This window comes from Taudactylus pleione, unplaced genomic scaffold, assembly GCF_031769625.1.
Source record: "Taudactylus pleione unplaced genomic scaffold, aTauple2 ptg000436l, whole genome shotgun sequence".
NCBI classification, from domain to species: Eukaryota; Metazoa; Chordata; class Amphibia; order Anura; family Myobatrachidae; genus Taudactylus; species Taudactylus pleione.
The window spans coordinates 4,763,638-4,835,726 of NW_028284838.1; the positions used below are offsets into that span (position 1 = coordinate 4,763,638).

Consider the following 72,089-nt stretch of genomic DNA (forward strand, 5'->3'; position numbering starts at 1 on the left):
GCAGTCTACAACCACACAACTATTCCACATACTGATCCTTCTAATATAAAAAGCAATCAACAGTGGTCCCTATAAGACAGCCACTACATAAAGAGTTACAGGATCTCATTATATAAATTGGCTTATTTGACAGTAAAGGTTTCTGAAGCACTTATAATCTGACTGGGAGTGGCATGATGTGGCTATGGGAGCATAATGTTTTAATGGGGTGCCCAATAAGGTTGGTGGGGGCATAATGTGGATAGTGATTGCATGATAAGGCTGAGCTTGCCCTTGTATAGTAAATATTAAATTAATTTAGTGCTATTTTAATAAATACAAATAAAAAAATGCTTTATTTAGTGGGTGTTAATCCAATGTCAAAAGTGAATGTAACCACACCTCTTGGCCCCCTAGAATAACAGTGCAAGTGGACGGGCATTGTTAGTGCCAACAGCTGCCATACATTCCACTGTAAGCGCTATTTAAAGCCTTTGAGCTACACTGAGAAAACAACTAGTGAGGATTGTGCTGCTTGGCAGTATACAGTACATGGGGGGAAAAGAATGGATGGGACAGGTAAGCTAAATAATGGACTGCATTTTGTTTAACAGTACTTTGATAGATTGGATTTGATTATTAAAGTTTACTGCATAATAAACCATGAAGTTATTATTCAATTAAATTCACTATATTACAGTACAGCAAGTAAATTGTAGTGTGTGTTGGTAATAGATAGACTACTTCAGTCTACATAAGGCTAAAGATCAGGTTTTAATAAAGTTTGGGCTGAAAAAAAGCTGTAAATAGATTTTTGTATCTGCTGTGTGATCATGATTATTATAAACTCCAGATTCAAACAATATATTATTTTAGACATTCTGGCTGGTAAGGGTTAAAAGGGCAGGTGCGCAATAAGGTCTGTGTGAGAATTTAGTTGTACTACTTAGCTGCCACACAAAGTGGGATCTGCAACCCACTGTAAATGTGAAAAGAGAAAAAAAAATGGTACTAGCACTTGATTACCAAGCGCCTGATGTACTCGCTGGATCTATAGGTATACACCTGGCAGCAGTAAAAGAAGAGGTAATTGCCAAACTCACATAAACCATAGAAAACACAGAAATAACTGCACAGGTGTATCCTAATCAAAAGAGGTGCCTATAGTATATAGACTAGTAAATTGCATATACATATTTTATTAAGCCATGTAAAAATTAAATAGCTTAAAAATATATATAAACATTCACAATTTATTTGGTCACATATAACAGCAGTATATTTGCTCTGGCTTATACAATGTAGCATTTCCTAAACACAACAATGTAACAACAGAATGTACTCTTTGTAGCAGTAAGTTTAAGTAGCATTACAACCATGTTTGAATAAGATGCTGGCATTCTAATTTTGACATAGTTTCTATTGATATACTGATTGCAGAAAAAATTACTACATACCATCTATGTAGGTAGACAGGTAGATAGATACGATGGATGGATGGATGGAATCTGGTAGAGTTTGGTAGATTGCTATGGTCAACAACTATACTTTCCCAAAACAGTGGATTGTCAGTGCAAACAAGGACAAGTACCAACCAACACCAGAGCCCTGGATCTTCCTGCTTTTAAATTTGTCAAAACAATTCACTGTTATGATTTGTAATATTACCATAATAATTTATCAGGTTTTTAATTCTTACAATTTCAGAAAAAAAATGTTTTAACGCAACATTAATTGCTGCTGTCTCCAATTAACAGTATAAAGCAGTTGACTAAATAAATTAAAAAAACAATGAGGCCAAGATTAAAAAAGTAACAAGCGCAGTGGCAAACGTAGGATTTCTAAGGGGGGGGGGTTCCAAATGCTTGATTTTAGAGTGAGTGTCCATGAAGAGAGCATAATTTGCACTTATCCAGCTTTAATATGCATAATACAAAGTGTTTTGAACTTTTGAGTGTCATAATTCCAGTATATACAGGATCAGTGAACACACTAAGCCATTAAATGCAGCAGTAGGGCCATACTGACTGAACTGAATGTTTTTGTTTCAGATGTGGGCACCATTCCAGAGCATTGGGGCAAGTCCGGGAGTCTTGGGGAGCAGCAGAAGAGCCTAGCTCTACCCTGGACATATACGTACATATTGGTCTCATTATGCACTGGATAGTTTATTATTATATGGCATTAATAATTAACCCTATTGATGGTCTATAGCAGTGCACCCCTAATAGTGCATGTTTTCTAGATCTCCTAGTTGATGCACAGGTGTATTTATTATTGGCTGACACATGTTGAAAGATCTACAGGTGGTGCTAATTATTTCATTTGTGATACTTAGAAGAACATGCAGCACTAGTAATATTCTACTATATTACTATTTCTATTGTGGTCATGGTGTGGGCTGGGGATGGGGGTTTCCCGGCAACTGGAAACCCCCCTGCATTTGCCTATGGCTACAGTTGAAAACAGCTGCATTAGCCAGGCAACAGGAACCCCCCCTGTGTTTGCCTATGAAGACCCCAAAAATTGGCAAACTTTTTTTACATGTTTGTTATTTAACTGCAGTACAAAGTCAGAAATTTTCACGTTACTATGACAAACTTTAAATATGTTATGGGTAATCTTAAAACATTAAAGAATAAACAAAATATTTTTATAGAATTTAGTTTGCTTTAAATCAGTATTTAAATGTTTGATCGATGACCTTGAAATATTGACTTCCTTAAAACCTAGTCATGTGGTATATCACATAAAGGCATGTTACGTTCTGAACATTTCTTTTTTTATATCTTAATCAAGATTAGTTTTTTGTATGCTCGCACATGCCAAGATTAGTGTATTTTTGACATTTTTCAAACCCTTATAATTCAAAAACAACATTATATTAAACTGTAATATACAATATATATATATATATATATATATATATTCTTGTCTGTGTATATATATATATATACACACATATATATATACATATGTGTATGTGTGTGTAATTATATATATATATATATATATATATATATATACATATATATATATATATTTATATAGATATATGTATGTAACTATATATACTGCATATGTGTGTGTGTGTATGTGTGTGCAGGGAAAATACAGCATTCCAGGATTTGATAGTGGGACTGCCCCACCACAGTCAGGACAGGATAATTGTCAGAGGTTTTTGCTCTCTCCTACTTATATTCCAGCCTTAAGTACCTGTTGTACCTTAAGCTCTGTTGCTGCTTGCCCAGTTCCTAGAAAGATGGGGCTCTGGGCCTGATTCAAACCCGGACGCTATTTGCGGACGCTCATTCTTAAAAAGGGGCCGGATATTTAAATTGAGTGCTTGCTCTTTGCAGTGTGTTGACGCCTCTATGTCTGAGCGAGCGTCCAAAAAATGCGCTCGCTATTTTGTAAAGACACCCCTTTGCCGTTCGCATCACACGTCATCTCCGTTATTTATTAGATTAATCGGGAACATCGAAAGGCATCTGAACTGCTCGCAGTGCTTGTGGTACAATTTACTTCCCGCTATCACTGCGAGCAGTTCAGGATAAAAGACAACCAAGTGACTTGGTCGACGATGCTCCTTTACTAAACATGCACTCCAATTAAACGCCGTTTTGACCGTTAAGCACGCCTGCGTTCGGATCTCCACTACCCCGTTTTCAAGCACCTTCCCCTGTTACCACCTACAAACGTTACATTCTGTCAATCAAATTAGCAGCCCCTTGTTGTTTTACGAGCGCACTATTTCCGACCGCAATGACTGGTATGCGCATGCGCATTGCGAACCATACGCATGCGCAGTTGTGCGAACATCGCTCAGAGTGAACGAGCAGCCGCTTACAAGCGGCTCTGAATCAGGCCCTCTGTTTGGAAAATATATACTTTTTACCACCTGGAAAGCTGAGCTGTTACAAGACCAGTACAGAATTCTCACACTCAAGTAGTGAATATCAAATAATGCAAATAAGATTCTTTAAGTGTAATCTATAGATCAAACAAGTACAACCGGTCAGAAATTAAGAGCCTCTAAAAATCAATAAATATATCAAATATCTTGTCATCAGACCTCATTACACTTTTCCACATGCCATCAGACCTAACCACATGACCCTTCCATGTCGCAGAGACCTATCTACACCTTCCTACATACCATCAGACCTACCTACTTCTCACCCATATGCCATCAAATCTCTCCAAATGTCAGTAGACCTCATGTCCCATAGACCATCCTGCACCTTCCCACATGAATTTAGTCCTCCCCACCTCTCCTATACTAACCTTGTTGCTGGATTCATGAAGAACAAAAAAGAAAGGTGGGAGAGCATGCCATGACTGGAAGAGCTCTGTGACAGTAATGCTGAAACCTCCATTGCTGCTCTTTGTTTGGGAAAAAGCACTACAGTCCCACTCCCTGCTCTAACCATTCCAGCACTGTAATGCTCCACAGTTTAAGTAGCCAAGCTCAATGCCATGGGGCTTATTATTCAGTCAAAAATAGACATCTATGTGCCACTTGGCCCTAGGTAGCTGCCTGTACCACCTTGTGGGTACTATGGCCCTAGAATGGAGAAGAGCTCAATGCAGGCTGTCCTAGGGGTATGATGTCATAACCCAATGCCACACAGCCTGAGGAGCAAAAGATCCTGAACCCCTCACTCCACACAAAGCAAGAAGAATGAGCTGTAGAGCACATTTTAAGGAGGGTTGTAGCAGAGGAGGGATGGGGCTCATATAGGACCCCTGCTCCAGTTCTATCAACAGGTATTCTTTTTAAAATGCATATCAGAGGAGGGTTAGGTTTAAGTTACATAGTGGGGTTAGCATTAGGTTTTGGGGGGTTAAGGTTAGGCACCCCTAGGGGGGACGGTTAGGCACCACTGGGGAAGGGGGGGTTAGGGTTAGGGATAGGCACTAAGGGGGGATATCAACCATTGGGATGCTGCTGTCAGTATTGTGACAGGAGGCATCCACACAGTTGGCATTAAATACCGATTCTGGTGACTTACCACCCATAATGTTAAATTGCATATGTCCTGTTGCATTATTTGATATTTATGGGAACCAGTTTTGGGGTTTCAAAAACATCTTCCCATGCAGCGTTATGGTTTATAGACCCTAAATTATTTTCAGCTTTGATCTAATTTGTTGGAATTATGTTTTGGAGGCCAACCCTGCCCTAAGATGTCAGTGTGAGTTTAGTTTCTTTAAGTCTTGAACCAAATTTGTCATTATGAAAGTTGGAGGGGGACTATTCTTAAACTTAGCTTTAACAGCATAGCTTAATTCCATATAAGAGTACTAAGCAGACCCTGGAAGCCTATAATCCTCTGACAATGAAGACTCCCCTCCAGACCCATGCCCCAGAGCTTTTACCTGTTGTTGTTTCTGAAACTGCTGGTTAGATACAGAGATGAAATCATGAATACTATTGTAGCACCATAAAGGGCTGGCAGGAGAGCAGTGGTGCAGGCAACGTGCTAGTGAATGGAATATCTCTCACACCCTACATGCACTATTCCAAATCATTGTTTTGCTGTGTACACTAACAATATTTGAAAATAAAGTCATTAGAAGATTAGCACAAGAGCCTGCTGCTTCAGCTACTAGGCTGGCTGCAGCGGTAATGCAGTAACAGGTTCTCAGATCCCTGGATAAATATGCTCATGCTGTGATTCAGAGACTTATAGGCAGAGTTCCAATACAGCTAGACCACTTACTTCTAAAGGATCTTTGTTTCCTATACCCAAATCTTTCTTTCTATTCCAAATAAATGAAGTCATTAACCTTTTAAGATGATTGAAATGTTTTATAAGATTGGACAGGAATACTCGCACATATAACAGCTGTGGAAGGCAATTTGTTTTAAACAGATTAACCCAGCCAGTAATGGTCAGTAGCAACTTCCCCAGGCTCAGTGTCATCTGTATACAGTACAGGAGCATGTTAAGAGGCAAAGATCATTTTGGGTTTAGAGACATTTATAGCCAGGTGTATAATCATTTTGGGTTTAGAGACATTTATAGCCAGGTGTATAAACAGTCTGCTCAGATGAACCAGTGATCTTAAGTTTGTTTATTCTTGACCTCTAGAAGCTGATTCTGAGTCACATGGATCTCTATTAATGGGTGCAAATGGGGTCTTTGTGCCTACAGCACATGCGCAGATGCAAATGTACGTATTTGTGCATATGTATGTCCTATTCTGAGTCAGATGCTACTTTTCTAGAGCTGTCTTTCTGTGAAATAGGGAGTTTTGGAGGCACACATAGGGCAGTGACAATGCGATTGCACGTAACTGCCCTAACATGGGGGAGTGCCATGGGAGTGTCATGGGCGTGTATCTAAAGTTCCTTGTGATTCTAAGTCATGCGTATGGGTAGGGGAGCCTGTTTCTGAAAGATCGCTTACACCTAGTATGGGACTGGTGCAAGTGCAGATACTAATGATGATGGTTCTGGCTGCTAGAAGTCAATGGGCTGTACGGGTTTCTTCTTGCACACGCAAGTACCACTGCATTAGTTGAATGGATAATCGCGTAGCGTAAGGTATGTAGTAAAGCAGGCTAAAGCAGCTGCTCTCAACTGTAGCCATAGGCAAATGCAGGGGGGTTTCTGGTTGCCGGGAAACCCCCATCCCCAGCCCACACCATGACCACAATAGAAATAGTATATAATAGAATGTTACTAGTGCTGCATGTTATTCTAGGTATCACAAAAGTAATAATTAGCACCTTTGGTACTATTAACATGTGTCATCCAGTAATGAATACATGTGTGAACCAAGTAGGACATCTGGAAAACATGCACCGTTAGGGTTGCACTGCTAAAGACCACATATAGGGTTAATTATTATTACTGTTATCCAGTGCATAACAAGACCAATATGTACATATATGTCCAGGGCAGTGCTAGATTTTTCTGCTGTTCCCCCAGACTTCTGGACTTGCTCCAATGCTCTGAAATGGTGATCACATTTGAAATAAAAACATTCAGTTATGGCAGGATGGCCCTACTGCTGCATCTAATGGAATACTGTGATCGCTGGTCCTGTATATGCTGGAATTATGATACACACTACACTTTGTATGATGCATTTTAAAACTAGTTAAGTACTAATTATGCCCTCTTCATGGACTGGCCACACTTACTCTAAAAACAAATATTTGGAAACCCCCCTCTCGAAATACCTCATTTGCAACTGGCAGCCAATTTGCCTGCAACTCTGATCAGCCCATAAGTTTTAATTCAGAGTCAGATGTAAATTTAACAAGGTGGTAAAAATCTTAATTTTAAATTAAATGTAGCTTGCATTTACAGAGGGCAAGCACTTAGTGTATCGCCCCCACTGGGAATGCAGCCTATGTTTCCAGATACCACTCTTAGGAGAAGAAATATCCTTTGTGGCTCCAGAAGACTGGTGTACAGAAATATTTGCTGCTCATCACCAGTTAAATAGCACATATCTTTACTGTGTTTTAAATAAAAGAATGAATAGATAAATTATTCAAACAAATGCCCTCACCCCCAGTATTATGTATCCTATACTTGAGAGATCTAGGGGTTTATTTATCAAAGTTCGTTTTTACTTTTGATTTAATGTTCGATTTAGCTCACCTCAAATCGAATCAAATCGAAAGTACAAATCCCTCTTCAAATCCCTCATTTACTAAAATTCGATTTTAGAAGCATTTTCTAAATCTAATTCGATTTGGTTCGGTTTAGACCAGTGATTTGCTGTTTTATTTGGCATGTTCATGTACAAATCGAACAGTCAATGGAGAGCCGCAGGGTTATTAAAGTTTATTCTGTGGTTCCCACCATTGTCTTCAATGGAGGGAGCCGTTCATTGGCTGAGAGAGGCGGGGGCTGACCTCTCTCAGCCAATAAATGCTCAGATACAGCTCTACAAAGGCTTGAGCCACATATGAGCTCTTCATTCGGAAGGTAACAACCATCGTGGTTGTTATCTAGTTCGTAATTCATGTTTATTCATTTTGTTGTTTTACCAAGACCATGATTTGCTACGGGATGGATGCCTATGGGGAGAAGCGGACCAACACCTACACTATCAACCTGCCACCCACCGCCCTGGGGTGGTGGGGATAGCCCTGGGCTATCAGCCTAGGCCATGGGTGCCCTGGAGATGTGCACCCCTTTATTGGGGGTTCCCCAGCTCCCCAGGGATCCCTGGCTTGGGCTGACTAGTGGTCAGGGCTGATGCGGCAGCTGGGGGGCCCGGTGAAAGGGCTCCCCTGGCTGTGGCATCAGCTGCCCGCTAGAAAGGGTCCGGTGTTGGTCCTGGAGATTACAGGGGAACCTTATGCATTTTTTCCCTTGTAATTGCAGAACCAGGACAGGATCAGAGCCCAGTGCTGGTTGTGTACAGGGGGAACACTACGCAATTTTTTCCCTGTACTTACACAACCAGGACTGGCTATGAAAAGTAAGGGGCTGGGCATGTTTTAGGGGGGACCCCAAGTAATTATTTTTCTAAATTTCACTCTTTCTAAGCTTTTCATAGTAAGATACATGCATGCATCTCACCGATGTATGCATATATCTGTGTCAATCCGACCTGCTCATGCTAAAAACGAAAGCATAAAGCAGGTCTGTTCATTTAGGGATTTAAAGTTGATTTGAAGTTCGATTTTGTGTTCGATTTCAAATCAAATTATAATAAATAAGAGATTTGTGTGTTGATCTATGTAAAAGTACCAATGTTTTTCCGATGTTCGATTTTGAGTGCGATTTGAGTAAAATTCAGTTTTAAGTATGATTTTACATTCGATTTGGCCTTTAGTAAATATCCAAATGCGAAATCGAATGAAAATCAAATTCAAATCGAATGTCAAATCACACTAAAAGCAAAATCGAACTTTAGTAAATTGACCCCATAGTCTAGTTAATGATCTGTTTGGTAACTACATTATGGTTACACTTGTCGGGTAAAAGTAAAATAGGAAGAAATATGGGAGTTCATTTTTTTGCTGATTTTACTTCTATAATATTAAAATTACACATACACAAAGTGACTTTAATAGGGTGCAGGAAGCAGACAACATTTTAGTTTAACCAACACATAAAAAACTGTAAAAGTGTGGTCTGGTCACAAAGCTTTAAATACATCAATCAGAAAAGGGTTAAAATTTGTCATATGGGATTTTATTACTATCTTCATCCCAGCAGGTGCAGCACGTATTGCTGAATATCGACGCTTCTTGGTGCCCGCTTTACTCATGGCCGCATGGTTCATTGGCTGTGGATTCATGATATACGTTGTTTTCTCATGAGAACAGTAAGTATCACCATTGCAACATGTCAAGAATTGAAGTCACCTGTTCTGTTCATTTACTTGTTTTATGGCAGTGGATTACTAATCCTTATCACATTATCCATTATTAATAATAACACATTAAACTATGTATCCAAGGCATACTTGCCTACCCTCCCGAAATGGCCGAGAGGCTCCCAAAAATCAGGTGGTGCTCCCGGCCACCTGGAAGGGTGGACAAGTCTCCTGGGGGTTGGGGCCACCCAGTGAAGTGGGCAGCACAGGCGGCCAATTACGCAATTTGTGTTGAATTGCGTCATCGTGGCTCTGCCCCCCAAACCACAATGCCGGTAATCTCACCATTGTACAGCGGTGAACGGAGCTAAAATGATGCCTCCAGACCCACCCTCCTCAGCCAAGCCCCGCCCCCCGCAGTCCCAACCTGATCCCAGTGTAAGCAGCCAAAAGGTCGGCAAGTATGAGATAAAGTTTCCATGGATTGTTATTATCCCAGAATTCGATTCCATTAGGCACCCAAAAAAACAAATAGCATTTATTATAAAGATAAAAATATCAGTGTTTCTGTTTGTACTTAGACTTCGATTAGTGGTAGATTACATATGCCATACTTGCTGGCAGGGTCAGATTAAGGTTTTTGGGTAGCCATCCCAGGGCCACTAATTTACGGAGACCCCTACCAATAAAATTACATTATGCCACATACAGAAGTACCTATTAGTTCACATTAAAGTATGTCACAGTGAAGTACTTCTTCACACCATGTCAAACGGTATTTCCCCCAGTCACATTAAAGTGCCCTCAGTCACATTATTTCACACTATAGTGCCCCAGTCACATTATGCTACACTGTAGTGCCCCAGCCACATTATGTAACAATATAGTGTCCCCGGTCACATTATGCCACACTGTAGTAGTATAATAATGTGACTGGCGGCATTACAGTGTAGCATAATGTGACTGGGGGCCAGTCAAAAAATGCTACACTGTAGTGCCCCCAGTCACATTATGCCACACTATAGTGTTCCCAGTCACAATATACCTCACAGTAGTGCCCCCAGTCACTTTATGCTACACTGTAGTGCCCCAGCCACATCATGTCACACTATAGTGTCCCCAGTCACATTTTTCACACACTGTAGTGCCCCCAGTCACATTATGCAACACTGTAGTGCCCCCAGTCACATTATACTACACTGTAGTGCCCCAGCCACATTATGTTACACTATAGTGTCCCCAGTCACAGTATGCCACACTAAAGTGCCCCAGTCACATTATGCTACACAATAGTGCACCCAGTCACATTATGCCACACTATAGTGTCCACAGTCACATTATGCCACACTGTAGTGCTCCAGTCACATTATGCTACATGTAGTGCCCCCAGTCACATTATGCCACACTATAGTGCCCCCAGTCACATTATGCTACACTTTAGTACCTCAGCCACATTATGTCACACTATAGTGTCCCCAGTCACATTATGTCACACTGTAGTGCCCCCACTCACATTATTCTATACTGTAGTGCCCTCAGCCACATTATGCCACACTAGTTACCCCATCACAGTATTCCACACTGCAGTGCTCCCAGTCACATTATGCTACACTATAGTGTCCCCATTCACATTATGCCACACTGTAGTGCCCCCAGACATATTATTCAACACTATAGTACCCCCAGTCACATTAGGCCACACTATAGTGTTCTCAGTCACATTATGCCTCACTGCAGTGCCCCCAGTCACTTTATGCTACACTGTAGTGCCCCAGCCACATTATGTCACACTATAGTGTCCCCAGTCACATTTTTCACACACTGCAGTGCCCCCAGTCACATAATGCAACACTGTAGTGCCCCCAGTCACATTATACTACACTGTAGTGCCCCAGCCACATTATGTTACACTATAGTGTCCCCAGTCACAGTATGCCACACTGCAGTGTCCCAGTCACATTATGCTACACTATAGTGTCCACAGTCCCATTATGCCACATTGTAATGCCCCCAGTCACATTATGCTACATGTAGTGCCCCCAGTCACATTATGCCACACTGTAGTGCCCCCAGTCACATTATGCTACACTTTAGAGCCTCAGCCACATTATACTACACTGTAGTGCCCCAGCCACATTATGTTACACTATAGTGTCCCCAGTCACAGTATGCCACACTGCAGTGCCACAGTCACATTATGCTACACAATAGTGCACCCAGTCACATTATGCCACACTATAGTGTCCACAGTCACATTATGCCACACTGTAGTGCTCCAGTCACATTATGCTACATGTAGTGCCCCCAGTCACATTATGCCACACTATAGTGCCCCCAGTCACATTATGCTACACTTTAGTACCTCAGCCACATTATGTCACACTATAGTGTCCCCAGTCACATTATGTCACACTGTAGTGCCCCCACTCACATTATTCTATACTGTAGTGCCCTCAGCCACATTATGCCACACTAGTTACCCCATCACAGTATTCCACACTGCAGTGCTCCCAGTCACATTATGCTACACTATAGTGTCCCCATTCACATTATGCCACACTGTAGTGCCCCCAGACATATTATTCAACACTATAGTACCCCCAGTCACATTAGGCCACACTATAGTGTTCTCAGTCACATTATGCCTCACTGCAGTGCCCCCAGTCACTTTATGCTACACTGTAGTGCCCCGGTCACATTATGCCACACTGTAGTAGTATAATAATGTGACTGGGGGCACTACAGTGTAGCATAATGTGACTGGGGGCCCCAGTCACAAAATGCTACATTGTAGTGCCCCCAGTCACATTATGCCACACTATAGTGTTCCCAGTCACATTATACCTCACTGTAGTGCCCCCAGTCACTTTATGCTACACTGTAGTGCCCCAGCCACATCATGTCACACTATAGTGTCCCCAGTCACATTTTTCACACACTGTAGTGCCCCCAGTCACATTATGCAACACTGTAGTGCCCCCAGTCACATTATACTACACTGTAGTGCCCCAGCCACATTATGTTACACTATAGTGTCCCCAGTCACAGTATGCCACACTGCAGTGCCACAGTCACATTATGCTACAAAATAGTGCACCCAGTCACATTATGCCACACTATAGTGTCCACAGTCACATTATGCCACACTGTAGTGCCCACAGTCACATTATGCTACATGTAGTGCCCCCAGTCACATTATGCCACACTATAGTGCCCCCAGTCACATTATGCTACACTTTAGTACCTCAGCCACATTATGTCACACTATAGTTTCCCCAGTCACATTATGTCACACTGTAGTGCCCCCACTCACATTATGCTACACTGTAGTGCCCTCAGTCACATTATGCCACACTAGTTACCCCATCACAGTATTCCACACTGCAGTGTTCCCAGTCACATTATGCTACACTATAGTGTTCTCAGTCACATTATGCCTCACTGTAGTGCCCCCAGTCACTTTATGCTACACTGTAGTGCCTCAGCCACATACACTATAGTTTCCCAGTCACATTATGTCACACTGTAGTGCCCCCACTCACATTATGCTACACTGTAGTGCCCTCAGTCACATTATGCCACACTAGTTACCCCATCACAGTATTCCACACTGCAGTGCTCCCAGTCACATTATGCTACACTATAGTGTTCTCAGTCACATTATGCCTCACTGTAGTGCCCCCAGTCACTTTATGCTACACTGTAGTGCCCCAGCCACATTATGTCACACTATAGTGTCCCCAGTCACATTTTTCACACACTGTAGTGCCCCCAGTCACATAATGCAACACTGTAGTGCCCCCAGTCACATTATACTACACTGTAGTGCCCCAGCCACATTATGTTACACTATAGTGTCCCCAGTCACAGTATGCCACACTGCAGTGTCCCAGTCACATTATGCTTCACTATAGTGTCCACAGTCCCATTATACCACATTGCAAAGCCCCCAGTCACATTATGCCACACTGTAGTGCCCCCAGTCACATTATGCTACACTTTAGTGCCTCAGCCACATTATGCCACACTATAGTGTCCCCAGTCACATTATGCCACACTGTAGTGCTCCCAGTCACATTATGCTACACTGTAGTGTCCCCATTCACATTATGCCACACTGTAGCGCCCCCAGACATATACTACATTATAGTGTCCCCAGTCACATTTTTCACACACTGTAGTGCCCCAGTCACATAATGCAACACTGTAGTGCCCCCAGTCACAGTATTCCACACCGCAGTGCTCCCAGTCACATTATGCTACACTGTAGTGTCCCCATTCACATTATGCCACACTGTAGCGCCCCCAGACATATACTACATTATAGTGTCCCCAGTCACATTTTTCACACACTGTAGTGCCCCAGTCACATAATGCAACACTGTAGTGCCCCCAGTCACATTATACTACACTGTAGTGCCCCAGCCACATTATGTTACACTATAGTGTCCCCAGTCACAGTATGCCACACTGCAGTGTCCCAGTCACATTATGCTACACTATAGTGTCCACAGTCCCATTATGCCACATTGTAATGCCCCCAGTCACATTATGCTACATGTAGTGCCCCCAGTCACATTATGCCACACTGTAGTGCCCCCAGTCACATTATGCTACACTTTAGAGCCTCAGCCACATTATGCCACACTATAGTGTCCCCAGTCACATTATGTCACACTGTAGTGCCCCCAGTCACATTATGCTACACTGTATTGCCCTCAGTCACATTATGCCACACTAGTTTCCCCAGTCACAGTATTCCACACTGCAGTGCTCCCAGTCACATTATGCTACACTGTAGTGTCCCCATTCACATTATGCCACACTGTAGTGCCCCCAGACATATTATACTACACTATAGTGCCCCCAGTCACATTAGGCCACACTATAGTGTTCTCAGTCACATTATGCCTCACTGTAGAGCCCCCAGTCACTTTATGCTACACTGTAGTGCCCCGGTCACATTATGCCACACTGTAGTAGTATAATAATGTGACTGGGGGGACTACAGTGTAGCATAATGTGACTGGGGGCCAGTCACAAAATGCTACACTGTAGTGCCCCCAGTCACATTATGCCACACTATAGTGTTCCCAGTCACATTATGCCTCACTGTAGTGCCCCCAGTCACTTTATGCTACACTGTAGTGCCCCAGCCACATTATGTCACACTATAGTGTCCCCAGTCACATTTTTCACACACTGTAGTGCCCCCAGTCACATTATACTACACTGTAGTGCCCCAGCCACATTATGTTACACTATAGTGTCCCCAGTCACAGTATGCCACACTGCAGTGTCCCAGTCACATTATGCTTCACTATAGTGTCCACAGTCCCATTATACAACATTGTAATGTCCCCAGTCACATTATGCCACACTGTAGTGCCCCCAGTCACATTATGCTACACTTTAGTGCCTCAGCCACATTATGCCACACTATAGTGTCCCCAGTCACATTATGCCACACTGTAGTGCCCCCAGTCACATTATGCTACACTGTAGTGCCCTCAGTCACATTCTGCCACACTAGTTTCCCCAGTCACAGTATTCCACACTGCAGTTCTCCCAGTCACATTATGCTACACTGTAGTGTCCCCATTCACATTATGCCACACTGTAGCGCCCCCAGACATATACTACATTATAGTGTCCCCAGTCACATTTTTCCCACACTGTAGTGCCCCCAGTCACATAATGCAACACTGTAGTGCCCCTATTCACATTATACTACACTGTAGTGCCCCAGCCACATTATGTTACACTATAGTGTCCCCAGTCACAGTATGCCACACTGCAGTGTCCCAGTCACATTATGCTTCACTATAGTGTCCACAGTCCCATTATACCACATTGTAATGCCCCAAGTCACATTATGCCACATGTAGTGCCCCCAGTCACATTATGCCACACTGTAGTGCCCCCAGACATATTATACTACACTATAGTGCCCCCAGTCACATTAGGCCACACTATAGTGTTCTCAGTCACATTATGCCTCACTGTAGAGTCCCCAGTCACTTTATGCTACACTGTAGTGCCCCGGTCACATTATGCCACACTGTAGTAGTATAATAATGTGACTGGGGGCACTACAGTGTAGCATAATGTGACTGGGGGCCAGTCACAAAATGCTACATGGTAGTGCCCCCAGTCACATTATGCCACACTATAGTGTTCCCAGTCACATTATACCTCACTGTAGTGCCCCCAGTCACTTTATGCTACACTGTAGTGCCCCAGCCACATCATGTCACACTATAGTGTCCCCAGTCACATTTTTCACACACTGTAGTGCCCCCAGTCACATTATGCAACACTGTAGTGCCCCCAGTCACATTATACTACACTGTAGTGCCCCAGCCACATTATGTTACACTATAGTGTCCCCAGTCACAGTATGCCACACTGCAGTGCCACAGTCACATTATGCTACACAATAGTGCACCCAGTCACATTATGCCACACTATAGTGTCCACAGTCACATTATGCCACACTGTAGTGCCCACAGTCACATTATGCTACATGTAGTGCCCCCAGTCACATTATGCCACACTATAGTGCCCCCAGTCACATTATGCTACACTTTAGTACCTCATCCACATTATGTCACACTATAGTTTCCCCAGTCACATTATGTCACACTGTAGTGCCCCCACTCACATTATGCTACACTGTAGTGCCCTCAGTCACGTTATGCCACACTAGTTACCCCATCACAGTATTCCACACTGCAGTGCTCCCAGTCACATTATGCTACACTATAGTGTTCTCAGTCACATTATGCCTCACTGTAGTGCCCCCAGTCACTTTATGCTACACTGTAGTGCCCCAGCCACATACACTATAGTTTCCCCAGTCACATTATGTCACACTGTAGTGCCCCCACTCACATTATGCTACACTGTAGTGCCCTCAGTCACATTATGCCACACTAGTTACCCCATCACAGTTTTCCACACTGCAGTGCTCCCAGTCACATTATGCTACACTATAGTGTTCTCAGTCACATTATGCCTCACTGTAGTGCCCCCAGTCACTTTATGCTACACTGTAGTGCCCCAGCCACATTATGTCACACTATAGTGTCCCCAGTCACATTTTTCACACACTGTAGTGCCCCCAGTCACATAATGCAACACTGTAGTGCCCCCAGTCACATTATACTACACTGTAGTGCCCCAGCCACATTATGTTACACTATAGTGTCCCCAGTCACAGTATGCCACACTGCAGTGTCCCAGTCACATTATGCTTCACTATAGTGTCCACAGTCCCATTATACCACATTGCAAAGCCCCCAGTCACATTATGCCACACTGTAGTGCCCCCAGTCACATTATGCTGCACTGTAGTGCCCTCAGTCACATTATGCCACACTAGTTTCCCCAGTCACAGTATTCCACACTGCAGTGCTCCCATTCACATTATGCCACACTGTAGCGCCCCCACTCACATTATGCTACACTATAGTGTCCACAGTCCCATTATGCCACATTGTAATGCCCCCAGTCACATTATGCTACATGTAGTGCCCCCAGTCACATTATGCCACACTGTAGTGCCCCCAGTCACATTATGCTACACTTTAGAGCCTCAGCCACATTTTGCCACACTATAGTGTCCCCAGTCACATTATGTCACACTGTAGTGCCCCCAGTCACATTATGCTACACTGTAGTGTCCCCATTCACATTATGCCACACTGTAGTGCCCCCAGACATATTATAATACACTATAGTGCCCCCAGTCACATTAGGCCACACTATAGTGTTCTCAGTCACATTATGCCTCACTGTAGAGCCCCCAGTCACTTTATGCTACACTGTAGTGCCCCGGTCACATTATGCCACACTGTAGTAGTATAATAATGTGACTGGGGGCACTACAGTGTAGCATAATGTGACTGGGGGCCAGTCACAAAATGCTACACTGTAGTGCCCCCAGTCACATTATGCCACACTATAGTGTTCCCAGTCACATTATGCCTCACTGTAGTGCCCCCAGTCACTTTATGCTACACTGTAGTGCCCCCAGCCACATTATGTCACACTATAGTGTCCCCAGTCACATTTTTCACACACTGTAGTGCCCCCAGTCACATTATACTACACTGTAGTGCCCCAGCCACATTATGTTACACTATAGTGTCCCCAGTCACAGTATGCCACACTGCAGTGTCCCAGTCACATTATGCTTCACTATAGTGTCCACAGTCCCATTATACCACATTGTAATGTCCCCAGGCACATTATGCCACACTGTAGTGCCCCCAGTCACATTATGCTACACTTTATGTGCCTCAGCCACATTATGCTACACTATGCTACACTATTACTTTTGGCCCCTTAAAAAGTGGGAGGCACATATAGAAACTGTTGTAATTCCTACACCGTTCACCTGATTTGGATGTAATTACCCTCAAATTAAATCTGAAAGTCTGCAGTTAAAGCACATCTTGTTTGTTTCATTTCAAAGCCATTGTAGTGGTGACTAGAGGCCAAACTATGAAAATTCTGTCAATGTCCCAATATTTATGCCCTTGACTGTATATATCTATAAATCTATATATATGAGAGGAACAATTATTTGTATGCTTCAACTGTATATATATATATATATATATATACAGTATACATATACTATATATATGTATATATATATATATATACACACATATCGAGGCCTGCATGCAGCCCTCTGTGACATTGTTGGACAGTGGGGGATGTTGGTGGACAGTAGGGGACATTGGTGGTCAGTGGGGGCCTTTTTTTGTACAGTACTTACCTTTTTTATCTAGCTTTGCTGCTCCGTCCCCGCTGGTCTGTCTGCTTCAGCTCCGCATCTCGCAGGGAATGACACAAAATGGAGGATAGGGAGTGTCCAGGGAGTGGCTACGGAGCTTCTGGTCATTGATCAATGGTCATTGATCGATCCGGCCCGATAATGATTGCGACATTGGAAATTTGACCTGCTAAACAGGACGACACTAGATGTCGAAAATGACCAGCGGGAGCGCACATCGCTGGTCGTTTTCGACATTTATGAGCGATTGAACGATTACGATGTCGTAATTGTTCAATCGCACATTTTTCTCGTGTAGTATATACATGCCTTTACAATATGTGTAAGTAATTTCTATTGAATTCGGTCGAAAACAGGTAACCAATGGAGGGACTGACAGATCGAAGCAGCAAACAATGAACATTTAGAGAGGAAGATCAGCCTTGCAGCTGCATTCAGTCTGGCCAGGGGTGGGTCAGGGGCAGGTCCACCCCTCTCCCCGTGGCTGCCTCTGCATGTGTACGGGCGGACGGTTGATCACCTGTACACACTTGCCGATGGACAGATATGTCTGCAGATAAATCTGTCCATTGGCTGTGCCGCACAGCACAATATATCTGTGAACGACATCGTTCACAGACATATCGCTGGTACACACTGGCCAACAGGCACCAAATATATTGGCATATCAATTGATCGGCCAATATATTTGTCAGTGTGTACCCAGCTATAGATTCTTTTTCAGTGCTCTGGATGCTTCATATCATTATTATAGCTCTGTATTTTAACATTTCTGTTCAATAATACAGTTTTTCTCCAAAAATATTATAATGACTTCACACTGCTTAATTCTTCTAATACTCTTTTATCCTTTCTTTCAGTCAGATTTTTTTCTTTTATCCACTTCTAATTTATGTTCATTATTTTATTTGATCTATTCACTACTGTTTTCTCTGTTTAAGATTAATTAAATTGTTCATATTTCTCTTCAGTTTTACTTTCTACCTATATTAAAGTCTATTAATGAAGAACTGAAAAGACCTGTTTAGCTGAAAACAAGGCTTTTCACTGCTTTGTTCTATTCACGAAGGGGATTATCATGGAAAAGTTCATGACTTCTCCAGGGGTGCCCCCGCTCCGTTGCTGTATTGCTTCCCTTTACAGTAGTATGGTTTGAGTGATTCATAGAAGAATGGAAAGCTCAGCTTTCTGTTCCTCTGCTGCCTATAGATTCACTATCTGAGGATGGCATAATCTGTACTGTGAAACGAAGAGTGTAGAGAAGTTGAATGCTTCCCTATTCTCTCTGCCTGGCACTGGCTCTGCCCCCTTTTCTAGACTAGTAGCCATGTGTGACCTGCTGGTCACAGATCAGTAGGGTTTTTACCTCAGTCTCCCCCAAATAATAATTACAGGCTACGGATAATGTTAATGTATCATATATTTATATATAAAAAAATATTACATATTAATATAATATATATATAAATATTATAATGTCATCTATTTTTTTATGTAAATACATCTGATACATTAAAATTCTCTTTAGCCTGCCATTATTATTATTATAAGCTGCAGGAATCTCAGCCTGCAGTGGCTGTATCTTGGCAGCTGTACCCCGGCTATGTAATAGCCTCCTCACCCTGCCTTCGCTACATCTGACCCACCTCCTCTCAGTGATGACTCAATCTCAGGGTATCTTGGTAGGTCGGAAGGTACAAGGTCTGCAACGGCTCTGCTGCTTCCAATTAGGGAGGCCAATACCGGGCGTTTTTTCAATCCCGGAATTTGGGATTGAAAAAAACGAATTCCCAGGATTTCTGGGATAACCGAGATTGGCCTGGTTTAAAAAAAAAATGTCCCCCCGCCCACTGCTCACAGTGATTTATTGGGCGGCGGGCGGGCGGCGATGGTGGCGGCAGGGAAATTACAGCATGGCCATGTAGAGGGGTGGACGGGCGCTCCATCCGGCTCAGGTCTGCGCTGACCTCTGTCTCCACGTCACCCTGCGCATATCGAGGGGAAGGTAGAGCCGAGCAGCGTCTGAGCACTCAGCTGCAGGTGCTCAGTGCTGCCCGACATTTAAAAATAAAACATTTATGGCCAATGCCGGGATCGGGATTGGAGGCTTCCAATCCCAGGATTCAATCCCGGGCATTTTAGGCTAAAATCCCAGGATCCCGCTGATCCCGATCCTGGGATTGGCCTCCCTACTACCAATGCACAGCCCTGCTGCTGATGTCCCGTCTGCCAGTGCATACGCAGTTACCACATATGCGCCGAGATATCTTGGTGTACTGCACTTCTGCCCAGGATCGCAGAGGAGCCTGCTTTTTGGACTGCTTTGCCAGACAGGTATTTGTGGATACCACCTTAGAACTACTATATATCATATCAATTTGATGCGCTATATAGTGGTAATTACTGGTAACCCCTTCATGGTGTACATGAATAGACCCCTAAAAACTTCTCTCAGACCATTACTTTCAATCTCAACACTGCCTGCATGATCCCTGCTCCTATTGGGTCAGTGGTTAGAGCCCATCTCCACTCGTGATCTTATTGTCACACACTCTGGCCCAAATGTAACTGCCTTCAAGTTGTGGCAGCCACTAGATTTTGGTGATGTATCACGTAAATTTAAAGCAGCAATTTTTATTAAGGCAAGACCAACATGGTTTTGCCTGAAAACAAATCACAGCTTAGAATCTACACGCTTTATCGCCTAGAGCTCAACACTGCTCGCCACTTACAGGCTACAACTGTACATTTGGGCCTCTACCTTTCCTTTCCTTCTATTTAACTATCTCAGGGCCTGATACACTACTGATTGCAACTGTGATTATGCACGCAACTGGCCGTTTGTTGCATTCTGCGTATGCGTATGTGAGCCAGCTAGTTCATTCAGGACAGCGATCGCAGTGACTACGCAGACCCATCGCAGAGTGATTGACAGGAAGCACCGTTTGGCAGAGGTGAAGAGGGGGGGCTATGAAACGAAGGTGTGCCAGTGTGTTTGAACGCTGTTGCAGGGGCATGCATAAATTATCCACTGCGATGCCATATGCAGCTTGTTGTCTCATAGCGTGCGATGAAGCTAGCATTCTCTGAGCAAGGTGAGAGCTTGTGCAAGTGTGCGTGAGGCTGCCATGGTACTCCATTGTAGTGATGGTTTTGCAGTCTTGCTAAACATTATGCATGTGTGTAAGATAAAGTGGGAATCTTTATGTTGTGCTGCGGCGGCATAGCGATCACAATGGATTAGCATACTATTGCAGTCAGACTGCATGCATAATCGCTATCGCTATTGCAATCGCAGTTGCGATCGGTAGTGAATCAGGCCCTCAGATCACGAGACTGGAAATAGAATTAAAAAATGATCACCCCTGTGGTGCAGCATGACCTATTGAAATGTTCTCTGCTTTTCATGAAGAGCAGGGAGCACTATAGGCCAGTGTTTCCCACACTCATTCCTCAGGGAGCACTAATAGTGCATGGTTTCCATGTTTCCTAGTTTGTGCACAGGTGTATTCATTACTGGCTGACAGGTGGAGCTAATTATTTCACTTGTGATTTTCTGAGGAGACCAGGAAAACATGCACTGTTAGTGCTCCCTAAAGAATAAGTTTGGGAAATACTGCTCTAGGGTATCACAAAGTGCATTCCCTCTACTTTACTTGTCCACTCCATCTTCCAGCCCATACCTTGAGTGGGACAATGATGTGAAGGGTTTGCACCAATAGCATTGAAAATGATAATGACCTTGATTTAAAATGGAGATCAGCAACAGTATCATATAACATTATACATTTACATCCATATGTACTACAAATATGTAGCAATAAACAGCACAACTTCTTCTCAAATGTATTCATACATACAGAATGCATATCAACTCATCCTTTCTTTATACCATTTCAAGTTCCTGCTTGTACCAGGCCTTGTTCTAATTCTAGGGCCAGACTACTTGTCCAAACATCCCTACAATAATCCACCGCTGGTTTTATAGGATAGGCATTTAACAATTCTCCTACCCTTGTATCAGAATACTGACCTGTGAAATCTGAACTCAGGTGCTCTATCTGCATGCTTTCTGGGTAGGAGACAGAGACGGTTTAAGGGAGGAGGGGGCCCGTGAGCAGGCATCCGTGCATGCCCCCACCTCTCTGGAAGCGCAGTAGACTCTGGCTTTGTGCCAGAGTCTACTGAGCATGTGCATGTCTCCAGGAACACTGTACCCCTGCCACGTTCCTGGAGACTTCCCTATTGCGCAAAACACCAGGAAAATGGACGACTGTGCCATTTTCCCAGTGATTTCTGCTGGACTGCAATGCTGACTAACGCGGGACTCCAGAGAGGTAAGTATAATTATGCGGCCTACACCCTGCACCCATTATAAATGCGCCAATAGCAGGAGAGCTCACCTACTGTAGGGGTGTATTTACATATTTCTTAAAAAGAAAAAGGGGAGGTTTTGGCCATAGCAACCATTCTAATGCATTAGATACAAACATAGCTAAAAACTAATTGGTTTCTAGTGACAACACCTACTGTATACATTCCTTTTTAGATGTTTTAGTAATGTAGCCCCTTGTTTCAGAATGGGAATTCTTCCCTTTTACTTTGCTGATAGATTTGCTGAAATCTGAATGTACTTTGAGGTGCAGTGCCAGACTTACTATTACCGAATCCAGTGCCCTAACTTACACCTACCTAACAGAGCTCTGACCTTTTCTTACTACATGAATCCTCCACAATTTCTGTCCTATTTAATTATGTCTTGTTTACTTTCTCTTTAGGAGATCAGTGCACAATGGATGAAACAAGTGTGTTTGGTTGCCCCTTCCGTACCCGAAGCATGGGACCGATTGCTTGGTCCAGCACTCCATAAAGAACTACAGCTCAGTTTTTTAAAGTATTATAATATAAATCAATAATAAAATAATTTACAAAATGTTCTTTCAATGGTACATATGCAATGTTAACACCAAAGTTTAATTTATATTTTGGACTATATATGGACTATTTTCTTGAATGTTGTAAGAATTTGGTTTACTGATGAGATGAAACTGAAAACATTGAATCAATAATTCTTCAAACTTTGGGGGCAATTCAATTACATGCAATGTTGAATAGCACCAGGAATGAGGTCTCGGCGCTATTCAATTATCCTCATCATGCCCTGCACTTAAGTTGGGAAATGTAGGTTATGGCAGCTAATGCGGCACTAGTTTAGTCAGATTTCTGCTTGCACCTCAGGAGGGTGTAAGTAGAAAACCTCTAGTACTAAGTTGACGGTACAGCATTGATAAAAGAAAAACTACATAGGAAACAGAAAAAATTATGGGTTTTCAAACACACTAAATCCAACCAACAAATCACAACCCTCAGGACAATATAAATTGATAACTGTAGAAAGTAAAAATTGATAGTTAATTAATAAGTTATGGGAGTGGTGATAATTGTGTGGAGGCTTGTAATCTTGTTTTAATGCAGTCAGAATTTTACTTTGTATTATTATAATTTTTAATTTAGGCCAAAACACTCTTTTAATACAGTAATAAACACTGCCTCTCAAACACACACAATCTTGGCAAAGCCCATAATGAATAGTGGACCACCCACCCCTATGTTGTATATTAAAAAGGACATGAACAGTTTAACAAACCAAGCACTTCAGTGACAGGGACTGCTACTTTAGTGGCTGAAGTGCATGGTTTGTTTGTGCCATCACAAAAAAAACCATCTTGGTGGTTTAGTTAAACAAAGCTACCCATGGGCTTAAGGCTAACAATGTTGTTAATCATTGTCACAGTTGGAAGATGTCATCATCACCCATATCACTGATATTAATATCTTTATCATACAATATTGGCTCATCCACACTGGAATCCAAAATTACAGAACTTTCTGCTAATTTTAATTGGTGGCAAAGGTCCTCCTCATAGAATTTGTTGTTTATTTTGATGAATATTAGTTTATTACCATTTTTTAGAAGAAGCCACCTACACTGTTTGCTCACATTATTTCTGAGCACACACTGGAGGGTGGACAGTTTAAGTAAACCATAGCTAGTTTGTCTAAATTGCCTTTTTTCTTCCCAGTATTCTAAAGGACTGTATGAGATGATAATTTGTACATTATCATTTAAGTAATACTCCACCATTCTATTGATGTATACAGTATCAGATTGAGTGATGGTAGAGGTATCAATATATGTGGGCAATTATTTTAAGCCTGACTAGATGTCATAATGTTTCACTCTGATGCACTGAGTTGACTCATCATCATCATCATCATCATCATCATCAGTGGGTCCCTTGGAAAAGATCAGTTTTTTTTTCCTGCAAGCAGCATTTGCAGGAGAAACTAAAGCAGCAGACATTGAGTCATGTGCCACTTGAGCTGACAACTTGCTCACCAGGAAGTCTTTGCATCTCTAAAGATCTGTGTAATTTAGAAAGAAATACATTACATAAGACTTAAACCTAGGATCAAGCATGGTTGCCAAAAATATAGTGATCCAATTTCAAGATGTGGCAAATCCTATGGTCCTGGTGAAGTGAATTAAGAACTTGATCTACAACACCAACATACTTAGAGGAATTGCTATGTTTAATCTCCTCCTTCAGCTTTTCTAGCTGCCTTTCCAGTAGTTTAATTAAGGGTATGACCTGACTAAAGCTGGTAGTGTCTGAACTCACTTTGCTGGTTAAAATTTCAAATGGTTTCAATAGCTTGCATAAAACAGAGAGTATTCTAAAATGTGCTGCAGTAAGATGACATATCCCTTCTTTCCTTATGTCATGGCATTTCAATATTTTGTTGCTGTTCCTCCAGTCGCTGAAGCATATAAAGGTTGGAATTCCACCTGTTAACTACCTCTTGCTTCAGTTAGTTGCATAGCAAATTGAACAGGTCTTGCAACTGCTGCAATCTTCTACATGTGGTTCTTGAATTCTAAAAATGCTCAGAAATTTTACAGGCCATAGCCAGCATGCAAAAAATAGTAAACAACAGCACTGTGTACCTCCTATAGTCTACATTGCAAATAAAAAATAAAAAAGTAAAAATGGAAAATAGAATGCAATACAAAAATTGTGCCAGAAATAAAAAATATTAATGTTAAATAATAAATCATGAAAGATACTTGAATAAAAATACAAATTTAATAATATGAAACAGACATCATTGGCCAATGTAACAAATGTACAAATACATATCAAAAAATGTGTCTAAAAACACTAAACATCAAAAAAGAACCAATAAACACTGTAATAAATGATAACTAGGAGGGAAAAGCAAATGCACACTCTAAGCACTAAGAACACTTAATATCACAAAATATATAATATACTGTCAATAAACATGGTTCTAAATTGAGGTTCTTAGTACATATTTGGCCAAAGATGTTTGCCCACCTACTGCATCAACGTGAACCTCATCAGGTGGGTCCCTAACACCCCTAATACAGACACATTGTATAAATTTATTTAGGACTTACATGTAATAGTGCCTATTACATGTGTGTACTGCATTGGACAGGACCCATACTAATTAAAATCACCTGGGGCAGGTAGGAAGAGTGCTAGCACCAACAAGTGTACCTTAAATACACACATACACAGAAAAAAGGAAAGGGGGGTTCAGCTACACATCCTAATTTAAATACAAAATGAGGTTCTACCTTGCTGAGATCTGTAGTTCTACAGCAGAAATAGAGGGAGGGAAAAGCAGATGCACACTCTAAGCACTAAGAACACTTAATATCACAAAATATATAATAATCTGTCAATAAACATGGTTCTCAATTGAGTATTAGAACCCCAAAATATTTACTAAAGTGCAAGTTTTTAGAAGTGGAGATGTTGCTCATAGCAACAAATCAGATTAAAGCTATTATCTTCTAGAAGGTGCTAGATAAATGTTAATTAGAATCTGATTGGTTGCTATGGGCAACATCTCTACTTCTAAAAACCAGCACTTTAGTAAATATACCCCCTAGGATAAGTGTGATATGGGCCTGTAGATGTAAATGTGGGCTATACAGATGTGAGAAAATGGAGAGATCCTGCTAATTTCATACTGATCTCTTGCACCCAATGTAGGGCTGGTGTACATGTGTGCACTCTAAACCTGTCTGTGAATCAAGTGTAATTAATGGTGATGTATTAATGGTATGAAGTGGTAACAAAGATAATACACTGATGGTGTTGTGCTAATTGGATTTGTAATTACAAATAAATACTTAACGTGGAAGAAATGAATTCAAGACACCAAATAAATCTACCATGAATTTAATAAATACACAATAAGCATATCAGTAATGGTATACAAATGACATATAACAATCACCTTAATATTGTAAAAGTCTGTACAGACTATCATATATTACCATGGAACCTCTTGATTCCTAATAGAAACCTGCATAAGTGACAGGTTTACTAAAGAAAACATAAAAATATAAAAAAAATTGTATATTGCATGTAAACTGTGACCAATCTTAATCTGACAGTTCTCACCCGATCAAAGTCCACATATGAGAGTCCTAATAACCCCTTTGATTTTACCTCCGGGTTTTGACAAGGGGTAGCGCTGGAATGTTTTCCAAAGGTATAAACAATACAATGTTATTTAGGAAACACGGACTCCATGCTAATTCTAAGCGCACATATAATCCACCTGTATATCCTGAAGAGGTGTAGCGGTTATTGGTATCTCCTACCGCCTGGCCAATGGACAAGGTTATCCTCTGACGGGGAAATCCTGAGGCTGTAATATGGTCAACACATGACCGCCTGGTTATCTCTCACTGTCTTGAATCCAGCCAGCGGGCACCGTCACCGCAATGTGTAGCACTTATGGCTCTCCGTGGAAATAAACGGGTATCCAAAGTCAGTAAAACGACTGTGTCACTTGATGAAAATCCTCTAACTAGTTTCGCTTCCACTACATGAAGCTTTATCAAAGAGCATGATAAAGCTTCATTACTGATATGCTTATTGTGTATTTATTAAATTCATGGTAGATTTATTTGGTGTCTTGAATTCATTTCTGCCATGTTAAGTATTTATTTGTAACTACAAATCCAATTAGCACAACACCATCAGTGTATTACCTTTGTTTGGGATCATCAGCAGGTGATCTTTTATTGGGTTTACACAGACCCATAGGTGTTTGCAGTTGTGGTCTATTATTCAATTATAGTTTATTAGCGCCAGGCTGTTATTTGGTGGGACATGAAGTGGTAACAGCCTATAATAACTCTACTTATATAGCCCATATATGTCAGGAACCCTATGGAAAAAAGCCAGGGGGTTAGGGTGGCTAGGGAACAAGCAGGTGAGTGACAGTGCTAGGTCTCCCTATTGCGACCAAACCCAGGTTTGGCTCGACCTGCCCAGAGGCACAGAGTCTAACTGACTTGGTGGTCTTCACCAGTGACCCCTCCAGTTGGCATATGGGTTTCACTGCACCAAGTGAGCAGGTTGGTGCCCTCTGGACAGGTACCTGGGAGTGGCACGAAGACTGGAACTATATTAGAATGAATTAGCACTGGGAACACTAAGAATGTAATAACACTAGGGGCCAACGTGAAAACTAAATAGCTAGGACACAAAGGATCAAAGGAGACCGGTGTATAAACTGAATTTTTGAAGACAGGAGATCGGCAAATGTACTGAACACTTGAGCACAGGAGATCAGGGTATTAACTGAATACTTGAATACAAGAGATCAGCAAATTAACTGAATACTTGAACACAGGAGATCAGGGTATGAACTGAATACTTGAACACAGGAGATCGGCAAATGAACTGAATACTTGAACACAGGAGATCATGGTATGAACTGAATAGTTGAACACAGGAGATCGGCAATGAACTGAATACTTGAACACAGGAGATCCAGGTGCTGACTTGCACAGAGAAACACAGAGAAATGTGGATAAAGGCATGTACTGGGAATACTAGAGATCCAGCTGAGAGTTAACTAGTAATAGCATGAAAGCTGACACCACAGGAACACAGGGAGGCAGTTAGAGAGCTGAGCAGCACACTAAAAGACAAAACAAGGATTTACAAGAAACACTGGAGTTCTGTGAGAGAGCTGAAGTAACACGCTGGGAATTAGCATGGGAGCTCTTACAAGTAACACTGGTGGTCAGTGTGAGGGTTGAAACAACACACTGTTGATATTTCATGGAAAACACTGGAGAGCATAACAATCACTGGAACAGAGAAGTTGAACAGCAGTTTCCTGTTCCTCGAGTCAGACTTAAATACCCCTGTGTAGCTGGTTATTGGATCAGAGGATCAGCTGAGTAACCACAGAACTACCATTGGGAGAAACTAGTCAGGTGATATGGACCAACATGGCTGCACCCATGCCCGACACCCCGGAAACCAGGATGCACGCATGGAAGCCCTAGCAGATCCCGTGGAGAATACTCAGTCACCACTCACCTCCACTCCCAGAGACTGAACACCTAAGCCCAAGGACGCCGGCGCGGAGGTGAGTAGCGGCCGATCCCAGGCCGCATCCTAACAGTATATTTGGGAGATATGGAGACGCTCCTCTATTGAAGTATTGATAGAGATATTATATAGGGTGATGTATAACATGATTTCTAAGGAATTCTCTATATGAGATATTGAATGAGATTTATACATCCATATAACAAGATATCAATTGGAGCAATATGAACATGTGTCAAAATAATTCTATACTACTGATTCTAAAACCTATACATGTAAAGTATACCTACTTTATATGCAATTGAGATAAATATAATATACAGAATTGTGAAATAGAATGAATGCACAATTCATCCATACACAACAAAACACTATTACGTGTTCTAATTAGAGACATTGGTGACTGAGTATGACTGAGAATTTTAAGCCTTTATTTCCTGGTATAATTTTCTTATTTTGCTGTGTTTTAAAATACCACTTAGGTGGTTATTAAAATAAATATTTTAGTTATGATAAATGTTTTAGTTATGATTATTGCAAGACATTATGCACTCGTATTGGGATTATTTTTCTTTGTGTTGTGTGCAACGAGCTCCATGCTAGGTAGTGATCAGAGGGAGCTCCCTACAGTATTAAAACAACTGCCATGATAGATGTTCTGCTGATGGAAATAAACCAGGATATCTCAAGAGGGCTGGTCAGCAGGCAATCGATAACCCAGCTCCAAGTTGTAGAACAGCACTGCAGGAATAGGACTGTCACCACTGGGTCCATCCCAGTTTATGCACACCTTGAAATAGCCTACGTTTTTCTAACCACCCCCGTTACCTCCCTCAAGTGTTGACTGCCTATCACTCACTTTGCGAGTGAATCCTCTCTGTGAGAATAAATCGCAAAGAAACTTTGCTACGCATGGATAATGCGGCTTTCAAGCATGTGCAAACCAATATTCACTCAATCTGTGTAAAAATCGGCATTGCGTGTGGATCTGATTCAGGCCCGATGTCTGTGCTACAGATAGGTAAGAAAAAAAGGAAGGAATAAAATATGTGGCAGACTAGTGTAAGATGAGGCAGTGGTGTCCCTCCCCACGGTGTCACCCAGTGTGGGGAGAAACGTTGTGTTGCGAGGCGGAGCTGCGTGGTGCCAACAAGGGGGCGTGTCATCATGGAAGGGACGTGGCCTCGTGGGAAGGGGCGTGGCCTTCCGGCCAAACCCCCGTAGTCCTGTTATCAATGGGAGGCAGGCTGGGGGTGCTGGAGGTGAGTGCAGTGCCGGCTGTCTCCCTCACAGTGTCAGGAGCTGAGTGCTGCACTTAATTATACAGTGCAGGACCCGGCTCCTGTCACTGACGGGGAGTCTGCACCTTGGTGTCACCCCTCGGCGGGTGACCCCCCTAGTGACGCTACTGGGATGAGAGTAATATATGATTTATTTATTACTGTTAGCTTATATAGCGCACACATATTCCACAGCGCATTACAGAGAATATTTAGTTATTCACATCAGCCTCTACCCCAGTGTGCCACAGTCACGCAGCTCAGTGTGCCACAGTCATGCCCCATCCCTCTGTCAGATCCTTCCATACTGAGAGATATGCAAGTGCAGAATGTAAAATATCACAGGAACAGAGGATTAGTATGAGGCTCAATCCATACTTACTGCTTTAAATATTATATTTTACATATGAATGAAATGGAAGAGCTCTGCTTCCCTTGCTGGTGCTGGGTAAGTGCGTTATTTGTACAATAGTTATTAGTTTAGGGCACCCCACACACCTTTAATACCTCCATACCCCCAGTGTATCACCATAATTGTCACCTGTCACTAATTCCCGGAGACAGTCTAAGGTTTCTGATGATTTGTCCCTGGAGATTTGTGTGCATGGATATGTGCCAGGTCATTATTCACCAACCGCACAGTACTGTTCATTTTATTCTGCATAGTGGTGGCAATTCTTACAGTGATGTGCGGTCAGGTGAGGCAGGTTAGAAGAGACTTTCCTGTCATACTTAGGTATACTCCATAGTTTTGACTATAAAAATTATAAGAAAAATGTAAAGAAAATATTATAAATATATTCTATGTTTTACTGTAATCATTTTTAGCCAAAATTCTGGAGTAAAAAGTGTATGGCAAGTGAGGCACTGCCTCCCCTGTCCAACTGTTCCTGTTCAAAACTTACCAAATTTCCAGCACTATATACTGCTGCACCATTGTATAATGCCCACATGAATCCCCTGGTTCATATATGTGTCTGTAAATCTGGCTCTAATACTAGCCAGTGCCTCCTCAGCCATGTACCTCACCGCACGTCACTGAATTCTTACTACCTCTGGTGATTGTCTTGGATCATATAGGCTGAATGAACTGCCCCTAATCATAATAACAAATGTAATTGGTTAGATTTGTCTACTGTTTTTCATTGGTGAAGCCTCTTATCAATCAAATAAATTAGCCAATGAGCAAACGGTTGGCGCTATTTACTTTCTTCCGTCACGCAATGATCCTGTGAGGTTCTGAATTTGTTGTGGACCCAGGGTGGTGATAGAAGCAGACACAGGAGCAGACTGAAATGAAAAAGTGGGCTTTTTAATAAGTGACTGAGAAGACATGGGAATGGCAAACAAAAAGTCCTGGTATAGCACTAAAGTGCACTTGATAACTGTAGTGAGGGTTAATGAACAAATGTCCAGATAGTGATAGGCAGGAACAGTCCAGTATAAGTATGGTGAGCTAAAACAGAATGCAGGTATGATGAGCTGTAACAAAATGCAGGCTTGATAAGCTGTAACTGAATGCAGGTTTGGTGAGCTGTAACTGAATGCAGGTTTGGTGAGCTGTAACTGAATGCAGGTTTGGTGAGCTGTAACTGATGCAGGCAGAGGTAGTGAAGTCCAGCTGGGAGTGAAATGAAGCAATGTGCAGGGAAACAGCAGGTTCAGGTACTCGGGCAAGTAAGAAGGTATATGGAGGGTGCAGGGTAAGTCCAGCAGGTTGGAGCAGGCAAGGTTCAGGCTAGGAGCATATACAAGCAGGTAGATAAGGCACAGGTACTCTCTCTCAGCCGCAGCTGAGAAACACATTGCACTGGCAAAGGAAGGAAGGCTCTGGACCTTCCTAAATACTCAGTGCCGCGCTGTGACTGGCTGGAATGAGCACATGACCTACCAGGATTGGACAGCTGGGATGACATGGCCGCCGGCAAGATGGCGGCGCCCATGCCAACGGAACGGAAACACCACCAGACCTCACCAGGCCTAGTGACAATGTGCCCGCACAGAACCACGTGCAGCCAATGCTCCTCACCAAACACCAGCACCGCTACCAGAGAACCCCCACCACAACGACCTTACAGGTAATACCCGGCGGGTACCATGCCGAGAAACCCTGGCCATGACAGATCCTAATGATTCTAAATTTATTAGGGATGATTATGATCCGCATTTGCTATGTGCCAATAAAAGACTGTTACACCATATATATGGTCAGCAAGGTATAAATGGACTGGACTTACTCCTTAGTGAAAGCCCTTGTACTCTAACAGAGCATAATTGTTATTGCTTATTCAATATTAAATTATCCTGTTCTTTACCTGATGAAGTATGCAGATAATAACTAGCATAATTACCTGACTGGTTACTAAATAGCTGGTACTACATAGGCATTAGTATAATATTTTATTCTACATGAATGACCTATGAGCCTTATACCTCTATGATGACCTGTGCATATCACACAAGCAGCAACTAGTTATCCTAAAAATAGCGTGACACACCTCTGGTGAGGGTCTTTCATTATATAGGCTGAGTTAGCTGCCTCTATTATGAATAATAATCATGATTGGTCAACTCTGGCCGGGAGACTTGACAACTTTTCTGGGTGGCCGTGACCAAATATTAGATAGCCTCCTAGCCATTCCTGGAATATAGGCAAGTATGAATGTGTGAAACAAAACGTTTTGTTTCACACATTCAGTGCTAACTCCCAACAAAAGCCACGGATGTACTGAATAGGGGTGTGCACCGGACACTTTTCGTGTCTTGGTTTTGGATCTGGATCTTTCTTCGTGTTTTGGATCTGGATTGGTTTTGCCAAAACCACCCTTCGTGTTTTGGGTTCTGAGTTTTGTATCTGTATTCTTTTGAAAAAAAGCATAAAAACAGCTAAAATCACAGAATTTGTGGGTTTTTCTGCTCCTATGCTATTACTAACCTCAATAACATTAATTTCCACTCATTTCCAGTCTATTCTGAACACCTCACACCTCATAATATTGTTTTTAGGCCAAAAGGTTGCACCGAAGTAGCTGGATGACTATGCTAAGCAACACAAGTGGGTGGCACAAACATGTGGCCCATCTCGGAGTGACACTGCAGTGGCAGACAGGATGGCAGTTTGAAAAACTAGGCCCCAAACAGTACATAATGCAAAGAAAAAAAAGAGGTGCAAGATGGAATTGTCCTTGGGCCCTCCCACCCACTCTTATGTTGTATAAACAGGACATGCACACTTTAACAAACCAATCATTTCAGCGCCAGGGTCTGCCACACGACTGTGGCTGAAATGATTGGTTCATTTGGGCCCCCGCAAAACAAGCTGGCAATTAATCTGTCGCTGCACAAACTGGCTGTACGGAGGCAAGTTGTCATCCTCATCCTCCTCATCCACCGATTCCTCACCCTCTTCAGTGTTGTGTACATCCTCATCCTCACAGAGTATTAATTCGTCCCCACTGGAATCCACCACCACAGGTCCCTCTGTACGTTCTGGAGGCTGGTCTCCCTGGAAGAGTTGATAATTCATTTTGATGAACATCATCTTCTCCACATTTTGTGGAAGCAACCTCCTATGCCTTTTGCTAACAAGGTTCCCGGCTGCACTAAACACTATTTCGGAGTACACACTGGAGGGGGGGGGGGGGCAACTCAGGTAAAATAGAGCCAGTTTGTACAGGGGCCTCCAAATTGCCTCTTTTTCCTGCCAGTACAGGTACGGACTGTCTGACATGTCTACTTGGATGCTGTCACCGATGTAATCCTCCACCATTCTGTCAATGGTGACAGAATCATATGCAGTGACAGTAGACATGTCACATATTGTTGCCAGGTCCTTCAGTCCAGACCAGATGTCCAAACTTGGTCCTGCCTGCCCTGCATCACCATCAGCAGGTTGCTTAGGATACCTAAGTTGTTTCCTGGCAGCCCCAGTTGCAGGTGAAAATGAAGAAGGAGCTGTTGACGTGTCATGTTCCGCTTCAGCTGACAGTGTTTTCACCAGCAGGTCTTTGCACCTCTGCAGGCTTGTGTCAGCCAGAAAGAGAGACACCATATAGGCTTTAAACCTAGAATCGAGCACGGTGGCCAAAATGTAGTGGTTTGATTTCAACAGATTGACCACCCTGGAATTCTGACAAAGCGAATGAAGGGCTTCATCCACAAGTCCCACATCCCGAGCGGAATCGCTCCATCTTAGCCCCTCCTTCACTTACTCCAGCTGCTTCTGCAAAAGCCTGATGAGGGGAATGACCAGACTCAAGCTGGCAGTGTATGAACTGACTTCACATGTGGCAAGTTCGAAGGGCTGGAGAACCTTGCACAACACAGAAATCATTCTCCACTGCGCTTGAGTCAGGTGGAAACCCCCTCCTTTGTCTACGAATGGCCTTTTGCTGCTCCTCCATCCTCTGAAGCATACAGAGGGTTGAGTTCCACCGCGTCACAACCTCTTGCTTCAGGTGATGGCGGGGCACACATCCATGATGATATCGTTATCCTTCAATCATTCATAAATCGTTTCCAAATCGTTTGCAATTGTTTGCAAAAATGTCTTAAAAGACCAGCGATGTGCACTCCCGCTGGTCGTTTAGACATCTATCATCGTGCAAACATGCTGTACAACCTGACGATATTGTCAGGTTCAGCATGTTTCCAAATGATTGATGTGCCTTCACTGAACGACTGCTCGTTCAATGTAGGCACATCACTGACTGGCAAACGACTGCACGATTACAATGTCGTTTGTATAACTTCTAGTGGATGTAGGCCTTAAGTCGATTCTGTTAAGTAAAGCAGGCCTAGACTAGTAAGGTACTTCAAATGGAGAAAATAATCAAATTTTATAATTTTTCACTTAATTTGAAAACTGGAACCAATTCAGCTATAGCGAAGATCTAATGCGAAAATAGGACCTGCGAGTACTCTCAAAGCAATTTTAAATCCTTGACAAGACAAAAAATATATATTTTTTGTTCCCAAGTGTATTATATCCCCCCATTATCATATACATCAGATATGTTTTATCTCCATATTGGGCTGAATCACTGTGTGTAGTGATCTGTGTGCCTCCATCACACGTGTGACACTGTGTAGAAAGAGCCCATCCCATTGTGTGTTGTGATTGTGTCAGACAGATGTTTGGTGACTTGTGCAGTGTGTTGTGGATCTGGGGAACTCACAAGGTAAATGCGGTGGGTGGAAGTGTAGTATAATGGGTCAGTGGAGATTTCATGTAAACTGCTTTCCTGTCCCACAGAACTAATCAAGGTTTTTCAGCCCTATTCCAGAAATGGATACAGGGCAGATAGAGGAGGAGGAGAACCCTACCTCAGAGGTAGGTACGGGGAAACTGCACCCACTGCGCAGAGGCAGCAGCTGAGATGCCATGTCAGAGGTAAGTGCACGTTTCCACAATCATGCTTAATGTTTTGTCTAACTGATAACTGCATGCCTTGCAGCCACTTATGGGAACCCCTGTGTACTGCAGCTGCTGTGTGAATGGAGCATACTTGGTTTTGTAGTTCAGCGGTTAGAGTCCTTCAGCAGCCTGCGATTTGGAGCTGCAGGACAAGGTCTCTTTAGCTTTCAGAGCCCAACATCAGCCATTATTATCCCTACTCTGCACAAAACACTGTAACAGTAGTACCCACTTACTTTTTTTCCCATAACTCCCATTTATTACTACTGAAAACAACCACTGGCCTGTGTTAAGGGACCTCCAAGCTGTCTGTTCCAGCAATCTCATCCTGCTTTATAACTTACTTCCAGCATATATTATATTCTCCTGCTGGGTATTACAGTGCAGGAACTCTGTTACACATTCAGTAGAAATGCAAAATAATAGCAGTATAAATGCTAAACCAGCCAGATTTACCATTTATTACTGTTGCCATTTTCAATCTATCAGTCAAAGCTGCAGATTATTGGTGGCTTTGATAAACCATGGCCTAGTGACTCTAACCAGAGACTTTATCCCATATATCAGGGGTAGGCAATGTTGTGCACTCCAGCTCCTGTAGGATTGCACATGCCAGCATGCCTTGCCATGGCTTTAACATGCCCTAAAAGTAAAATTGTGGCAGAGCATGCTGGTACTGTAGTTCCATTGCACCTGGAGAGCTGCACATTGCCTACCCCTGCCCTAAAATATTACCACCAAATATGTCTGTATTCATCAATAGGCATACAGTAACTGATCTTCAGTTGTCTAAATTGGGCTCTCACTGAGTTTTTACTGTTACTCATTAGATAAGAGAACATCATTATCTCCTGTCACTCCTGTAAGTGTTTCATGTTGCAATCCCACAGGTGTGACACTTCTTAAGGTGGGATAGGTGCCGACTTATGTTGGAGATTAGGGGCCATTGGGAAGTCCATACTGAGAATTTCCATCTCTTTTCCTTGCAGACTGACAATGAGGATCTGCGAAAAGAACATGCCCAGCTCCAGCAGCAGCACAGCATGGAGGCTAAGCAGCTGTATAGCATTATATCCGTGCTCAGTGACAAACCTAGAGGGTATTTCTGTTCTGTCATTTAACATGGTATATACTCTGGTTGTAAGTCATATGTCTAGGTGTAACTAAATTATGTAACACTGTATATACTCTGGTAGTAAGTCATTTATCTAATTGTAATTATGTAACGCTGTATATACTCTGGTAGTAAGCCATTTGTCTAGGTGTAATTATGTAACTGTATATATTCTGGTAGTGTCATTTGTCTAGGTGTAACTATGTAATGCTGTATATACTCTGGTAGTGTCATTTGTCTAGGTGTAATTATGTAACACTGTATATACTCTGGTAGTAAGTCATTTATCTAATTGTAATTATGTAACGCTGTATATACTCTGGAAGTAAGTCATTTGTCTAGGTGTAACTAAATTATGGAACACTTTATATACTCTGGTAGTAAGTGATTTGTCTAGGTGTAACTATGTAATGCTGTATATACTCTGGTAGTAAGTCATTTGTCTAGGTGTAATTATGTAACACTGTATATACTCTGGTAGTAAGTCATTTGTCTAGGTGTAATTATGTAACACTGTATATATTCTGGTAGTATCATTTGTCTAGGTGTAATCATGTAACGCTGTATATACTCTGGAAGTAAGTCATTTGTCTAGGTTGTACTAAATTATGTAACGCTGTATATACTCTGGTAGTAAGTCATTTGTCTAGGTGTAACTAAATTATGGAACACTGTATATACTCTGCTAGTAAGTCATTTGTCTAGGTGTAACTATGTAATGCTGTATATACTCTGGTAGTAAGTCATTTGTCTAGGTGTAATTATGTAACACTGTATATACTCTGGTAGTAAGTCTCTAGGTTTAATTATGTAACACTGTAAATACTCTGGTAGTAAGTCATTTGTCTAGGTGTAATTATGTAACACTGTATATATTCTGGTAGTGTCATTTGTCTAGGTGTAATTATGTAACGCTGTATATACTCTGGTAGTAAGCCTTTTGTCTAGGTGTAATTATGTAACTGTATATATTCTGGTAGTGTCATTTGTCTAGGTGTAACTATTTAATGCTGTATATACTCTGGTAGTGTCATTTGTCTAGGTGTAATTATGTAACACTGTATATACTCAGGTAGTAAGTCATTTATCTAATTGTAATTATGTAACTCTGTATATACTCTGGAAGTAAGTAATTTGTCTAGGTGTAACTAAATTATGGAACACTTTATATACTCTGGTAGTAAGTGATTTGTCTAGGTGTAACTATGTAATGCTGTATATACTCTGGTAGTAAGTCATTTGTCTAGGTGTAATTATGTAACACTGTATATACTCTGGTAGTAAGTCATTTGTCTAAGTGTAATTATGTAACACTGTATATATTCTGGTAGTATCATTTGTCTAGGTGTAATCATGTAACGCTGTATATACTCTGGAGGTAAGTAATTTGTCTAGGTGTAACTAAATTATGTAACGCTGTATATACTCTGGTAGTAAGTCATTTGTCTAGGTGTAACTAAATTATGGAAAACTGTATATACTCTGCTAGTAAGTCATTTGTCTAGGTGTAACTAAATTATGTAACACTGTATATTCTCTGGTAGTAAGTCATTTGTCTAGGTGTAACTAAATTATGTAACACTGTATATACTATGGTAGTAAGTCATTTGTCTAGGTGTAACTAAATTATGTAACACTGTATATTCTCTGGTAGTAAGTCATTTGTCTAGGTGTAACTAAATTATGTAACACTGTATATACTATGGTAGTAAGTCATTTGTCTAGGTGTAACTAAATTATGTAACGCTGTATATACTCTGGTAGTAAGTCATTTGTCTAGGTGTAACTAAATTATGGAACACTGTATATACTCTGCTAGTAAGTCATTTGTCTAGGTGTAACTATGTAATGCTGTATATACTCTGGTAGTAAGTCATTTGTCTAGGTGTAATTATGTAACACTGTATATACTCTGGTAGTAAGTCATTTATCTAGGTATAATTATGTAACGCTGTATATACTCTGGTAGTAAGTCATTTGTCTAGGTGTAACTATGTAATGCTGTATATACTCTGGTAGTAAGTCATTTGTCTAGGTGTAATTATGTAACACTGTAAATACTCTGGTAGTAAGTCATTTGTCTAGGTGTAATTATGTAACACTGTATATATTCTGGTAGTATCATTTGTCTAGGTGTAATCATGTAACGCTGTATATACTCTGGAGGTAAGTAATTTGTCTAGGTGTAACTAAATTATGTAACGCTGTATATACTCTGGTAGTAAGTCATTTGTCTAGGTGTAACTAAATTATGGAAAACTGTATATACTCTGCTAGTAAGTCATTTGTCTAGGTGTAACTAAATTATGTAACACTGTATATTCTCTGGTAGTAAGTCATTTGTCTAGGTGTAACTAAATTATGTAACACTGTATATACTATGGTAGTAAGTCATTTGTCTAGGTGTAACTAAATTATGTAACACTGTATATTCTCTGGTAGTAAGTCATTTGTCTAGGTGTAACTAAATTATGTAACACTGTATATACTATGGTAGTAAGTCATTTGTCTAGGTGTAACTAAATTATGTAACACTGTATATTCTCTGGTAGTAAGTCATTTGTCTAGGTGTAACTAAATTATGTAACACTGTATATGCTATGGTAGTAAGTCATTTGTCTAGGTCAGTGGTTCCCAAACTATTTCGAATCATGGCTCCCTAGATTATCAGCATTTTTTCCAGGGCACCCCTGGGCCAAAAGTTTCTTATAGAGAAATTCAGAAAAGATTAAATTAAGTAAATTGTGCTTCTATGTCACCCTTATTTTAGTTATGTGGTTGTTGACAGGTTGCACTTCCTTCTGTCCACATATTCTTTGATTGGCAGTCATTAGCACTGCTTTTACCTATCACACTGACTAAAATTAATTTTATTTGGTACTGGACCACCACTCCGAGACACCCCTGCAAGTGCACTGAGGCACCCCAGGATGTCACGGCACACTGTTTGGGAACCACTGGTCTAAGTGTAATTATGTAACTTGGCCACAACTATAGCGAGCGGCCAAAATGATGGTCGTGATGGCCAAGACCATCGCAACCATCGGGCTTGCGATGAGACCCTTGTGGTAGGGTCTCGTTGCCGCAAGCCCTGGAGTGCTTTTGGCTCTATCAGAGCCAAAAGCACTCCCTCTGACATCACTTGTGATGTCAGTGGGGCCGGCCCCAGATGGTAGGCGTTCCCATGGGAACGCCTCCGTCTGGGTAGCCACGCCCCTGGCACGCCCACCAAAGGGGGCGTGCTGTCACTTACCATCGACAGTACACCCCCTTTGGCCGAGACCCATAACGACGGCTTGGCTTGGCCGTCGTTATTCCGGTCTCGCGCATGCGCACGACGGAGCCGCCTCCGTCGTACGCATGCGCACTTGGCCAACATCGACCCGCTTGCGAGCGCTCAGCGCGCGAGAGGGTCTGAATTAGGCCCTCAGGCCCATAGGGAGCAACATTACATTTGGTAAAGAAAATGTAAAGTTTTTACGTATATTTATACCTAGATAAATGACTTACTTCCAGAGTATACTTGCGCGCAGTAATTTAAAAAAGTTATAAGAGTTTAAATCTTGCTGGGGTATGATACACCCCACCCAGGGCCGGCAACAGAAATCTAGGGCCCGGTACACTCATGTCTCTGGGGGCCGCACCTTCTCACCACCACCCCGAATCCTCACACATCCCTCCCCTGCATGTGTGATATGTGAAGCATGATGTTAACTGAAAGATATGCAGGCCTTTTAATAAAGTAAAAATACACTATGACTTACCACACTCTCTCTGTCACTGATGATACAGGCTGTATTTCTTTTCTGACGTCTCTTGCAAGGTCTTCTTGATGGTGCCGTGGATGCCTCAGGGGCAGGGGCGGGATGGGCCAGGGTGCCACCTGCCCCCACGCCGGTACAATTGTAGTGTTCTAGGGCCACCAGGCTACGGCAGACAGAGGATGTTTTTGCTCCCCGGCCACTGCTCTGCAAGAGAGAGAGAGATCCGAGTAGCTATAGCAGAGGCTATAAGAAAATGGCTGTCCCCATATCAGGCTACAAAAAGATGGCCGCTGTCGACCAATGGGGATCCAGGTTTCCCTACCCAGAAACCCAAGAGGCTGGAGAAGGGAAAGGGGGGCATGGCTTATCGGGGGAGTTGAAACTTGGAAGAGGAGCTAGGGATGGGCAGAACGATTCACTACACTGAGTTGAGCTTCATGGCTCAATTCAATGAAGTGTCTTGAGTCAGTGTCTTGAGACACGACTCTTTAGTTAGTGCATTGCTGTAGCCAGCAGGGGAGCCAGCGACTCCTGAATCAGTGCACTCCCCGAACCCTGGCAGCAGCTGCGTGACTCAGAGTGAGTCGCTGACAGCTCCGCCCCCTACACTGCTGATCTGACACAGTGAAGAAGTATAATCAGGTCGGATCAGCAGTTTAGGGGGCGGAGCTGCCACTCACTCTGACAGAGAGGCTAGGGAGGTGGGTGTCTCGACACTGAGTGATTCGAATCATTCACTCATCTGAATGATTCGAGTCAGTGTGTTGAGACACTCACTCACTAGCCATCTCTAAGGTGAGCTGAAAAAATAAACGTTATGGCACCGCACCCATGGAGGAGAGAGTCAGAGAGGGCAGAGATGAGGAGTGCAACAGAATGTAGGAGATCCTGCTTCCTGTCTTCTCCAGCCATAACAGGTAAGTGGGGGTAGATTGGGGCTTTTATATATATTATGTTTATATACATGTCACAGTTGCATAAACTTTGCAGGGGGAAGTTGTTTTATTATTTAATATATGTGAGTGCTGATTAAGTGCGTCTGTATGTTGTGTGTGCATGCATGTATGCATGTGTGTGTGTGTGTGTATATATATATATATATATATATATATATATATATATACAGTGGGGCAAAAAAGTATTTGGACAGCCACCGATTGTGCAAGTTGTTGCACTTTAAAAGATGAGAGAGGTCTGTAATTTCCATCATAGGTACACTTTAACAATGATAGACAGAATCAGAACAAAAATTCCGGAAATCGCATTGTATGATTTTTAAGCAATTTATTTGTATATTCTGGCTTTCACAGACCTGGTACATCTTCTTTAGGAAGCTCATCTATCCTCCACTCGTTACCTATATTAATGGCACCTGTTTGAACTGGTTAACTGTATAAAAGACACCTTTTCACACCCTCAAACAGTCAGACGGCAACCTCTCCACCATGGCCAAGACCAGGGAGCTGTCTAAGGACACCAGGGACAAAATTGTAGACCTGCACAAGGCTGGGATGAGCTACTCGACAATAGGCAAGCAGCTTGGTGAGAAGAGATCAACTGTTGGCGCAATTATTAAAAAATGGAAGAAATACAAGATCACTGACAATCTCCCTCGACCAAGGGCTCCATGCAAGTTTTCACCTTGTGGGGTATCAATGATCTTGAGAACGGTGAGGGATCAGCCCAGAACTACATGGGGGCCCTGGTCAATGACCTCAAGAGAGCTGGGACCACAGTCACAAAGGTTACCATTAGTAACACTACGTCATCATTGATTCAAATCCTGCAGCGCTCGAAAGGTCCCCCTGCTTAAGCCAGCACATGTCCAGGCCCATCTAAAGTTTGCCTGTGACCATCTGGATGGTCCAGAGGAGGATTGGGAGAATGTCATATGGTCAGATGAGACCAAAATTTAACTTTTTGGTATAAACTCCACACACCGTGTTTAGATGGAGAAGAATAATGAGTGGCATCCCAAAAACACCATACCCACTGTGAAGCATGGGGGTGGAAACATCATGCTTTGGGGATGCTTTTCTGCAAAGGGGACAGGACAACTGATCCGTATTACGGAGAGGCTGAATGGGGCCATGTATCATGACATTTTGGGGAAAAACCTCCTTCCCTCAGTAAGAGCATTGAAAATACAACGTGGCTGGGTCTTCCAGCATGGCAATGACCCCAAACACACCACCCGGGCAACTAAGGAGTGGCTCTGTAAGAAGCATTTCAAGGTCCTGGATTGGCCTAGCCAGTCTCCAGACCTCAACCCAATAGAAAATCTGCGGAGGGAGTTGAAAGTCCGTTGCCCGGCGACAGCCACAAAACATGACACAACTAGAGAAGATCTGCATTGAAGAGTGGGCTAAAATACCTGCTGCAGTGTGTGCAAACCTGGTCAAGAACTACAGGAAACGTTTGACCTCTGTAATTGCCAACCGAGGTTAATTTACAAAGTATTGAGTAAAACTTTTTGATTGTCCAAATATTTTTTTTCAGAAAGAATATACAAATAAATTGTTTAAAAATCATGCAATGTGATTTCCGGAATTTTTTGTTCTGTTTCTGTCTCTCACAGTTAAAGTGTATCTATGATGGAAATTACAGACCTCTCTCATCTTTTAAAGTGCAACAACTTGCACAATCGGTGGCTACCCAACTACTTTTTTGCCCCAATATATATATAATTACTGTATATAGGGTTGGGTATGGAGTCCCGGCAGTTTGGAATGCCAGCTACCCGATGCTGTTACCAATAGGGGATAAGTATGCTATCCCTGCCCCTTTCACCCCCTAACCATACCATCCTTTTCTTTACCTAACCCTCACTACCCTTCACCCTAACCCTCCCTACCCCACATTCTAACCTTCAGTACCTAAACCTAACCATCCCCCCTTAGTACCTAACCCTAACCTCCCTTCCTGGGGGAGGCCTAACCCTCCCCTCGCCCTGTGGCTTACAGCTAAGGTGCCCGCTGTACTTACGATTGGGATGCCGGCTGTTGGGATCCTGGTGTCAGCATCTCCACTCTTTCTGGAGATGCTGACATCTCTGTCCGCAGTTCAGAATTCTATCACCGGGTTTTAAATTAGCCGGCATCCCAATCATATGTTTTTTTAACTACATCCTATAGATATATATATATATATATACACACACACACAGATAGCTATTTTTCAGGGGGAATGCTCCAAAACTGCGTTCCTGAGGGTCTTCTGAAAAATTATGTCACCAGGAACGGCATTTCAGAACCTCCCGCCTGTGCAACTTGAAGTGCTGTTACTCTGGGGGCTGGCCCACAACACATGAAGCACAGTGGGGACGGTGATGACAGGTAAAAAAAGATCATGTCATCATAACCAGAGATCAGGGGGGAGAGTGACCATTGTCTTGTGCACACACTTCCCGGGCCATAACGGCAGGGCGGCCACGAGATGGTCACCTGGGGGTCAAGACCCTGCCACACACTATAGCCCTACAGCCTGATAGCAGCATTTCCTGGCTGCCGGAAGACAGCAACTTTGTATCCTCGCTGAGGCAGTGCACCGACACTCATTACTATTCGCAGACGCGGCACCTAAATCAGCAAAGTCGTGAATGTGATGGCTACCAGGATCTATTTTTAAAATTGCATTTGCTGTTAGAAAACCTGGGCCACTTGCTCTTGTTTGCCCCCCCGGCTACCAGCCCCTGCTCAGTGGGGGTGGTATCTGCACGTGTAAAACATCAGTGACATAACCGCTCTCTTATATCATTGATGTATAATGCAAATATGTATGATGTATAATGCGATGTATAGTGCATGTTGCACCTTAGGGAGGCACCTATATACACACACACAGACTTATATATGTGTGTATATATATATATATATATATATATACATACACACACACATATACTGTATATGTATCTATCTATCTATCTATCTATATATATATATATATATATATATACACTAGGGGTGAGCGGGTTCGGATTTCTGAAATCCGAACCCCCCCGATCCGAGTCCGATCCGAGTCAGGCTCGACTTTTCCCGACTGACTCGGATCTGAAATCGAGGCAAAACGTCATCATCCCGCCTTCCGAGTCTCGCGGGTTTTGGATCCAATATAAGGTACCCACATCGGCGCCATTTTCTCACTCGGCTGTGGACAGTGAAGAGGGAGGGTGGGAGTTAGGGCTGGCTGGGCTGTGTAGTGTAGTGTAGTGTAGTGCTGCTGTTGTCCACTACTTCAAAGTCCATAGGGACTGGCTGTGTTGTGCTGTGCTGCTGTTGTTAATAGGGGCTGTGTCCACTACTTCAAAGTCCATAGGGGCTGGCTGGACTGTGTTGTGCAGTCAGTTGTCCATAGGGGCCGTGTCCACTCCAAAGTCCTGTGCAGTGTCCCAGTCCTAAAGGGGTGCTGTAGTGTTGTCCAGGGGGTGCTCTGTCCATCAGGGGTGCTCCCCCCAAGTGCTAAAAAAATAATATATTTTCTGTGTTTGTGAATTGTGTGCGCAGTAGCCGCACGTGCATCAACAAAGTAGTGCGAAGCGTGCGCCTGTGTCATAAGTAAAGGGCCGGCTGGCTTGACCGTTAAAGGTTGCTGTAACCCCCAAAGTACACTCCAGTCCAAAACAAAAAAAAATAATTATTTTCTGTGTTTGTGAATTGTGTGCGCAGTAGCCGCACGTGCATCAACAAAGTAGTGCCAAGCGTGCGCCTGTGTCATAAGTAAAGGGCCGGCTGGCTTGACCGTTAAAGGGTGCTGTAACCCCCAAAGTACACTCCAAACCAAAAAATATATATTTTCTGTGTTTGTGAATTGTGTGCGCAGTAGCCGCACGTGCATCAACAAAGTAGTGCCAAGCTTGCGCCTGTCTCATAAGTAAAGGGCCGGCTGGCTTGACCGTTAAAGGGTACTGTAACCCCCAAAGTACACTCCAAACCAAAAAAAAAATATTTTCTGTGTTTGTGACTTGTGTGCACTGTGGCTGCACGTGCATCAACAAAGGAGCAGCGCCAAGCGTGCGCCTGTGTCCCATAAGTAAAGAGCCGGCTGGCTCATTTCTTAAAAGTTTGTGCACTACTCTCCAGCAAAAATAAAAAAATATTTTCTGTGTTTGTGTGCGCTTTAGCCGCACGTATATATCAATATAACATAAATGGAGGACCAAACTTTCTCCGATAAAAATAAAATAGGGAAAGATCAAGAACCACTTCCTCCTAGTGCTATTGCTGCTGCTGGGAGTTGTTCATCATCCCAGAGAGGAAGTAGGAACATCACTACTTTTACTAAACAATTGACCCTCCAACAGTCCCTAGCGATGAGGATGAAGTATGACAGCAGTCATCCTGAAGCAAAACGTATAACTGAGGCCTTGACTGCTATGTTGGTGTTAGACGTGCGTCTGGTATCCGCCATTAGTGCAGTGGGATTTAGACAATTGATGGAGGTAGTGTGTCCCCGGTTCCAAATCCCGTCTAGATTCCACCTGCATCCTCAAAGCAGCAGCGACAAGCGTGCGTCTGTCTGTTAAAGGATGGTGTAACCCTCAAAGTGCGCTCTACAAACAATAAAAATATTCTTCTTCTTTTTTCTGTCTTTGTGAATTGTGTGGGCTGTAGCCGCACTTTCATCCTCAAAGCAGCAGCGACAAGCGTGCGTCTGTCTGTTAAAGGGTGGTGTAACCCTCAAAGTGCGCTCCACAAACATTAAAAATATTCTTCTTTTTTTTTCTGTTTTTGTGAAATTTGTGGGCTGTAGCCGCATCTGCATCCTTAAAGCAGCAGCGACAAGCGTGCGTCTGTCTGTTAAAGGGTGGTGACACCCTCAAAGTGTGCTACACAAACAATAAAAATATTGTTCTTTTTTTTTCTGTCTTTGTGAATTGTGTGGGCTGTAGCCGCACTTGCATCCTCAAAGCAGCAGCGACAAGCGTGCATCTGTCTGTTAAAGGGTGGTGACACCCTCAAAGTGTGCTACACAAACAATAAAAATATTCTTCTTTTTTCTGTCTTTGTGAATTGTGTGGGCTGTAGCCGCACTTGCATCCTCAAAGCAGCAGCGACAAGCGTGCGTCTGTCTGTTAAAGGGTGGTGACACCCTCAAAGTGTGCTACACAAACAATAAAAATATTCTTCTTTTTTCTGTCTTTGTGATTGTGTGGGCTGTAGCCGCACTTGCATCCTCAAAGCAGCAGCGACAAGCGTGCGTCTGTCTGTTAAAGGGTGGTGTAACCCTCAAAGTGCTCCAAAAAAAAAATAAAATATTTTTTTAATGTGTTTGTGACTTGTGTGCGATGTAGCCGCACGTGCATCAACATAGCAGCAGCGCCAAGCGTGCGCCTGTGTCATAAGTCAAGGGCTGGTTTGGACATCTGGTCCGGACTGAAGGATGTGCCAACAATTTCTGACAAGTCTACTGTCACTGCATATGATACTGTCCTCAAAGCAGCAGCGACAAGCGTGCGTCTGTCTGTTAAAGGGTGGTGACACCCTCAAAGTGTGCTACACAAACAATAAAAATATTCTTCTTCTTTTTTCTGTCTTTGTGAATTGTGTGGGCTGTAGCCGCACTTGCATCCTCAAAGCAGCAGTGACAAGCGTGCATCTGTCTGTTAAAGGGTGGTGTAACCCTCAAAGTGCTCCAAAAAAAAAAATAAATATTTTTTTAATGTGTTTGTGACTTGTGTGCGATGTAGCCGCACGTGCATCAACATAGCAGCAGCGCCAAGCGTGCGCCTGTGTCATAAGTCAAGGGCTGGTTTGGACATCTGGTCCGGACTGAAGGACGTGCCAACAATTTCTGACAAGTCTACTGTCACTGCATATGATACTGTCCTCAAAGCAGCAGCGACAAGCGTGCGTATGTCTGTTAAAGGGTGGTGACACCCTCAAAGTGTGCTACACAAACAATAAAAATATTGTTCTTTTTTTTTCTGTCTTTGTGAATTGTGTGGGCTGTAGCCGCACTTGCATCCTCAAAGCAGCAGCGACAAGCGTGCGTCTGTCTGTTAAAGGGTGGTGTAACTCTCAAAGTGCTCCAAAAAATAAAAAACTATTTTTTTAATGTGTTTGTGACTTGTGTGCGATGTAGCCGCACTTGCATCCTCAAAGCAGCAGCGACAAGCGTGCGTCTGTCTGTTAAAGGGTGGTGACACCCTCAAAGTGTGCTACACAAACAATAAAAATATTCTTCTTCTTTTTTCTGTCTTTGTGAATTGTGTGGGCTGTAGCCGCACTTGCATCCTCAAAGCAACAGCGACAATCGTGCGTCTGTCTGTTAAAGGGTGGTGACACCCTCAAAGTGTGCTACACAAACAATAAAAATATTCTTCTTTTTTTTTCTGTCTTTGTGAAATGTGTGGGCTGTAGCTGCACTTGCATCCTCAAAGCAGCAGCGACAAGCGTGCGTCTGTCTGTTAAAGGGTGGTGACACCCTCAAAGTGTGCTACACAAATAATAAAAATATTCTTCTTTTTTCTGTCTTTGTGAATTGTGTGGGCTGTAGCCGCACTTGCATCCTCAAAGCAGCAGCGACAAGCGTGCGTCTGTCTGTTAAAGGATTACATCAGTGACAGCATCCAAGTAGGCATGTCAGACAGTCCGTACCTGTACTGGCAGGAAAAAGAAGCAATTTGGAGGTCCCTGTACAAACTGGCTCTATTTTACCTGAGTTGCCCCCCCTCCAGTGTGTACTCCGAAAGAGTGTTTAGTGCAGCCGGGAACCTTGTCAGCGAAAGGCGTAGGAGGTTGCTTCCACAAAATGTGGAAAAGATGATGTTCATAAAATGAATTATCAACTCTTCCAGGGAGACCAGCCTCCAGAACGTACAGAGGGACCTGTGGTTGTGGATTCCAGCGGGGACGAATTAATACTCTGTGAGGATGAGGATGTACACAACACTGAAGAGGGTGAGGAATCAGTGGATGAGGAGGATGAGGACGACATCTTGCCTCCGTAGAGCCAGTTTGTGCAGGGACAGATTAATTGCCAGCTTGTTTTGTGGGGGCCCAAACAAACCAATCATTTCAGCCACAGTCGTGTGGAAGACCCTGGCGCTGAAATGTTTGGTTTGTTAAAGTGTGCATGTCCTGTTTATACTACATAAGGGTGGGTGGGAGGGCCCAAGGACAATTCCATCTTGCACCTCTTTTTTTTCTTTGCATTATGTATAGTTTGGGGCCTAGTTTTTCAAACTGCCATCCTGTCTGCCACTGCAGTGCCACTCCTAGATGGACCACGTGTTTGTGCCGCCCACTCGTATCTCTTAGCATAGTCATCCAGCTACCTCGGTGCAACCTTTTGGACATAAAAACACTATTGTGAGGTGTGAGGTGTTCAGAATAGACTGGAAATGAGTGGAAATGAAGGTTATTGAGGTTAATAATAGCATAGGAGCAGAAAAACCCACAAATTCTGTGATTTTAGCTGTTTTTATGCTTTTTTAAAAAAAAATACAGATCCAAATCACAAAACCCAGAACCCAAAACATGGAAGGGTGGTTTTGGCAAAACCAATCCAGATCCAAAACACGAAGAAAGATCCAGATCCAAAACCAAAACACAAAACACGAAAAGTGGCCGGTGCACACCCCTAATATACACACACATATATACTGTATACATATATATATACATATAATAATATCTCTCTCTCTCTCTCTCTCTCTCTATATATATATATATATAATATCTCAGTAGTATACAAATATATGAATGTACACAGCCTCTGCTCCCCCTCATTCATAGATAGTGTTAGTGTGATCAGTGAGAGGGAGAAGCAATAACACACACCGGACACCGAGGTGTGCTGCGCCGCTGCGGCAGCTCCTCTTCCTCTATAACTATGGCGCGCTCCTCCCAGAATGCCATACGCAGTGATGTCACGCCCTGCATTCTGGATAGAGCTTCAGCACACGTGACAGTAAAGTCTCAAACAGCAGCCAGGCAGCTTGGTGGTGGCAAATAATGGCATCCCCGGCAAGAACGAACAGGTGCTGCCAGGTTGACTGTGGCCTTGCCTGCCCATGTGCGGGCCCCCGTCCGTGGCGCCATTTTGTGCCAGTGGCCGTCCGATCCTCAGGGCCCCTCTGGACCTTGGGGCCCGGTATGGGTGTCCCCTTAGTCCCCCCTGTCGCTGGGCCTGACCCCACCTAGTTCACAGAACTTTAATAGAAGGTGCCTTGACAGTCACATGTCCCACTATTATGGGACAGGCCACTGTATACTTATATTTGTTTATTGAAATTAATTTACTTATTTTAAAAAATATGTGATGGACCTACATTCAGGATTTGGAGCTGCTGGGACACCCATGAGTCTTGTTTCTTTAGCACCCTTGGGTGAGAGGACATCAGGGAGCATGTTTCAATGTTTGTAAATTGTGTGTCACCCCAAAGCTCTACTGAATTGTGTACAGTTATTGTGTATTGTGCTTTGGTTCATATCAAAAAATAAAATACACAATTGGTCCAATATGATGTGAATGGGGGACACTACAGTGTGGCATATAGTGAACGAGGGGCACTACTATGTTATAATCTGAACTGAATGCACTACAGAGTGGTATAATTTAAATTGGATGCACTATAGTGTGGTATAATGTGAACTAGGGACACTACAATGTGGTATAATATGAACTGGATTCACTACAGAGTGGCATAATGTGAACTGGGGGCGCTATAATGTGGTATAATATGAACTGGGGCACTAGAGTATGGTATATGAATTGGATGCACTACAGTGTGGTATAATATGAACTGGGCACTACAGTGTGGAATAATGTGAACTGGGGCACTAATTTGTGGTTTAATGTGAATTGAGTGCACTACAGTGTGGCATGATGTGAACTGGGGGCACTACAGTCTTGTATAATGTGAAATGGGTATAACAGTTTTATAAAACACTGCACTACATAAAGGAAAACATAACACTGCTTTATTACAAATGAAACATATCAGGCTGCTATAATATAGAAAACTATAAAACATATTGCAAACACACCATTAATTGCCAACATCTAGATATATACATATCCACATATCCATGAGCCGAGCGTAATAGGAAATGAGGACTTCCAGCAGCAGCTGACTAATGAATACAGAAAATTTCCTATTACAACAAATCAATATAATGTGCTTGTAGACACCCTAAAAATCACTCTACCTTGTAATATGTTGGGCCGATTTATAGATATTCACTTTGTAACCACAGCACAAAAACAATTAAAACTGAAAAATTCTGAATGGAACGTTCTGGACTATAGATAGACAGTCAAAAGGTCGACGGTGTCTAGATAGACACCAGATGTTAGACAGGCAATAGGTCGACAGGGACAAAGGGTCGACGGAGGCAAAATGTCAACACACTAAAGGCCAACATGGCAGAAGGTCGACAGTGATACATGATTGCAATGGTTTTTGTGAGCTGTGGCTTGCTGCAACACTAACTGCACAATGAGCTGTGATGTCACTGTGGATGCCCTTCCTCCCCTAGAATTGCATTTTGAAAAACTACAAAGCTAGGAAACGGTTACTGGCATTTACAGAAGCTTCTATTAAAACTGGGAATCTTAATAATCAACATAAACATATTGAGTCATATAATAGGTTCCGATTTTGTGGGCTTGGCAGGATGAACCAGCCTTATAATTGATTACCACTTTAAATTTATCTCACTGAAATCCCGTCTGTTCCGTAAAATCGTAACCTATTATATAACCCCAAATACTTGTTTTCTGGACCAATATTAATTTTATGGTAGATATTATGCACTGGTGGAGTAGAGGGTCAGAAGGGTCTCATCTAATGCTCACATTCAGGGAGCGAAAGCATAGTTAGTAATAAATCCATACTTGCCTACTCCCCGGTAGGGTGCGGGAGAAATCCATACTTGCCAACTCCCCCATAAGATGCAGGAGACTCCCAAATTAGTGAGCAGTCCCCAGGAACCCCAACAGAGTAGTAGCGAAGTGGGCACTATTGGAAGGATAATACCATTTGCAAATTGTGGGTAAATGGGGAGGGATGAGCCCTATATGATATGTTCCTAATCAGGTCATATTGATTCTGTCCTAGCTTAATTGAGCCGCGATTTGTGGCAATTGCCATGAGAGGGCGGGGCCTATTCATGCATAGCACCAGGGCCCCGCCCCCACTTCTATTTAGCTGCACCTCTCCTCTGGGCTTCTCTCGGAGGTGAGTGCAAAAGTAGGTAAGTAATAATAAATTCTGTTTGTAAACGGGAATAGGCAACCTGAAGATAAGCAGAACTATTCAGGATGCCATAAGTTACTGTACAATGCAACACAATGTGGAGTTAATTTAACAATTTATTACCTAAATCTATGCATTGAAAATTCCCAAACTGTGCCACACACATGTCACTAAATCATTTCTCGCACGGAAAATTAAAAACAGCTCAAAACCCACGTCCGCTCAACACTTATCAGTGATATGCTAAGTTATATATGACTTTATGTTCGTTTAAAGTAGAGATGACCGTGTCCGGTTCTCAGAGAACGGGACCCACCCGAACTTCACGACAGAGTCGTAAACTAGACTTTTTGGGGCCCTGTGCCAGAAAGAGCATTGGCGTGCCCCCCCTGTTATTTTTCAAATAGGGACATAAGAAATGCCCCCGAAAAAGTACCATGGCCCTTCCCCATGAGGCCGTGGCCCTTTTTTCTGGTGTGTTATCTCCATATTTGAAAAGTAAGGGGGGCGCCAATACTCTTTCTTTCACAGAGCACCATAAAGTCTAGTAACGGCTCTGGGTCACACTATCCTAGTTATGGCTCTGCTTCACGATTCGGGCCGAGATCCGAGTCCGACTCGGGTTTTCCTGCCTAACTCGCATCCCAAAACTAGGCAAAACATCATCATCCCATTGAAGGACTTTTGCGGGTTTTGGATTGTATATAAGTCCCTCCCCATGTTGATTGGTGCCATTTGCTTGCTGAGTCCCAGACAGTCAGGGCTGTGCTTTGTCTGTGTTGTCCAATACAGGGGTGTGCAGAGCTGGGCAGTGCTGTCCAATAGGAATCGGCATGATATCCCGGCTGCCGCATGGCCGGGAGTTCGAATCCCGGCAGCAGCAGCCCGACAGATCAGCAGAGCCTGGCAGCGGAAGCTCGACAGCGCTGGAAATCCTGATCGTGGTAAGGTAAGTATAAACTAATCTAACCTAACCCCCCTAACCCTAACCCTCCTTAGGGGTGCCTAACCCTAACCTCCCCCTTGTGCCTAACCCTAACCCCCCTCTAAATGCCTAACCCCCCCTTCCTCGCTGCCTAAACCTAAGTCCCCCGGTGGGGTGCCTAACCCTAAGTCTGCCCTGGGGGTGCCTAACCCTAACCCTCCCTCCCCCTAGCCTAACCCTAACCCTCCCGGGGGGTGCCTAACCATTAGTCCCCCCTGGGTGCCCTAAACATAACACTCCCCCCTGCGGCTGTCCGCTCGCGGCGCCCGGCATCCCTTTGGAGAAATGTCAGGCATCTAGATATAGACGGCCGGTCATTTATCTCATGCCGGGATAAAGCAGTCGGGGAGCCGGCTGTTGGGAATCCGGCAGCCGGCTTCCCGATTGTATACCGTCCAATACAGGGGTGTGCTGTGCTGGCTTGTGTTGTTCAATACAGGGGTGCTGTGCTGGGCTGTGCTCTGTCCAGGGGGCTACTGTATGTTGCCCATAAAGGGGTTTACTTTGCTGTGCTGGGCTATGTTGTCAATCCAGGCAGGGTGTGCTGTGTTCAGTCCAGGGGGCTGTGTTATTTATATTTATCATTACTTTGCTAATCCAGGGATGTGCTGTGCTGTCCATGAAGGAAAGTGCCGTCCATCTAGTGTGCTGTCCATCCACAGGCAGTAAAAAAAATAAGTAACTAAAAGTTTGAAAAAATAATAAGATAAAAAAGTAAAAATATATTTTTTGTGCTGTACCCCACACTGACGCTTTAGGTTCATCATACTGTAGTGTTTAATTTGTAAAGTATTGTGAGTGTCACAGTTGGTCAGTAATACCGCAGTGTAATATTATTCATACGAGTCTTGTGACACTGTTGGTCAGTAATACCGCAGTGTAATATATTGTGATACTGTAAGGGATAGCGCAGTGTATTCATAAAAAATATTTTTACACTGTAAGTGGAAACGCAGTGTAATATTCAACACGTATTGTGACACTGTAGCGCATTGTTTTCATAAAAAATATTGTGACACAGTAGGTCATTGATACCGCAGTGTAATATTTAAAATTGGTACAAATTGATGTGTGTGCTGTACCCCACTTCATTCGTATTTGTTGATATGGATAATGATCAGTTGAGAGGAGAGCAGAAACCACATATTAGTACTGGAGCTGCTGCCAGTGTCACCAGTCATGACAATACTAGTCCGTCTATGTCATCTACTAAAGCCGATGCCCAAGGGCATACAGAGCTTAAGTCAGAGCATCTAAAATCAAAGAAGCAATCTTTTACATTGGTAAAGAAAAAAACATCAAAGGGAAAGTTAGCTGCAGAAAGACATACAATTAGCTATATGCCTTTCACCATATGAAGTGGCAAGGAAAGGCTAAGACCTTGGCCTTTATTTATGACTGGTGGTTATGCCTCTTATGATGATGTAAGCACAAGTGAACATGCTAACATACAAATTGAGGATGTTTCTGTGGAAGTGCACCAGGATGAGCAGGATATTTGTGTAGCTGACACTAATAAGGATGTTGATGATGAGGATGTTGATGATGAGGATGTTGATGATATGGATGTTGTTGATAAGGATGTTTGTGTAAATCAGGCACCAGCAGAAGAAACAGTTGTTGCCCATGATAAGGAAAAGTCCATTGTCATGCCTGGACACAAGACAAAAAAATCCACTTCTTATGTGTGGAATTATTTCTACCCAAATCTGGACAACAATTGTCAAGCCATCTGTACCCTTTGTAAAGCCAGAGTAAGTAGAAGTAGGAACCTTAACCATCTAGGAACCTTCTCTCTGTTACATCATCTGCAGCGCATCCATCAAAAAAGTTTTTAAAAAATTCAGAAACTTTGGCTAAAAAAATACCAACAAGCAGTCCAGCATGAGCTAGCTCCCTTCTCTCTTCTAGATCCAAGCACCTTCCATCTTCACCACCAACACCTTCAATCAACAATATCTTCAATCATGAAGTGATTGGTTTGTTTGGGCCCCCACAAAACAAGCAACCAATGGGCAGCTAACATTGCTGGCAATAATCTCACAAACTGGCTTTACGGAGACAAGATGTTGTTGCCATCATCATCCGATTCCTCACCCTCATCAGTGTGTACATCATATTCAAACAATATTAATTAGTCCCCTGAAATCCACCATTTTGATGTAATTGGCATATCATTTGTAGTTCATTTTGATGGATATCATCTTTTCTACATTTTGAGGAAGTAGCCTCCTATGCCGATTGCTGACAAGGTTCCTGGCTGTGCTGAAAACTCTTTCTGAGTACACACTGGAGGGTGGGCAGCTCAAGCAAAGCAAAGCCAGTTTGTGCAAGTGCCTCCAAATTTTCTTTTTTTCCTGCCAATAGTCAAACGGACTGTCTGACATGCCTATTTGGATGCTAACATTAAAATTTTTTAAATAGTCCTCAACCATTCTTTGAATGGTATCAGTGGGCCTGATTCAGACCCACTCGCGAGCGCTAAGCACTCGCAAATGGGTCAATGTCGGGCCAGTGCGCATGCACATGATGGACCCGGCTCCGTCCTTCGCATGCGCGAGACCCGGATAGCGACGGGCAAGCCGTCACTTTGGGTCTCGCTACAAAGGGGGCATGCTGTCGATGGTGAGTGACAGCACGCCCCCTTTGGTGGGCATGCCGGGGTCATGGCTGGCCGGATGGAGGCGTTCCCATGGGAACGCCTACCGTCTGGGGCCGGCCCCACTGACATCACAAGTGATGTCAGTAGGATTGCTTTTGGCTCTGATAGAGCCAAAAGCACTCCAGGGCTTGCGGCAGATGAGACCCTACCACAAGGGTCTCGTCGCAAGCCCGATGGTTGCGATGGTCTTGACCATCGTGACCATCATTTTGGCCGCTCGCTATAGCTGTGGGTTGTCACCCACATCTATGCGAGCAGCCAGGAGGCCGCTCTAAAATTCAGAGGGATGGCCCTGATTCAGAGTGAGCGCTCTGTCAGAGCGTCCGGCTCTGAATCAGGGCCAGTATCAGATGGAGTCATGGTAGAGGTCTCATTAATTGTAGGCAATTCTTTTAGACCCGACCAGATGTCAAAACTCCGTTGTGCTGACTCATCTGCATTACCAGTGGGTCTTTTGGGAAAGTTTAGTTTTTTCTTGGCAGATGTACTTGCCAGAGAAACTGAAGGAGAAGCCATCGCTGCATCACGTGCCACTTGAGCTGACAATTTGCTTACCAACAGCTCTTTGAATCTGATCAGATCTGTGTCCATTGGGAAGAAAGACACACTGTATGACTTAAACCTAGGATCCAGCACGGTCACCAAAATATATTGATCCGATTGTAAGATACTAACAACCCTTAGATCCTGGTGAAGCAAATAAAGGACTTTGGGCCTCATTTATAAATGAGTTTTATCTTTCAAAACAAGTGATAAAACTCATTGTGTAAGATAATGGTGCTCCAGCTAATCAGCACCCAACTGTCATTTGTGTGAAAAATGACAGTTGAGAGCTGATTGACTGAAGCACCATTTATCATATGCAACAAGTTTTATCACTCGTTGTGAATGATAAAACTCATTGATAAATGAGGCCCTTGATCTACAAGTCCAACATACTTAGTGGAATCTCTTCGTTTCAGCTCCTCCTTCAGTTTCTCAAGCTGCTTTTCCAACAGTCTAATTAGGGGAATTACCTGACTCATGCTGGCAGTATCTGAACTCACTTCACAGGTGACTAATTCGAAGGGTCTCTGTACTTTGCAGAACACAGAAAGTGTCATAGTATGCTGTGTAGCTTTGGATGGCTTTTTACTGTTCCTCCATCTCCTGAAGCATATAAAGGGTGGGGTTCCACCTTGTAACTACCTTTTGCTTCAGCTGGTGACAGGGCAAATTCTACATTTCCTGCAGGTGCTGCAATCTTCTACATGCGCCTGCTGAATGGCGAAAATGTCCAGAAATTTTTCGGCCCACAGAGAGCATCTCCTGCACAGCCCTGTCATTTTGAAAAAACATTGCACCACAAAATTGACAAACATGGGACATGGGACATGTTGGAATTTACCTAGCTGTAATGCTCTCACAATATTGGTGGTGTTGTCAGAAATCACAAATCCTGAGGAGAATCCAAGCGGGGCAAGCCATTTTGCAATGACTTCCTTGAGTTTTTCTAAAAGGTCATCAGCGGTATGCCTCTTAGTGAAACTGTTGATACACTGAGTAGCCTGCCTCTGAATGAGCTGTTTCTTAGATGCTGTTTCTTAGATGCTGCTGCTGCTGAAGGCAATACACCCACCCAGTGGGCTGTTACAGTCATGTGGTTGCTTTTTTCCACTTGTCCACATATCTGTGGCTAAGTGGATAGTGTGTACAATGGCATTTTTTAACGTCCCTGTACAGGTTGGGAATTACTTTTCTAGTGAAATGGAAACTAGATGGGATTTGGTAGTGGGGACACAGGAATTCAATTAACTGTCTAAAACCCACTGGATAATTTGCAGATATTGGATGCACATCTAATACCAGTATAAATGCAGTGATCCGCTGTGCAACTGGGTGACTTCTGTTATACTTGCTCCCCCTTGCAAAGGATTGTTTAACAGTCAATTGTTTTTTAAAGTTCTACTAGTAGTCTTCCTGGTCCCCTTCTGGGATGAAAATCCACTCCCAGAAGCAGCAGCAGCAGTAGGCATAGCGCTTAAGGATTCTTCTGGAGGCAAGGACTGATGTTAATGATTTAAATATTTTTTGTAAATGCCTCCCCTCCTCCCTCATAAATTTGCTATGGAATCAATCTTTGACATGCAGTTGCTGAATGCCAATAATGTCCAGAAATGTTTATGGCTACAGACAGCATATTTTGCATGCCCCATTGATTTTAAAAAATATTCTGAACCACCAAGTTGTTTTTGTGGGCAAAACATGGGACATATTGTCCATCCATTCTCTCCCCTCCTCCTTCATAAATTTGCTTCGGAATCAAAATTAAATTTACTACCAATCAACCCTTCCTATCCCTGCCTTCAACTACATATATACCCCATCTTCCTCAGGCCTCTTGATTAATCAAAACATATGTTTCCTTATGTGCCATGTTAGAAGTTGAACTGCCAAGTGTTTGTGCCGCCCCCTGCTGCCACTTATCTTAGTCAGCCAGCTAGCTTGGTGCAAATTATGGGGGAAACTGCTTGAAAACAACATTGTGAGCAGTGAGGTAGTCAAAATTGACTGGAAGTGAATAGAAATTAATGTTATTAATGTTAATAATACTGTAGGAGCAAAAAAAAAAGCACAAACTATGTGGTTTTAGCAGTTATTATCAATTTAAAAAAAAAATACAGATCCAAAACCAAAACACACCGGGGCAGTTTTGGCAAATACAAATACAAATCCAAAACACGAAGGAGAAACAGATCCAAAACCAAAACAAAGGAGATACAGCTCCAAAACCATAACCAAAACACGGGGGTAGTAGAGTTACCACCTATTCATTTACAGATTCCCACACATTGGGTGTGACCAAAACCACAATAGAGTTATTACAACCATTTATTTTTCAGGTTTCAGCCCACACATGCCCTTTTATATACCATCTGCTCCACTTGTACCTTGTATACCTCAGAGCCCCTTATGACTTTATATGGGAGGAGGATGAGTGGGTGGAGTTCTAGCCAATGAGATGCCCAAGAGAAGCACTCCTCCCACCTACCCCAGGTGATTTTAATTGGTAAGGGTCCTTTACATTGCAGTACACACATTTAAATGCACTCAATGAAAGGTAAGTCCTAGATACATTTATATAATGTGTTAGTACTAGGGATGTTAGCGAACCACCTTAAAAGGTTCACCATGACATGATAGGTTGGCAAACATCTTTGGCCAAACAAGTACTAAGAACCTTACTTAATAAACCATGTTAATTGTTGAAGATTATTAAAAAAAATATTTTGATCATCATAATGCTGCCCATCTACTAGCAGACCATAGAAACGACAGCATGATTACGACATTGTAATTGTGCAGTCGTTTCTATGTCTGTGATAAGCCTACACTGAATAAGCAGTTGTTCAGTGCAGGCTCATCAATCATCTGGCAACATGCTGAACCTATCGTCAGGTTGACCAGCATGTTTGGCCGATGATTGATGTCGGAAAGGACCAGCGGGCGCGTGCATCGCTGGTCGTTTCCGACTTTAAAGTGCCCGATTTGCTGACAATTTGCAAGCGATTGCACGATAACGACGTCATTATCGTGCAATCGCCTAGTGAATGGGCAGCATAACTGTTAGTACTTAGAGTGTGCACCTGCATTTTCCTTTATTTTCTGCATTAGAAATACAGGTCTCAGTATAGTAGCACCTTTTATTATGTTTAAGATTTGGATATGCAGCCCTCCCACCTTAAGACCTTGTTCCTGTAACTCTCTCAAGAAGTGGTTCTTCACAATGATGTGTTTGGTTCTTAGATTGACACTCTCTGTTTGTGCCAACTGGAGACATCAATGGTTATCCACAAAGATTTCTGTAGGTTCTACTTGTTGCTGTCCCAAATCAACTAACAATTGTCTCAACCATATTAACTCTTGACTTGCATGCGCTGCTGCAACATATTCTACATCCATTTAAGAAAGTGTTACAGGCGATTGCTTTCTACTGGTACAACTGATTAGTCCTTCCCCAAGTAGAAATAGGTAAACACTTGTGGACTTTCTGTCGGCAGGGTCTCCAGCCCAATCTGCATCCTCATATATTTGCTGGAAGTTTAAGTCATAAGTTGATCATCCCCTTTAAGTAATGTATTACTCTTTTAATTCATCTGTCTTGGGGCCTGAGTCTGCTTTGATCGCAGTTGCTAATATGCATGCAATTGGCCGATTGTTGTGTACTGCTAATGCATTGCAATACGCGAACCAGTCAATGTGATCGGGACTGCGATCGCAGTGGCTATGCAGACCCATCGCAGAGTGATTGACAGGAAGTGCCATTTGTGGGTGGTGAACGGGGGGTGGTCAGCAAAATGCAGGCATGCCAGTGCATTTGAACACCGTTGCAGGGGCGTGCATAAATATGCAACCTGAGGCCTGATAGCGTGCACTGAAGTTAGCAATTTCTGAGTAAGGTCAGAGCTTGTGCAAGTGTGCGTGAGGCTGCGATGGTACTCGATTGTACCGATAGTTTTACAGTCTTGCTAAACATTACGGATGTGTGTAAGGTAAAGTGGGCGTCCTTATGTAGTGCATAGCGATCGCAATGAATTAGCATACTATCGCAGTTGGACTATGTGTGTAATCGCAGCTGCGATTGCAATAGCGATCCTTGCTGAATCAGGCCCTTGGTTTGGAGATCTTTCTACCCAAATGTCCTACTGCTGTAGTAATGTCAGATCTGGTAACTGTGACGATATACAATCATTTTCCTATTACTTTTCTGTACTTGTGATTGTGTGGTAATGGTGTACCTTGGCTGTTCATTTCCTTTATGTAATTGGTTTCCATGGGAGTACTTGCTGGTTTTGCATCTTGCATCCCAAACTCCTCAATATTTCACTGTATCCTCTGGTTCTTTCTTAGGATAACACTGCCACTTTATTCTCTCTCTATTTGAATACCTAAATTGTGTCTTATACTTTCAATGTCTTTTGTTTCAAACTCCTTATTCAGAATATTTCATTTCAATAATTCATTTTCAACTCATTTTACTCAAAACAAACTGCAAGATCATCCACATAGATTAGTAGATAAATCCATCTGTCAGTTATTCTCTTCGTGTATAAACGGGGGTCTGCTTTGCTTCACACAAAGTCCTTCTGTATGAATGATTCATTTATTTTTGTGTTTCAGGCTCCCACTGCCTGCTTCAGACCATATATGCTTTTTTGGAGTTTGCATACTAGGTCTGGTCTTTGAAGATCTTTAAATCCTGGTAACTGTTCCATGTAAATGTCCTCCATTAGCTTGTAACAAGGCTAGGAAGAGCCCCAGAGTGTTTCGGCAAGCTGGGATCCGGGTGGATCCCTGACCACTGAGCGGGTCCCGGCGGCAAGTTTGGCCCAGACAGTGTTCCTGGATCCTTGAGGATCTGGCCCCGTCTGGCTCAACAGGAGAGATCAGCAGCAGGCAAGGGGGAAGCAGTAGCTAGTACCTGCCACTGTCCTACGTGGTGTATGGTGGAGGGCCTGAATCTGTAAGAATTCAGGCCCCGCCAATCACAGCAGCCCAAATTGAAAATGGTGCCACAAGTGAGTCAAAGGAGCAGAGAAAGGCTCCTGAAGAAAGAAGCAGAATAAAGATGCCAGAAGCCATGGAGAATGGAGGTCAGGGTTGACGCAATTCAGTCTGTAAGCTAAGCATTTGTGGAGGATGGATGCCAGGCTGGAGAGGTGCCATCCCCACTGCTTGCTTTCTGAGTGCACAGAGGCCAACCCTGTGGCTGAACTAGGACTGGTTCAGCCACAGAATATAAAGCGGGTAATTACAGATGGGCCACATCCTAACAGACCACCAAGGAATGGGCACAAGGCCCGTGGGCATCAGCAGGTATTAGTGGGAGTGATTTTGGCTCTGATAGAGCCAAAATCACTCCTGGGCTTGCGGAAGCGAGACACTACCGCAGGGTCTCGTCGCAAGCCCGATGGTCGCAATGGTCTTTGACCATCGCGACCATCTTTTTGGCCACTCGCATAAGCTCGCATAAGCTGTGGGTGGTCACCAGGAGGCCGCTCCAAATTTAGCTGGGACGGCCCTGATTCAGAGCGAGCGCTCTGGTCAGAGCGTTCAGCTCTGAATCAGGCCCATAGACTGGGGCCATTCGTCCACCCAGGGTACTTGTGTAAATTTGGTAAGCTAAATCTGTGTTGTGAACATATTCTTTCTCCCCCTCCCCTTCAGGAATTTTTGTTCAGGTTGCACCTGTAGCTTAGTATTGAGGTGTAACAAGTCTGAAGCCAAAAGAGCCAATGATGACCATCCACTGATCCTTGGTAAACACATCCCTTTCTTTGCAGGTACCAAAAGGGTGTTTAACGTCCGCATCTGACCTGCATTCCAGGACCATCAACCAGGTAGCCTGAAGGTGAGAAGTGACGCAAGGTAAGTGCACGCCTACACCTGCGCTGCAGCAGGACCCACAAGCCACCCCTCATAAGCTTACCATGCAAGAATGCTGTCTTTGCATCAAAGTGTTCAATTTGCATCCCTTTTGTGTCTGCTACTTTAAGTAAAGTCCTGATAGTAGTATGTTTAGGGCCAAAGATGGATTCGAACCCACGACCTCAGTGCTGTGAGGCAGTAATGCTAACCATTACACCATCTGTGTAATGGCCCCTATACACCTACCAATGGATCGCGGGATCCTCCGATGAGATCGGAAACACCGTTCCGCTGGTCGGAAATACCGACTGGCAGCCATTGATGTTCCATGATCCATCGGTGGTACGGTGAAATTCTCTATATTAAATTTCACCGATGTGCCAATCACGATCATATTTTGATTGTGATTGGCAAATCAGTGAAATCCAACATGTTGGATTTCACCGATCCTGCAATGCTTGGTTGCAGGATAGCAACATTGCAGTGATCTGTCGGTAGTGTATGGACCCTTTTAGCCACTGAGAATCATTATAAAAAGGCTTGCACACACCCAAGCAAATTGAAAGGGTATTTTGTGGAGAAAGAGGAGGGAGGAGTGTTTAGCAGGAGAGTGGTGATTTCATATTGGTGCTTAAAAAGTGATTTCTGAGAGTTTTTTTCCAGTCAATTTCTGTATTGTTATTGTCAATTTGAAGTTTTTTTTGTTGTGCCTGATTTTTTAATTTAGTCTTTGTCAGTGTGTGTATGCCTGGGGAGTGTGTGTGTGTTTAAGTTTTTTGTTAGTTTTTAAGTGTAGTTTGTGTATTTATTTTACTATTTGTTATGGAGGCAGGCAGGAGTTAGGCAAGAGAGGATAGGGTGGTGGAGGAGAGGAATCCAGTTGGTGAGGATAGTGAGTAGGCAGAAGGCCTGGACTTCGATTTGGAGGAGGATCCTCAACCTGGCAAAACTAAATCTGGCTGCATTGTCAGGTATAACTTTTAGGAGAATTGTGCATTGGTAAACTCCTTGTTGTCTAACTTTGAGGAGTTATTTGGTCGCCAGGCCCAATGCACATCTGCAAGAAGAAAACGGATCATGTGGCAGGCAACAGTTGATGCCGTGAATTCTACTAGGCATTTAAAACGCGACAAGCACCAGTGTGTGAAGCGTTTTTCAGACATCCGATATCTTGTCAAATCCAAGATGGCCCTGGAAAGGCGCTCTACACACAACACTAGGGGGGAGGGTCATCTATGGAGGTGAATTATAATGAGTATGAGGAATAGATCAAGGGAATTATGTCGCAGGAACTGGTGTTAGGAGTTAACGTGCATGTCACAGTGCACCACATGCTTGTGTCTTTATTTATAGGCATCATAATTAAGTTCCTACCAATAGAATGGTGTTTGTAAGCTACAAATCACCTGTTTTTTAATAGTCTATTTATTTGGGGATTTTTCTATCAATTTTGTAGTCGATTTTAAGTCGATCTTCAATCCAATCTGACAATTTTGGTCAGGATTTGGCTTTACAGTCAATTCTATAGTTAATTTTGCCTTGAGTAAATCCCCATTTGCAAATCACACAGAAAATAACCTACAAATACAACAAAAAGCCCAAATCGACCTTTAGGGAATATACCCTTATAACAATAATATCTAATGACATTGTAGAACATTTGAACATGTACTTAAATATGATACATTTCGTAGTAAAAATTATTTTAAATTTAATCTTTATCTTGAATCATGGCTTGGACTACCACTATTATACATATCACTATTAATATATAATTAAACTAAGCTATACACATTTCTTTTAAGTAGTAACCATGATAGGAGTAACAGGAAGAAGCACAGGTCTCTATACCAAGTGTGCAGGTATGGAGGACTGAGCGGCAACATGTGTACGGGCCGTACAGCAGGCTGAAATAAATTGAGTTACTCCCACCCAATAAATATTTGAATTTCACTCTTACTCATAACAATTATTGATATTATTATCATTAAGGGGCCTATTCATCATCACTTATTTTTTAAAAAAGCAGGTGAAAATTAACATGTTCACATACTTTTATACAAAATAAGTGTCAGGGCTATTCACCAAGTTCCGAAAAAGCATTTTTTTTCAAAAATTTATGGTGTTACTGAACACCATCCTGTGATGGCGTTCAGCCCCTGATAATCTTCACAGCCTGTGAAGATTTACATGCCAAGCCACAGCACTGCACCGCAGACTTGTGGCCTGGACTTACCGGCAGAAGACTAATTAGCTGGGGAGAGAGGAAGCGGCAACGTAGGGATCGAACACCAACGGGTGCGGAGGGGGTGGCCAGATCGGACACCTGCTGGGAGGAGGTGGGGCCGGATTGGACACAGACGAGGAGAAAGGGGAAGTGGATCAGACACCCCTGGTGGCCGCGTGGGGGGGTTGTGGCCGGATGGGACACCAGAGGACGTGGGGGAAGGTGATAAGACACAGTGGGGGAGGGGGGAGAGACATGCAGCAGTGAGGAAATCCTTATGGATACCTCAGCTGCAGGGGAAAAGTATCACTATTCCGAAAAGCTGACTCTTTGGAAGTGATACTTTTGTTAAGGGATGCATGATGAATGCATCCAAACATTTTTTGGATTTGGATTTTATACAGTCACAATTTCTGTCTTTAGTGAGGGAACATCAGGTCTTTAAACATGTGATATGCAAGATAAATTTACTAACTAAACTGTACAGTATTTGCATTTTTTAAAAATCATTTTGCTTATTGAAAGTTACATTAAAAAGGAAGTGGTAAGGCGGGTATCCACTACCCGATTCAAATGAGCTATATCGTTATCGTTTATTTGTTCATTAATCGTTCACAAATGGTCATTTTTGACATCTATCATCGTCTGAAAATGCTGGTCAATCGGGCGATAACGAGAGATTGCCCATGTTCAGGGATGAGGGAGGGTGCCTACACTGAATGACTGATCGTTCAGTGTAGGCACAGCACAGACTGTGAAACAACTGCACGATTACAATGTCATAATCATGCAGTCTTTTCACAGTCTGCTAGTGGTTGTGCCCCAGTACAATTCTCATAAAGATTTAACCTTTTTGCAAATCAAGTTGTAATGTAGCTTTACAACCACTAGATGGCAACATATCTCAATAAAATGCTAACTGCATTAATATTAAATTATTTAACTTTCTTTTACCTCACAAATTGGTAATTTCACATGAAAACTTTCGATACCTGCAAAATGCTTGTGTTGCTGATTAAGACTGGTAAATTTAAGTGTTTGAAACAAAAAATGTTCTCTGTATTAGTGACGAGAGAAGTTCTAGCAGTACAATGTTTGAGTTCCGCATTTGCATCATCACTCTGCAATATGACCATTCCTTGCTGAAATTAGCATTTTTGCATTTTGGTGAATTATGGTACATGGATATAGCTGGAACAAGAACAGTGAGTTCATTCTGCTGCAGTTTTGTGCGCTTGCACACCCCTTAGGCCCCCTTACTTTTAGCTTGTGAGCGCTGGATTAGTCTTTCTTTGTTCAGTGCAGCAGTGTCATTGGCGAGCAATTCAATCCAGCATTACCACATCACTGGCCGGCCCCCAGAAAAAGGATGGTGAGCAGTGTGTGTCAAAGAGTACGTGGCAAAGGCTATGTCACGCACAGCCCATCATGAAGACCCTGTGCACCATTCTTGCCGACTTTCTGGGGGAAGCCAGGTCAGCCTAGCTGTAAGGGGCGAGGGCCATAGTGACACGTTTCAGCACGAATCAGGTCACTGGCCACCTGGACTGCTTACTTTCGATCAGTAAGTGGCCAGCTGCATGCTCTGAGAGCCCTGGCTCCTGACAATTGGGTGGCACTCCCGACCATTCTGGGAGAGTAGGAAAGAATGTGCACACCTATGGTGGTTGGTGCATGATTATTGACTCTGCCTGATTTTCAGGAGATTCCCTGAAATAGTGGGGTTCTATCTGACTTCCTGAAGAGTAGAAATCTATGGGAGGCCAAGCAGGGTGTGGGCAATTCAGTGATGACTTCATTGCTCGATTCTCCACCACCATTGAGCAATCACAGCCAAGAAAAACGGGATGTTTACTACAAAAAAAAAAAGGCCACTGTTCTCCAATAAACTGATGGTTACATACAGGGCAATAAAGAGAGGACCGAACCCTGACTCAGGTACTGTGTGGGGCGTGGCCTAATTGTGGATGCTTATGAAAATATGAAAACAACAGTGTGCGTAAACATGAGGGTGCCGTACGCCTCTCAGCCAGGGGCAGATCAAGGGAGGTGTGGGGTGAGAGGGGGGGCACAGACAATCAGTAGAAGTTTGTATTTTCGAGCTTCATGAATGTTACTCCCTATACAATAATAATAAAAATTTTCACCATCTGTTTTTTTAGGAATTAAGGGATAATGGGCCTGATTCAGCAAGGATCACTAATGCGATCGCGGCAGCAAGTGCGTATGCAGTTCTGCAGCAAAATTATGAAAATTACTGCGATCGCAATGCTGCTTCAGCACAACCTAAAGACGCCCACTTCCCTTTACTCACATCCGTAATACCTTGCAAGTCTGCAAAAACATCGGTGCCATCGAGTACCATCGGAGCGTCACGCACAATTAAGGCAGGTCAGACCTCACTCACAAACTGCTAAATTTCCTGTCGGTATCTAGAGCTCAGGCTGCGTATGCCGTTGCATAGCTTAAATATCTACACCCCTATAATAGCGTTGAAATGCACTGACACGCCTCAGTTTCGACAACCACCACCCACAAACGGTACTTCCTGTCAATTACTCTGCAATGGGTCTGCGTAGTAATCGTAGTCCCGATCACAGTGGGTGTTTTGCGTACGTGAACTGCGATGTATATGCATGCGCAGAACGCAACAAACGACCGGGTGCATGCGTTTTTGCACTGGCGATCCTTGCTGAATCAGACCCAATGAAATGGCCCCAAAGGGAGCTTCAGTGGAGTAACATTTGTTAATTGCATCTCTGAACAAAATGATGATACAGTAACTTAAAGATTCCATATGTAACATTTATTTTCTGGGAGTTGGAAAATTATACTATGAGTATAACTTCTCCTGCTGCTACTGGGAATAAAATATAAATCACTGTGGAAAGGTCGGTTGTAAGAGGTGGGAGAGGTCTTCCTAATGTTAAACTTTATTATCTCGCCTCCCATTTTTCCCATATTGTTGCCTCATACTCTCCCCCAGGTTCTACTTCATGGTTGGATATTGAATCTGCCTGTATCGCTCTCCCAGACTTAACTTCTTTATGGGGCATACTACCCGCACACCGACCTTCCGCATATAAATTACTCCCTACTATTGAATTTGACCTCAAACTCTGGGGTCTCTACTCACACAAAATGAATCTTTCTTCTCCGGTATCTCCTCTAACTCCTATTTGGTATAACCCCCTGTTCCCTCCTGGTTCCTCTACTTTGAGGTCCCATAGGTGGATTAATGTAGGCCTTAGATTCCCCACTGACTTTTCTGACCAGGGTCAATGGTTATCCCTGCCAATATTACAACTAAAACTCCCATCCCAGAAGCTTAATCCTTTCGAATTTTTTCAAATTCGCCATTTTTTACAATCGTTACCTCCACTATCTGTCCTCCGTGCCCTTACTCCTTTTGAAAATCTCTGTAGACATTACCCCTTATCTATTTTCTCAGATTTACGCTATTCTTTTGGACGCTACCCTTCCCTCTCTTAGTCCTCACGAAAATGTTTGGGAATGAGATCTCGGTTCTCCTCCAGATGCCGAGGCCTGGGACGACATGAGACTGGGGATAGCCAAAAGTTCTATTGCAACCAAAATTAAAGAGAATGCATATTAAATTTATTACAGGTGGTACTATGCTCCTGAGAGACTTCATAAAATGTTCCCATCCTCTTCACCCGATTGTTGGCGGGCCTGTGGCTGCAGGGGTACTATGGTCCATATCTGGTGGACCTGTCCAATTATTGTTCCCTTGTGGGACTCTGTCCATAATCTACTAAATTCCCTTCTGGAAGCTCCAATCTCAAAAGATCCTTGGATATTTTTATTGTGCTACCCACCTCCGAATATTGATAAATTTTCCAAAAAATTAGTTGCACACATTAACAGCAGCAAAGTCTCTTATTGCTCTAAATTGGAAAAAGACCTCCCCTCCACTCCTCTCTGTACTTAAGAGTCAGATTTGGCATATTGCGACCATGGAGGAGATAACTTTTTACCTCCATGATTGAGGGCATGTTTTTACTCAAGTTTGGGCTCCCTGGTTGCTCGCTGAGCGCAGTCCCCCCTCTCCTTCTGCACACCTGGTGCATGGACCCGTGGGCAACGATTGAGGTTTACCCCCCGGAAAATGTCTGATATGTACTGATTCTCTAGATGATATGTCATGTCTCCCCCCCCATCTCTCCCTTCCCTGTGTCCTCTTTTTACCCCCTCTTTCTTACCAAGCATTTTTGAACAGTTTTGTTTGTCTATCATTGTTTAAAATATGGTCTGTATTGGGTTTTTTGTGACCCTATATTTGTTCTTCTTTTTGTGTTAAATTGTCCTCTGATTGACCATTTAAAATAAAGAATTATATTAAAAAAAATAGAAATCACTGGATAACATAGATATCATGACAGCTAGAGAATAAGGATACTTTTTTTTTATCATTGTCTCCACATTTAGTATAAGTTTTTAATGTGAAATTACATTAAGAAAAGTTGTTGATAGCTCCCATATGGCTTGCTTTGGCACTTACAATAGATTGTTTTAATTAATAGGAATAGTAAGAATTATAATTTTCTTTTGTTTGATTTCAATGAATTGAGTTGCTAGAAACACAGAGAAACAGAATATTATATGATACACAACTATGGCTCCCATATTTTTATGTGTTTGTGTGTGTGTCAGTGTGTGTGTCAGTGTGTGTGTCAGTGTGTGTATGTGTCAGTGAGTGTGTCAGTGTATGTGTCAGTGTGTGTGTGTCAGTGTGTGTATTTGTCAGTGTGTGTGTGTGTCAGTGTGTGTATGTGTCAGTGTGTTGGTGTGTCAGTGAGTGTGTCAGTGTATGTGTCAGTGAGTGTGTCAGTGTATGTGTCAGTGTGTGTGTGTAATGTGTATGTGTCAGTGTGTGTGTCAGTGTGTGTGTGTAATGTGTATGTGTCAGTGTGTGTGTATGTGTCAGTGTATACAAAATGATTGCAAATGAAAGGACATAAGACCAGACTTTTCCTGATATACATAGTTTTAAATAGGGAATCTCCTTACTTCCTAGTCTATGTTACCCAAACACCTCCTTATGTAGTAGTTATTTGGGTGTCACTTGGGAAAGATAAATTTGATGAGTAAGATATGAATAAACCTGGATACGCACATACTGTATGTGTGCAGCCTATTTTATCAGCATGACCTGAACCAATTCTGCATTAGCCTAGAAAGCTGAACCACCACCTACTCCATACATTATACTAGCCTGACCACTCCAATACATGGAGCCCTGCCCCAGGCTGGGGCTGTCACATGTAGCTGTGTTTTCCTGAGGCTGTCATGTGGTCATGCTCCCATTCATATCCACAATTGTGGGAGGATCACTCAGAACCTGCAATCTCTTATTTAATTGCCTGAGGTTAGGAAAATGTAACATTAATGTGGTAGTGAAGCTCTAATATCCATTCATGAACCACAGAAGGTTGGGACCTGAAATGCTTACCAAGTGCCCCTACTTGTACTCCGAACATAAGGTAAATACCCACCTCACAGTCATTGAAAGGCTTCCATAACATAAATCAGTGACTACTGTTGGTGAATACCCTGAATCTGCGCATGTAGATAATGTCTAACCTATTACCACTGTATCACCACCCCCTTTGTACACTTAAACTTTAGCAAATTACTCCTAAAATACTGCTATGATAATGAGGGGACATTAGTGTTGTCTTTGTGAACAAAATGATTGAAAAAAATACTTCTTATAATCAGTACATGGCTGAGACTTCCGAGTCTGATTCAGAGGTGGACATAGATGCAGCTGTGACTTTATATGCTATTGCCACATTCCATTGTAAAAGGAGCAAGACACCCACTCGCAGCGCTACAACACTCTCTCTATCAGTCAGGTGATCCCCGTTTCCCGGCGTGACAGGCTCCCAGCGCTCATCCAATCAGGTCCACCAGGGATTCTGGCATTAGTCCCATGGCCATTGTAACCAGGCACTAGGCCTGCGCCCAAAGACCACCAGGGATTCTAGCATTAGTCCCATGGTTATTGTAGTTGGGAGCTAGGCCCATGCCAAAAGACCATCAAGGATCTGGGCATTAGGCCTGAGGCAGCTTGTACTGGGCATTAAGCCTGTGTACTTATAACTTTGGGCATTAGTCCCATGGCCACTGAATCCCCTATTACGGTGTGGTGGTCACACCACCATAAGGGCCCTTTTTTTCCAAAATCAACCCCATTTTCCCACCAAAAATAAATCCCCTTTTAATAGGGCACAAAGCCCCTTATTCTGTTTCTTTTTAACCGGTATAAGGCCCTAGCAGGAGAAAGGAGCTGCTCAGCTCTGCGTAAGCAGAAAGGGCTTAAAGTGACAAAGTATTTATATTATTATTATGGTTTCTCTTTCATTGTTTGCTTGAGGTTTTCTTTGCTACTGTGTCCGTGCATGGTAAATATATGAAAGTTAAATGTTAGGTAAGGTTACACACCACATTTGTATATGTTGTTTCTTTTTTATCACACTACATTAGGCCTTTGAGTTATGGGCCTTGTTTGTTTTAGATAAGCTAAGAAGTCCTGTGGTACACTTTAGTTTAGTTTAGAGTGGTATTTATTGTCTCCTTACAGGGGTCTATGAGAGAGCTAGTGGGACGTGATGACAAGAGTAACCCTGGTAAGAACATTTAGGGAGGAATTAAATTGTTTAAAGGAAAATTAAAATGTTTTACGCTGCTGCAGTTCCCTTGCAAAGAGCTATTCAATTCAGATGGTGTTTGTTCCCGGACTGGACTATACCTAACTCTTTTCCATATAACTAACTCTATTTTTTTAGCATTATATTATTGAGTTAAATTTAACAGGCTGAAGGACTCCTTGAATTTAATATACCAAAGCCGAAGGACACTGCTGTGAGCAATGAAGACACTGCACACAAGCTCAAATTAAATTCAAGTTTTGGCAGGAAACACATTGGGTGATCCTTACAGAGTAGGCGTTTGCTAAGCAGTGCACATACTGTAGAGTGAAGCTGGCCACACACTAGACCAACTTACATCCAACTAGCCAACTAGTTGATTGGTTGGAATGAAAATCTGTAAGGTATGAAAGCAAATGACAATCAGCAATTTGCTCCCAAACGCCGGAAAATGGACAAAAACTGTTGTTTGAACAAATTGTTTAGGTTAAAACGTTTAACAAACCTGTCTGACGACCATTTTCATCTGTTTTCTGGCATTTAGGAGCAAATTGCCAGATTTTCATTCCAACCAATCAACTAGTTGGCTGGTTGGATGTAAGTTGGTCTAGTGTGTGGCCAGCTTAAGTGTTCAGAGCAGTACACTTAGGCTTGCAGAGCAGTGCACCTACAGTAGGTTTGCAGAGCAGTACACTTAAGCTTGCAGAGCAGTGCGCCTACAGTAGGTTTGCAGAGCAGTACACTTAGGCTTGCAGAGCAGTGCACCTACAGTAGGTTTGCAGAGCAGTACACTTAGGCTTGCAGAGCAGTGCACCTACAGTAGGCTTGAAGAGCAGTACAGGATGTAGAAACAACAAATAAACAGAAAAAACAATGTGTGGTATATTTCATTTACTGTATATGAGTTCAACAAATAAAATAAAATATATCCGTTCTTTTCTGTGCACAGAAAGGTTAACAAGCGTATCCCACTCACACTAGTCTGAGTGGTTGATGTAAAAAGGTTTCTTTGCTGCTGTGGCTGGCAAGTCAATCAGAAGAACACTCACTCTTTATATTGGCAATGTAATACAATGTAATATGTGTATTACATAAGTAGAGATGAGCGGGTTTGGTTCTCAGAGAACCGAGCCCACCCGAATTTTGCAGATCCGAGTCGGATCCAAGCAGGCTCAGAGTTTCCCGCCTGACTCGGAGCTTGAAACCGAGGCAAAACCATAGAGTCAGAAATCTCGCGGTTCGCAAGCTTACATCTCTATGATCAATGTAGTATATAGGGACCACGCGGCGGACGCCATTTCACTCCGGCTGTGGAGACTGAACAGGGAGGGTGGGTAATGTAGGGCTGGGAGAGTGGTGCTGTGCTGTCTGCTGTGTCCTGTGTCCTGGGCTGGTGCACTGCCGATCCATTCTGGGCTGGTGCTGCTGAGTGCTGATCCATTCCGGGCTGGTGCTCTGCTGTGTCCTGGGGTGCTGCAGTGCTCATCCATTCTGGGCTGGTGCTCTGCTGTCTGCTGTGTCCATCTGGGCTGGTGCAGAATACATCTGGGCTGGTGCTGCGTCCAAAAAAAAATATATATATTGTAAAAAAAATTTAAAATAAAAGTGTCTTTTAGTGTAATATTTTTCTGTGTGTGTGTGCGCGTGTTAGGCATAACCACACAAGATCCAGCCAGCAACGCAAGTTGCAACCTAGTGCTGCCCGACTCCAGTCGTGATCAATCGGTGCTCTGGGCCCAAGTTCTGGAGCATAAAAAAATAAAAATAAATTGTCTTTTTTTTGATCTTTAACTTTAACTGTCTCTGTGTGTGCGTGTATCCAGC

General features: G+C 42.9%; 1 long non-coding RNA gene across 2 annotated transcripts; it reads left to right on the top strand.

The window, feature by feature from the left end:
- The first annotated feature begins 490 nt into the window (after nt 1-490).
- LOC148505828 (uncharacterized) lies at nt 491-23,016 on the top strand. Of its 2 annotated transcripts, none has more exons than XR_015869838.1 (3): nt 491-558; nt 9,173-9,281; nt 22,857-23,016. It is a non-coding gene; the product is annotated as an uncharacterized LOC148505828 (long non-coding RNA). The 2 variants fall into 2 exon arrangements; XR_015869837.1 differs by having other exon boundaries at nt 492-558; nt 9,170-9,281.
- Nucleotides 23,017-72,089: the final 49,073 nt, after the last annotated feature.